This window comes from Leucopleurus acutus (assembly GCF_964270905.1).
Source record: "Leucopleurus acutus genome assembly, chromosome: 8".
Lineage (NCBI taxonomy): Eukaryota > Metazoa > Chordata > Mammalia > Artiodactyla > Delphinidae > Leucopleurus > Leucopleurus acutus.
Genome location: NC_139151.1, coordinates 22,268,514 through 22,340,602, shown reverse-complemented (window position 1 = coordinate 22,340,602; position 72,089 = coordinate 22,268,514). Strand labels below are relative to the sequence as shown.

The window sequence follows — 72,089 nt, the reverse complement described above, 5'->3', positions numbered from 1 at the left end:
ACCCTTCCCACTCGCCATGTCCTCAAGTCCATTCTCTATATCTGCATCTTTATTCCTGTCCTGCCCCTATGTTCTTCAGAACCATTTTTTTTCTTAGATTCCATATATATGTGTTAGCATACGGTATTTGTTTTTCTCTTTCTGAATTACTTCACTCTGTATGACAGTCTCTAGGTCCATCCACCTCACTACAAATAACTCAATTTCGTTTCTTTTTATGGCTGAGTAATATTCCATTGTATATATGTGCCACATCTTCTTTATGCATTCATCTGTCAATGGACACTTAAGTTGTTCCATGTCCTGGCTATAGTAAATAGAGCTGCAATAAACATTGTGGTACATGACTCTTGTTTTTTTTTTTTAATTAACTTATTTATTTATTTTTGGCTGTGTTGGGTCTTTGTTTCTGTGCAAGGGCTTTCTCTAGTTGCAGCAAGCGGGGGCCACTCTTCGTCGCGGTGCGTGGGCCTCTCACTATCATGGCCTCTCTTGTTGCAGAGCACAGGCTCCAGACACGCAGGCTCAGTAGTTGTGGCCCACAGGCCCAGTTGCTCCGCACCATGTGGGATCTTCCCAGACCAGGGCTTGAACCCGTGTCCCCTTCACAGGCAGGCAGATTCTCAACCACTGCGCCACCAGGGAAGCCCCCGTGACTCTTTTTGAAATATGGTTTTCTCAGGATATATGCCCAATACTGGGATAGAAGGGTCATATGGTAGTTCTAGTTTTAGATTTTTTTTTTTTTTCTGTGCACGGGCCTCTCACTGTTGTGGCCTCTCCCGTTGCGGAGCACAGGCTCCGGACGCGCAGGCTCAGCAGCCATGGCTCACGGGTCCAGCCGCTCCGCGGCATGTGGGACCTTCCCGGACCGGGGCACGAACCCGTGTCCCCTGCATCGGCAGGCGGACTCTCAACCACTGCGCCACCAGGGAAGCCCCCGTTAGTTTCTTTTTAACGAGGTCTTGTGTAGGAAAAAATCTTTTCACAAGGATGGCTGAGGAGCTGTCCCTACTCACTCAATGGTTTCCATTAAATGTATTAAAGTTACGGCATTTCCTTCAGATATACAGTCAAATGCAACAGGTTTAGGTGGACGCTTCCTCATCCCCCATTACATTGGCTCCTCTTCTTTCCTCTCAGTTTTACTACCTTTCTGTCAACCCCCAAAAGTAAAAACGTAACTCCTACCTTTTCCTCAATCTCCATGTTAAATCAGTAAGGAATGCTCAAACATGCATCTTCTTCTAACCTCAGCGAGTGCACGTGCGTGCACGTGCGCGCGCGCACACACACACACACACACACACACACACACACACACACACACACACACACTCCTCTTCTTCTCAGTGCTTGGATTCTTACAAGGTGGTCTTCATACCTCCATTCTCTTCATGTCCAACCCTCCTACAGATCCTGTGATTTGTGTGTAGGAGGGTTATCAGAAAGTGCCCACAGAAACATCTGTGAGGGAATAAAGGAAGCAGGATTGGGCAGATGGAAATGTAAAATTGCAACGTAGTTGCAACAGAGACCTTAACCAATTCCACAGGGAACTCTGAAGGGCTGGACCTTCAGAGAGATCCACAATTGAGGCAAGTGGGCTGGGTCCTTGTAATCCCACAGAGAGCTGTCATTAGAGGTGGGCTGCCTATGGAGATGTAGGCATAATCTTGGGCAAGGTAGCTCTCTTTAGCCACCATGCCCTCCTCAGGCTATGGCTGTAGCATTTGTCTATTTACCACCAAAACTGTGCATAAGAATACCAAAAAATTCCCCAGTTGGTCACCTGGGGTCCTAAATAGACTGCATACTGGCCCAGAGAATGGCACTTGCAGGGTATTGTCTCTGAAAGCTCTCAGTTGGTGATACCGTTTGAGGCCTTGTGGTCAGGAAAGGCAAACCCTACCTGGAATATGTGGCACTTCTAGTCAAGGTGAATTGTTGCCCCTTCCAGTGTGGAGGGAATCCACTGTAATAAATCTGCTAAGAGGCTAATTGATCTCTTCAAGAGATAGTGCTGTAACAGGGACTCAGCATGGGTTTCTGTTTTTGGCAGGGGGGACATTTGGCAGTGGTAGTAACTGAATCAACCCTGGTGATTGGGAGCCTGTGCAATTGGGCCCATGAGTATCCTCTATGGCTTTTCTTTATATAAAACAATTGTACTAGCACTTATTTTTCCAGTGGCAAAGGTAGGCTGACATCAAATGGCTAGGCCATTCTGTCTACTTGGGGGTTAAGTGCCTCTTCTGTGGGTGTGTGCTCTCTGGTGGCGATAACATGTGACACAAAGATCTTTACCATTTGTACTCTCTCCCATTTGTCTGTCCACATGCCTCCTCCCCAAACTTGTACACAATCTCCCAATCTTTCTCCTTCATGCCCCTGCCAAGTCACTCATCACTGCCATGGGTTTATATTCTTTCCCTGGCCTACTGCTCTTTTCATACAAAGTGGATGACCAGTACACTATCCAAAGATTCCCCATCACTAGCTTGCTTACATTCTCTTCTTATTCTTATGCTCAACTCCAGATATAGCCCTTCTATCTTAAGATGGATTGATGCTGGGAAAGGCCAGTCTTGGTAGGTCTGACAGAATGATGGACTGTTCTGTCCTCATAGTCACCTGACGTTTCACAGTCAAATCTCCATCTCTACTAGGGCCCCGTATATATTGGGATACATATATTGTAGTATGTTTGTCAAATGATGTATAATTTTGTGTTGTAGATGGCATGACCCTGGGATCTACTTGTGATTCTTCTATGGCTGCTTTCCAAAAATTCCACACAGTGTCTTTTCCCACCAGAAGTATAGTAGGGTCTGCTGGGTTGTATGAGTCATATGGCCCGAGTGGCAAGGCTATTGACACCACAGCCTGGACCTGTGCAGGGCATGTCCTTGCTCCAGGTCTCACTCAAAGCTAGCAGCATTATGGGTCACTCAGTAAATGGGCAGAGTAGTATTTCCAGTTGGGGAATATGCTGACTCCAGGATTCAATAAAGAAGTTTTGTGTTTCTTTTTTCATGGTCAGAGGGACAAGATGTAATAATTTGTACTTTACTTTGATAAGATATCTTAGGCTCCCCCACTAGCTTCCTGAACATTGCACCGATCTGGCAGGTCTTCCATCTTTAGAGTGCACATATCTTACCAAGTCCTGCGATGTACTTGCCAAGGTTCTTTCTTATTTTGTTCAATTAATGTGATCTCTTCTGCCCACTGAGATATTCTGCAGAGTGTCTAGATGGTCTAGGTTCCTTTGGATTATATTAAGACAGACAGCAGGATAGTTAACATCCCTGGGGCATGACTATAACTTTATACTGACGTTTGTCCCACATGAATGTACATTGCTTCTAGCCCTCCTTCCAGATAGGGTAAAAAAACCCCAAAACATATTCCTCAGATTAGTAGCCTTATACCAAGTACCCAAGGCCATGGTATACAGTTTTAGCTACATGTGGCACAACAATTGGGCCTACTACTTGGTTGATTTTGCATTATCCCACTTTCATTCTGTGGGATCTATCTAATTTTTGTAGGACCCAGACTAGTGAATTAATGGAGATTCAATGTGGACACCATTTCTGTATCCTTCAGGTTTTTTAAGTTGGCAATCTTCTCTTCCATTCCTGGGAAGCAATTTTATATTCTCAACTGGGAAATTTCAGAGGCTTCCACTTGGCCTTCTCTAGAGTCATAGTTTGTACTTCATAGGCCAAGGAACCAATGTTGAGGAGATGACCATGGATCAAGTAGATGCACTCTGAGTCAAACCTTTTTATTATCTGGACCCCATAAACCTCACTCTAAAACACAAGTCAAGGATGGGTAATCAGGCTCTAAGCCCTGATTATCCATTCATGATTTCTTTTGATTTACAAAATTTAACAATATCTTTATTGGCTGCCCATTTATATTGCCCATAGGGGTGCCATGTTCTATTAACCTAGTGGTTCTCAAGTTGTGATTTCAAACTACCAGCATCAGTATCAAAAGAGAGCTTGTTTACAATGCAGTTTATCAAGTTCCACCTCAGACCTACTGAATCAGAAATCTGGAGGGTGAGGTCCAGCAAGTTGTGTTTTAGAAACTCTCCAGATGATTTTGGTGCATGCTGAAATTTGAGAATAATCATATTAACCATTACCTTAGCTCTCTTTGAGTCAGGTCTCTCTGACATCCACTCTCAGTTGTTTTTTTTTTTTTTTTTTAATCCTTATTGGAATATAATTGCTTTACAATGGTATGTTAGTTTCTGCTTTATAACAAAGTGAATCAGCTATACATATACAGATATCGCCATATCTCCTCCCTCTTGCATCTCCCTCCCACCCTCCCTATCCCACCCCTCTAGGTGGTCACAAAGCACCGAGCTGATCTCCCTGTGCTATACGGCTGCTTCCCACTAGCTATCTATTTTACATTTGGTAGTGTATATATGTCCATGCCGCTCTCCCACTTCATCCCAACTTACCCTTCCCACTCGCCATGTCCTCAAGTCCATTCTCTATATCTGCATCTTTATTCCTGTCCTGCCCCTATGTTCTTCAGAACCATTTTTTTTCTTAGATTCCATATATATGTGTTAGCATACGGTATTTGTTTTTCTCTTTCTGAATTACTTCACTCTGTATGACAGTCTCTAGGTCCATCCACCTCACTACAAATAACTCAATTTCGTTTCTTTTTATGGCTGAGTAATATTCCATTGTATATATGTGCCACATCTTCTTTATGCATTCATCTGTCAATGGACACTTAAGTTGTTCCATGTCCTGGCTATAGTAAATAGAGCTGCAATAAACATTGTGGTACATGACTCTTGTTTTTTTTTTTTAATTAACTTATTTATTTATTTTTGGCTGTGTTGGGTCTTTGTTTCTGTGCAAGGGCTTTCTCTAGTTGCAGCAAGCGGGGGCCACTCTTCGTCGCGGTGCGTGGGCCTCTCACTATCATGGCCTCTCTTGTTGCAGAGCACAGGCTCCAGACACGCAGGCTCAGTAGTTGTGGCCCACAGGCCCAGTTGCTCCGCACCATGTGGGATCTTCCCAGACCAGGGCTTGAACCCGTGTCCCCTTCACAGGCAGGCAGATTCTCAACCACTGCGCCACCAGGGAAGCCCCCGTGACTCTTTTTGAAATATGGTTTTCTCAGGATATATGCCCAATACTGGGATAGAAGGGTCATATGGTAGTTCTAGTTTTAGATTTTTTTTTTTTTTCTGTGCACGGGCCTCTCACTGTTGTGGCCTCTCCCGTTGCGGAGCACAGGCTCCGGACGCGCAGGCTCAGCAGCCATGGCTCACGGGTCCAGCCGCTCCGCGGCATGTGGGACCTTCCCGGACCGGGGCACGAACCCGTGTCCCCTGCATCGGCAGGCGGACTCTCAACCACTGCGCCACCAGGGAAGCCCCCGTTAGTTTCTTTTTAACGAGGTCTTGTGTAGGAAAAAATCTTTTCACAAGGATGGCTGAGGAGCTGTCCCTACTCACTCAATGGTTTCCATTAAATGTATTAAAGTTACGGCATTTCCTTCAGATATACAGTCAAATGCAACAGGTTTAGGTGGACGCTTCCTCATCCCCCATTACATTGGCTCCTCTTCTTTCCTCTCAGTTTTACTACCTTTCTGTCAACCCCCAAAAGTAAAAACGTAACTCCTACCTTTTCCTCAATCTCCATGTTAAATCAGTAAGGAATGCTCAAACATGCATCTTCTTCTAACCTCAGCGAGTGCACGTGCGTGCACGTGCGCGCGCGCACACACACACACACACACACACACACACACACACACACACACACTCCTCTTCTTCTCAGTGCTTGGATTCTTACAAGGTGGTCTTCATACCTCCATTCTCTTCATGTCCAACCCTCCTACAGATCCTGTGATTTGTGTGTAGGAGGGTTATCAGAAAGTGCCCACAGAAACATCTGTGAGGGAATAAAGGAAGCAGGATTGGGCAGATGGAAATGTAAAATTGCAACGTAGTTGCAACAGAGACCTTAACCAATTCCACAGGGAACTCTGAAGGGCTGGACCTTCAGAGAGATCCACAATTGAGGCAAGTGGGCTGGGTCCTTGTAATCCCACAGAGAGCTGTCATTAGAGGTGGGCTGCCTATGGAGATGTAGGCATAATCTTGGGCAAGGTAGCTCTCTTTAGCCACCATGCCCTCCTCAGGCTATGGCTGTAGCATTTGTCTATTTACCACCAAAACTGTGCATAAGAATACCAAAAAATTCCCCAGTTGGTCACCTGGGGTCCTAAATAGACTGCATACTGGCCCAGAGAATGGCACTTGCAGGGTATTGTCTCTGAAAGCTCTCAGTTGGTGATACCGTTTGAGGCCTTGTGGTCAGGAAAGGCAAACCCTACCTGGAATATGTGGCACTTCTAGTCAAGGTGAATTGTTGCCCCTTCCAGTGTGGAGGGAATCCACTGTAATAAATCTGCTAAGAGGCTAATTGATCTCTTCAAGAGATAGTGCTGTAACAGGGACTCAGCATGGGTTTCTGTTTTTGGCAGGGGGGACATTTGGCAGTGGTAGTAACTGAATCAACCCTGGTGATTGGGAGCCTGTGCAATTGGGCCCATGAGTATCCTCTATGGCTTTTCTTTATATAAAACAATTGTACTAGCACTTATTTTTCCAGTGGCAAAGGTAGGCTGACATCAAATGGCTAGGCCATTCTGTCTACTTGGGGGTTAAGTGCCTCTTCTGTGGGTGTGTGCTCTCTGGTGGCGATAACATGTGACACAAAGATCTTTACCATTTGTACTCTCTCCCATTTGTCTGTCCACATGCCTCCTCCCCAAACTTGTACACAATCTCCCAATCTTTCTCCTTCATGCCCCTGCCAAGTCACTCATCACTGCCATGGGTTTATATTCTTTCCCTGGCCTACTGCTCTTTTCATACAAAGTGGATGACCAGTACACTATCCAAAGATTCCCCATCACTAGCTTGCTTACATTCTCTTCTTATTCTTATGCTCAACTCCAGATATAGCCCTTCTATCTTAAGATGGATTGATGCTGGGAAAGGCCAGTCTTGGTAGGTCTGACAGAATGATGGACTGTTCTGTCCTCATAGTCACCTGACGTTTCACAGTCAAATCTCCATCTCTACTAGGGCCCCGTATATATTGGGATACATATATTGTAGTATGTTTGTCAAATGATGTATAATTTTGTGTTGTAGATGGCATGACCCTGGGATCTACTTGTGATTCTTCTATGGCTGCTTTCCAAAAATTCCACACAGTGTCTTTTCCCACCAGAAGTATAGTAGGGTCTGCTGGGTTGTATGAGTCATATGGCCCGAGTGGCAAGGCTATTGACACCACAGCCTGGACCTGTGCAGGGCATGTCCTTGCTCCAGGTCTCACTCAAAGCTAGCAGCATTATGGGTCACTCAGTAAATGGGCAGAGTAGTATTTCCAGTTGGGGAATATGCTGACTCCAGGATTCAATAAAGAAGTTTTGTGTTTCTTTTTTCATGGTCAGAGGGACAAGATGTAATAATTTGTACTTTACTTTGATAAGATATCTTAGGCTCCCCCACTAGCTTCCTGAACATTGCACCGATCTGGCAGGTCTTCCATCTTTAGAGTGCACATATCTTACCAAGTCCTGCGATGTACTTGCCAAGGTTCTTTCTTATTTTGTTCAATTAATGTGATCTCTTCTGCCCACTGAGATATTCTGCAGAGTGTCTAGATGGTCTAGGTTCCTTTGGATTATATTAAGACAGACAGCAGGATAGTTAACATCCCTGGGGCATGACTATAACTTTATACTGACGTTTGTCCCACATGAATGTACATTGCTTCTAGCCCTCCTTCCAGATAGGGTAAAAAAACCCCAAAACATATTCCTCAGATTAGTAGCCTTATACCAAGTACCCAAGGCCATGGTATACAGTTTTAGCTACATGTGGCACAACAATTGGGCCTACTACTTGGTTGATTTTGCATTATCCCACTTTCATTCTGTGGGATCTATCTAATTTTTGTAGGACCCAGACTAGTGAATTAATGGAGATTCAATGTGGACACCATTTCTGTATCCTTCAGGTTTTTTAAGTTGGCAATCTTCTCTTCCATTCCTGGGAAGCAATTTTATATTCTCAACTGGGAAATTTCAGAGGCTTCCACTTGGCCTTCTCTAGAGTCATAGTTTGTACTTCATAGGCCAAGGAACCAATGTTGAGGAGATGACCATGGATCAAGTAGATGCACTCTGAGTCAAACCTTTTTATTATCTGGACCCCATAAACCTCACTCTAAAACACAAGTCAAGGATGGGTAATCAGGCTCTAAGCCCTGATTATCCATTCATGATTTCTTTTGATTTACAAAATTTAACAATATCTTTATTGGCTGCCCATTTATATTGCCCATAGGGGTGCCATGTTCTATTAACCTAGTGGTTCTCAAGTTGTGATTTCAAACTACCAGCATCAGTATCAAAAGAGAGCTTGTTTACAATGCAGTTTATCAAGTTCCACCTCAGACCTACTGAATCAGAAATCTGGAGGGTGAGGTCCAGCAAGTTGTGTTTTAGAAACTCTCCAGATGATTTTGGTGCATGCTGAAATTTGAGAATAATCATATTAACCATTACCTTAGCTCTCTTTGAGTCAGGTCTCTCTGACATCCACTCTCAGTTGTTTTTTTTTTTTTTTTTTAAACCTTATTGGAATATAATTGCTTTACAATGGTATGTTAGTTTCTGCTTTATAACAAAGTGAATCAGCTATACATATACAGATATCGCCATATCTCCTCCCTCTTGCATCTCCCTCCCACCCTCCCTATCCCACCCCTCTAGGTGGTCACAAAGCACCGAGCTGATCTCCCTGTGCTATACGGCTGCTTCCCACTAGCTATCTATTTTACATTTGGTAGTGTATATATGTCCATGCCGCTCTCCCACTTCATCCCAACTTACCCTTCCCACTCGCCATGTCCTCAAGTCCATTCTCTATATCTGCATCTTTATTCCTGTCCTGCCCCTATGTTCTTCAGAACCATTTTTTTTCTTAGATTCCACATATATGTGTTAGCATACGGTATTTGTTTTTCTCTTTCTGAATTACTTCACTCTGTATGACAGTCTCTAGGTCCATCCACCTCACTACAAATAACTCAATTTCGTTTCTTTTTATGGCGCAGTAATAGTCCATTGTATATATGTGCCACCTCTTCTTTATGCATTCATCTGTCAATGGACACTTAAGTTGTTCCATGTCCTGGCTATAGTAAATAGAGCTGCAATAAACATTGTGGTACATGACTCTTGTTTTTTTTTTTTAATTAACTTATTTATTTATTTTTGGCTGTGTTGGGTCTTTGTTTCTGTGCAAGGGCTTTCTCTAGTTGCAGCAAGCGGGGGCCACTCTTCGTCGCGGTGCGTGGGCCTCTCACTATCATGGCCTCTCTTGTTGCAGAGCACAGGCTCCAGACACGCAGGCTCAGTAGTTGTGGCCCACAGGCCCAGTTGCTCCGCACCATGTGGGATCTTCCCAGACCAGGGCTTGAACCCGTGTCCCCTTCACAGGCAGGCAGATTCTCAACCACTGCGCCACCAGGGAAGCCCCCGTGACTCTTTTTGAAATATGGTTTTCTCAGGATATATGCCCAATACTGGGATAGAAGGGTCGTATGGTAGTTCTAGTTTTAGATTTTTTTTTTTTTTCTGTGCACGGGCCTCTCACTGTTGTGGCCTCTCCCGTTGCGGAGCACAGGCTCCGGACGCGCAGGCTCAGCAGCCATGGCTCACGGGTCCAGCCGCTCCGCGGCATGTGGGACCTTCCCGGACCGGGGCACGAACCCGTGTCCCCTGCATCGGGGGACTGTTCTTCATTGTGAGTGTATCAATTTACATTCCCACTGACACTGCAAGAGGTTGCCCTTTTCTCCACACTCTCTTCAGCATTTATTGTTTGTAGATTTTTTGATGATGGCCATTCTGACTGGTGTGAGGTGATACCTCACTGTAGTTTTGATTTGCATTTCTCTGATGATTAGTGATGCTGAGCATTTTTCATGTGTTTGTTGGCAATTTGTATGTCTTCTTTGGAGAAATGTCTATTTAGGTCTTCTGCCCATTTTTGGATTGGGTTGTTTGTTTTTTTGATATTGAGCTGCCTGAGCTGCCTGTATATTTTAGAGATTAATCCTTTGTCAGTTGCTTCATTTGCAAATATTTTCTCCCATTCTGAGGGTTGTCTGTTCATCTTGTTTATGGTTTCCTTTGCTGTGCAAAAGCTTTTAAGTTTCATTAGGTCCCATTTCATTAGGTCCCATTTATTTTCGTTTTTATTTCCATTTCTCTAGGAGGTGGGACAAAAAGGATCTTGTTGTGATGTATGTCATAGAGTGTTCTGCCTATGTTTTCCTCTAAGACTTTTATAGTGTCTGGCCTTACATTTAAGTCTTTAATCCATTTTGAGTTTAGTTTTGTGTATGGTGTTAGGGAGTGTTCTAAATTCATTGTTTTACATGTAGCTGTCCAGTTTTCCCAGTACCACTTATTTAAGAAGTTTTGTTTTCTCCATTGTATATTCTTGCCTCCCTTATCAAAGATAAGGTGACCATATGTGCATGGGTTTATCTCTGGGCTTTCTATCCTGTTCCATTTATCCATATTTCTGTTTTTGTGCCAGTACCATACTGTCTTGATTACCATAGCTTTGTAGTATAGTCTGAAGTCAGGGAGCCTGATTCCTCCAGCTCTGTTTTTCTTTCTCAAAATTGCTTTGGCTATTCGGGGTCTTTTGTGTTTCCATACACATTGTGAAATTTTTTGTTTTAGTTCTGCGAAAAATGCCATTGGTGGTTTGATAGAGATTACATTGAATCTGTAGATTGCTTTGGTAGTATTTCACAATATTGATTCTTCCAATCCAAGAACTTGGTATATCTCTCCATCTGTTTGTATCATCTTTAATTTCTTTCATCAGTGTCTTACAGTTTTCTGCATACAGGTCTTTTGTTTCCTTAGGTAGGTTTGTTTCCTAGGTATTTTATTCTTTTTGTTTCAGTGGTAAATGGGAGTGTTTCCTTAATTTCTCTTTCAGATTTTTCATCATTTGTGTATAGGAATGCAGGAGATTTCTGTGCATTAATTTTGTATCCTGCTACTTTACCAAATTCATTGATTAGCTCTAGTAGTTTTCTGGTAGCATCTTTAGGATTCTCTATGTGTAGTGTCATGTCATCTACATTCAAACAGTGACAGCTTTACTTCTTCTTTTCTGATTTGGATTCCTTTTATTTCTTTTCTTCTCTGATTTCTGTGGCTAAAACTTCCAAAACTATGTTGAATAATAGTTGTGAGAGTCGGCAACCTTGTCTTCTTCCTGGTCTTAGTGGAAATGCTTTCAGTTTTTCACCATTGAGATGGATGTTGGCTGTGGGTTTGTCTTATATGGCCTTCATTTTTTTATTTTTTGTTTTGTTTTTTTTTTTTTCAGTACGCGGGCCTCTCACTGCTGTGGGCTTTCCCACCGTGGAGCACAGGCTCCGGATGCACAGGCCCAGCAGCTACGGCTCATGGGCCCAGCCGCTCCACGGCACACAGGATCCCCCCAGACGGGGGCACGAACCAATGCCCCCTGCATCGGCAGGCAGACCCCCAACCACTGTGCCACCAGGGAAGCCCCATGGCGTTTATTTTGTTGAGGGAAGTTCCCTCTATGCCTGCTTTCTGTAGGGTTTTTATCATAAATGTGTGTTGAATTTTTCAAATGATTTTTCTGCATCTATTGAGAGGATCATATGGTTTTTCTCCTTCAGTTTGTTAATATGGTTTATCACATTGATTGATTTGCATATATTGAAGAATCCTTGCATCCCTGGGATAAACCCCACTTGATCATGGTGTATGATGCTTTTAATGTGCTGTTGGATTCTGTTTGTTACTATTTTGTTGAGGATTTTTGCATCTATGTTCATCAGTGATATTGGCCTGTACTTTTCTTTCTTTGTGACATCTTTGTCTGGTTGTGGTATCAGGGTGCTGGTTGCCTGGTAGAATGAGTTTGGGAATGTTCCTCCCTCTGCTATATTTTGGAAGAGTTTGAGGAGGATAGGTGGTAGTTCTTCTCTAAATGTTTGGTAGAATTTGCCTGTGAAGCCATCTGGTCCTTGGCTTTTGTTTGTTGGAAGATTTTTAATCACAGTCTCAATTTCAGTGCTTGTGATTGGTCTGTTTATATTTTCTATTTCTTCCTGGTTCTGTCTCGGAAGGTTGTGCTTTTCTAAGAATTTGTCCATTTCTTTGTGGTTGTCCATTTTATTGGCATAGCGTTTCTCGTAGTAATCTCTTATGATCCTTTGTATTTCTGCAGTGTCAGTTGTTACTTCTCTCCTTTTTCATTTCTAATTCTATTGATTTGAGTCTTCTCCCTTTTTTTCTTGATGAGTCTTGCTATTGGTTTATCAATATTGTTTATCTCCTCAAAGAACCAATTTCTACTTTTATTGATCTTTGTTATTGTTTCCTTCATTTGTTTTTCATATATTTCTGATCTGATCTTTATGATTTTTTTCTGTTGCTCACTTTGGGGTTTTTTTGTTCTTCTTTTTCTAATTGTTTTAGGTGTAAATTTAGGTTGTTTATTTGAGATGTTTCTTGTTTCTTGAGGTAGGATTTTATTGCTATAAACTTCCCTCTTAGAACTGCTTTTGCTGCCTCCCATAGATTTGGGTCATCATGTTTTCATTGTTATTTGTTTCTAGGTATTTTTTGATTTCCTGTTTGATTTCCTCAGTGATCTCTTGGTTATTTAGTAGTGTGTTGCTTAGCCTCCATGTGTTTGTATTTTGTGCAGATTTTTTCCTGTAATTGATATCTATTCTCATAGCGTTGTGGTCAGAAAAGATACCTGATATTTCAATTTTCTTAAATGTACCAAGGCTTGATTTGTGACCCAAGATATGACCTATCCTGGAGAATACTAGCTGTGGCACACTGGACCCCTTCAGGCTGTCTTCATATAGCCAACCCCAGTCTTCTCCCTGCGGTCTGTTCGCCAACGTCTGAGCCTCAACTCCCAACCCCGCCCGCCCCAGCAGGTGAGCAGACAAGCCTTTCAGGGTGGTGAGTGCTGGTTGGCTCCAATCCTCTGTGCGGGGATCTCTGTGCTTTGCCCTCTGCACCCCTGTTTCTGCACTCTCCTCCGTGGCTCTGAGCTTCACCTCCCACCCACTCCACATCTCCTCCAGTAAAAGGGCTTCCTGGTGTGTGGAAACTATTCCTCTTTCACAGCTGCCTCCACGAGGTGCAGGTCCTATCTCTATTCTTTTGTCTCTGTTTTTTTCTTTTTTCTTTTGCCCTACCCAGGTATGTGGGGATTTTCTTGCCTTTTGGGAAGTCTGAGGTCTTCTGCCAGCATTCAGTAGGTGCTCTGTTGGAGTTTTCCACATGAAGATGTATTTCTGATGTATTTGTGGGGAGGATGATGATCTCCATGTTTTACTCCTCTGCCATCTTGAAGGTCTCCTCCCACTCTCACCTTTTGAGTTGTATGAGTTATTTTTATATTTTGGATATTAACCCCTTATTGATACATCATTTTCAAATATCTTCCCCATGCAGTTGGCAGGCTTTTTGTTTTGTTGATACTTTCCTTTGCTGTACATGAGCTTTTTAGTTTGATGTAGTCCCATTTGTCTATTTTTCTTTTGTTTCCTTTGCCTAAGGAGACATATCCAAAAAATATTGCTAAGATCCATGTCAAAGAGCTTACTGCCTGTTTTTTTCTAAAAAATTTCTGATTTTGGGTCTTACATTTAAGTCTCTAATCCATTTTGAATTTATTTTTATATATGGTTTGAGAAAGTAGACCAGTTTGAGTCTTATGCATGTAACTGTCCAGTTTTCCCAACCACTTATTGATGTGGCTGTATTGCCTCCTTTGTCCTAGATTAATTGACCATGTAAGTGTGGGTTTATTTCTGGGATCTCTATTTAGTTTCATTGATCTATGTGTCTGTTTGGGGGCCAGTACCATACTGTTTTGATTACTATAGCTTTATAGTATAGATTGAAATCAGCAAGTGTGATACTTCAATCTTTGTTCTTTTTTCTCAAGATTGCTTTGGCTATTCTGGGTTACCTGTGGTTCCATATAAATTTTAGGACTATTTGTTCTAGTTCTGTGAAAAATGTCATCAGTATTTTGATAGGGATTGCATTGAATCTATAGATTGCCTTGGGTAGTATGGTCATTTTAACAATATTAGTTCCTTCAGTTCATGAGCATGTTTTATCTTTCCATCTGTTTGTGTCATTTCCAATTTCTTTCATCAGTGTCTTATAATTTTCTGAGTACAGATTTTACCTCCTTGGTTAGATTTATTCGTAGGTATTTTATTCTTTTTGATGCAATTGTAATGGGATTGTTTTCTTAATTTCTATTTCTGATAGTTTGTTGTTAGTATGTAGAAACAAAAACAGATTTATGTATATTAATTTTGTATCCTGCAACTTTATTGAACTCATTGATGACTTCTAATTTTTTTTAGTGGTGTCTTTAGGATTTTCTATGTATAGTATCATGTCATCTACAAACAGTGATGATTTTACTTTTTCCTTTCCAATTTGGATTCCTTTTGTTTCTTTTTCTTGTCTTATTGCTGTGGCTAGGACTTCCAATACTATGATGAATAAAAGTAGTGGGAGTTACCATCCTTGTCTTGTTTCAGATCTTAGAGGAAATGTTTTCAGCTTTTCACCATTGAGCTTGATGTTGACTGTAGGTTTGCCATATATAGCCTTTATTACATTGAAAGTTTATATCTCTATAACCACTTTTTTGAGAATTTTTATTATAAATGGATGTTGAATTTTATCAAAACCTTTTTCTGGATTTATTGAGATGATTATATGATTTTTATTCTTCAGTTGTTAATGTGGTGTATCACATTGATTTATTTGTGAATATTGAAATATTCTTGCATCCCTGACATTTATCGAACTTTATCATGGTGTATGACCCTTTTAATGTATTGTTGAATTTATTTGCTAAAATTTTGTTCAGAATTTTTGTATCAAAGTTCATCAGTCATATTGGCTTGTAATTTTTTTTCATTGTGTGTTTGTCTGGTGTTTGTATCAGAATGATGCTGGCTTGGTAGAATGAATTTAGAAGCATTACTTCCTCTTCAACTTTTTGGTATCGTTTAAGAAAGATAGGCATTAACTCTTCTTTAAATGTTTGGTAGAATTCACCTATGAATTAATCTCATTTTGCACTTTTGTTTTTGTAGGATTTTCTTTGACTACTGATTCAATTTCATTACTAGTAAACAATCTGTTTATGTTTTCTATTTCTTCCTGATTCTGTCTTGGAAGAGTGTACATTTCTAGGAATTTATCCATTTCTTCTAGACTGTCCTTTGTTAGCACATAATTTTTTTGTAGTAATCTCTTGTGATCTTTTGTAGTAATCTCTTGTGATCCTTTGTATATCTGTGGTGTTGTAACTTCTCCTCTTTCATTTCTTATTTTATTTACTTGGGCCCTCTCTCTTTTTTTTCTTGATGAGTCTGGCTAATGGTTCATCAATTTAGATTATCTTTTCAAAGAACCAACTCTTGAACCGGTTTCATTGATCTTTTCTATTTTTTTTGTCTCTATTTCATTTGTTTCTGTTCCGATCTTTATTATTTCTTTTCTTTTACTAACATTGGATTTTGTTTGTTCTTTGTTTTCTAATTACTTTAGTTGTAAGGTTAGAGTGTTTATTTGAGATGTTTCTTGTTTCCTGTAGTAGGCTTGTATCATTATAATCTTTCCTCCCAGGACAGCTTTTGCTGCATCCCACAGCTTTTGAATCATTGTGCTTTCATTTTGTTTTGTCTCCAAGTATTTTTTGATTTCTTCTTCAACTTTTTCAGTGATCCTTTCGTTGTTTAGTAGTGTATTGCTTAGGCTGTACATGTTTGTGTTTTTTGTAGTTTCTTTTCTTGTCCTTGATGTAGTCTCATACTGTGGTGGTTGGAAAAGATGCTTTATATGATTTCAGTCTTCTTAAATTTATTGGGACTTGTTTTGTGGCCTAACATGTGATCTATCCTGGAGAATGTTGCAAGTGCTTTTGAAAAGAATGTTCATTCTGCTATTTTTGGATGGAATGTTCTGTAGATATCTATTAAGTCCACTGACCTATGTGTCACTTAAGACCACATTGCCTGAGAGGTGGAGTCAAGATGGTGGTATGGGAAGACGTGGAGTTAGCATCTCCCCAGAACTGGGGCACATGCCAGCCGCTGGTGGAGAACTCTGATGCCCAAGGAGATGGAAGAAACCCCAAAGTGAACCGGTAGGACATAGGGAGACTGAGGGGGGAGAAGTGGAGGCCAGACAGGATCAGCACCCCTGAGCCAAGGGAGATCAGGAGAGGTGGGGGGAGGGACTCTCCAGGAAGAGCAAGAGAGGAGCAGAGGGCGATTGTATGGCCCACTTGAACCAGGGAGCCTGCTGAGCTCCCAAGACAGTGTCCCCACTCCAAAGCCCCATCCAGGCCACGTGGGTTCTGGTGGCATAGGAGGGAGACTGGGGAGATCAGGAGAGGCAGGGGGGAGGAGCCATCCAGGAGGAGCAGGAGAGGAGCCAAGGGCGATTGCCCCACCCACTTGGGTACAGGAGCCTGCTAAGCTCCCAGGCTGGCCCCCTGCTCTCAAGAGCCCCCTCCAGGCTGCGTAGGTCCTTGCTGGCATAGGAGGTAGGTTGGGGAGATCAGAAGAGGCAGGTGGGAGGGGACTTTCCAGTTAAGAGGAGCAGGAGAGGAGAGAAGGGCGTTTGCCCCACTCACTCGAGCCCAGGAAGCCTGCTATGCTCCCAGATGAGGTCCCCTGCCCTCTGAGACCAGGTATTGGGAGCAAACCTGGGCCCCTTCTGTTCCTTGAGCCTAAGCCCCACCATCCACAGCCCCCAGGGTCTTTTCCAGCCCTGTGAGTCCTGAGCATTGGCCCCACCCACCACCCAAACATCATCCTTGTTTAGGCCCCACGCTCCATAGCCAAGGCCTTTAACCCCCTTTTTTTTTCTTTTCCCTCCTCCTCTTTTTTACTATTGTGGTACTGATGTACCTTCCGCTTGATGATTCATCTTATTTTTATTTTCTTCCTAACATATCTGTAAGTTTCCTAGTCTAATTTTATTTTTTACTTTGTTATTGTTCTTTTTCTTTTTTTGCTGCCCCAGGTGGCTTGTGGGATCTTGGTTCATGAACCTGGGGTCAGGCCAAAGCTCCTGCAGTAGGAGCTACAAGTCTGAACCACTGGACTAACAGAGAACCTCAGACCCCAGGAAATATTCATCGGAGTTAGGTCTCACAGAGTTCCTCATCTCAGTACCAAGACTCAGCTCTACCCAATAGGCTACAAACTCATATGTTGGAGGTCTCAGGCCAAACAACCAGTAAGACAGGAACACAATCCCACTCATAAAAAAAGAAAAAAAATTACACGGCAAAAAAAATATCTTACCAATGAAGGAGCAAGGTAAAAACCTATAAGACCAAATAAATGATGAGGGAATAGGCAATCAACCTGAGAAAGAATTCAGAGTAATGATAGTAAAGATGATGCAGAATCTTGGAAATAGAATGGAGGCACGGATTGAGCAAATACAAGAAATGTTGAACAAACATCTAGAAGAAGTAAAGAACAAACAGAGATGAACAACACAATAACTGAAATGAAAAATTCACTAGAATGAATCAATAACAGAATAACGGAGGCAGAAGAATAAGTGAGTTGGAAGACAAAATTGTGGAAATAACTGCCGAGAAGCAGAATAAAGAAAAAAAAAAAAAAGAAAAGAATTGAGGACAACCTCAAAGACCCCTGGAACAACACTAAATGCACCAACATCTGAATTTTAGGGGTCCCAGAAGAAGAAGAGACAAAGAAAGAGTCTGAGAAAATATTTGAAGAGATTACAGTCAAAAACTTCCCTAACATGGGAAAGGAAACAGTCACCCAAGTCCAGGAAGCACAGAGAGTCCCATACAGGATAAACTCCAGGAGAAACACACCAAGACACATATTAATCAAGCTAACAAAAATTAAATTCAGAGAAAAAAATATTAAAAGCAGCAAGGGAAAAACAAAAAATAACATACAAAGGAATCCCCATAAGGTTATCAGCTGATTTTTCAGTGGAAACTCTTCAAGCCATAAGGGAGTGGCAGGATATACTTAAAGTGATGAAAGAGAAAAACCTATAACCAAAATTACTCTACCCAGCAAGGAGGTCATTCATATTCTATGGAGAAGACAAAAGCTTTTCAAACAAGCAAAAGCTAAGAGAATTCTGCACGACCAAACCAGCTATACGACAAATGCTAAAGAAACTTCTCTAAGTGGGAAACACAAGAGAAGAAAAGACCCACAAAAACAAACCCAAAACAATTAAGAAAATAGTAATAGGAACATACATATTGATAATAAACTTGAATGTAGATGGATTAAATGCCCCAACCAAAAGACACAGACTGGCTGAATGGATACAAAAACAAAAGCCATATATATGCTGTCTATAAGAGACCCACTTCAGACCTAGGGACACATACAGACTGAAAGTGAAGGGATGGAAAAAGATATTCCATGCAAATGGAAATCTAAAGAAAGCTGGAGTAACAATACTGGTATCAGATAAAAAAGAATTTAAAATAAAGACTTTTACAAGAGATAAGGAGGGACACTACATAATGATCAAAGGATCAATCCAAGAAGAAGATATAACAATTACAAATGTTTATGCACCCAACATAGGAACACCTCAGTACATAAGGCAAATGTTAACAACCATGAAAGGAGAAATCGACAGTAACACAATAATAGTAGGGGACTTTAACACCCCACTTACACCAATGGACAGATCATCCAAACAGAAAATCTATTCTCCAGGATAGATCACATCTTGGGTTACAAATCAAGCCTAGGAAAATTTAAGAAAATTGAAATTATATGAAGCATCATTTCTGATCACAACACTATGAGACTGGAAATCAATTACAGGAAATAAACTGTAAAAAACACAAATACATGGAGGCTAAATAGTGTGCTACTAAATAACCAAGAGATCACTAAAGAAATCAATGAAGAAATAAAAAAAATACATATGACAATGAAAACATGATGACCCAAAACCTATGGGATGCAGCAGAAGCAGTTCTAAGATGGAAGTTACTAGCAATACAATCTCCCCTCAAGTAACAAGAAAAATCTCAAATAAACAATGTAACCTTACACTTAAAACCACTAGAGAAAGACAAAAAATGAAAGCCCTAAGTCAGCAGAAGGAAAGAAATCATAAATATCAGAGCAGAAATAAATGAAATAGAAATGAAGAAAACAATAGCAAAGATCAATAAAATTAAAAACTGGTTCTTTGAGAAGATAACAAAATTGATAAACCCTTAGCAAGACTCATCAAGTAAAAAAGGGAAAGGCTGCAAATCAATAAAATTAGAAATGAAAAGGAGAAATCACAACTGACACTGCAGAAATACAAAAGATTTTAAGAGACTACTACAAACAACTATATGCCAGTAAAATGGACAACCACGAAGAAATGGACGAATTCTTGGAAAGGTACAATTTTCCAAGACTGAATGAGGAAGAATTAGAAAATATAAACAGACCTATCACAAGTAATGAAATTGAAACTGTAACTAAAAATCTTCCAACAAACAAAAATCCAGGACAAGGTGGCTTCACAGGCGAATTCTATCAAAGACTCAGAGAAGAGCTAAAACTGATCCTTCTCAAAATCTTCCAAAAAATTGCAGATGGAGAAACACTCCCTAATTCATTCTGTGAAGCTGCCATCACCCTGATACCAAAACCAGAAAAAGGTATCACAAAAAAAGAAAATTATAGACCAATATCACTGATGAACATAGATGCAAAACTCCTGAACAAAATATTAGCAAACAGAATCCAACAGCACATTAAAAGGGTCATACACCATGATCAAGTGGAATTTATCCCAGGGATGCAAGGATTACTGAATATAGGCAAATCAATCAATGTGATACACCACATTAACAATTTAAGGAATAAAAACCATATGATCATCTCAATAGATGCAGAAAAAGCTTTTGACAAAATTCAACACCAATTTATGATCAAAACTCTCCAGAAAATGGGCATAGAGGCAACCTACCTCAACATAATAAAGTCCATATATGACAAACCCACAGCAAACATCATACTCAATGGTGAAAAAACTGAAAGCATTTTCACCTAAGATCAGGAACAAGACAAGGATGTGCACTCTCGCCACTCTTATTTAACATAGTTTTGGAATTCCTAGCCACAGTAATCAGAAAAGAAAAAGAAATAAAAGGACTACAAATTGGAAAAGCAGAAGTAAAACTGTCACTGTTTGCCAATTACATGATACTATACATAGAAAATCCTAAAGATGCCACCAGAAAACTACTAGAACTAATCAATGAATTTGGTAAGGTTTCAAGATACAAAATTAAAGCACAGAAATCTCTGGCCTTCCTATACACCACCAACAAAAACTCAGAAAGAGAAATTAAGGAAACACTCCCATTTACCAATGCAACAAAAAGAATACAATACCTAGGAATGAAACTACCTAAGGAGGAGAAAGACTTGTACTCTGAAAACTATAAAACACTGATGAAAGTAATCAAAGATGACATAAGCAGATGGAGAAATATGCCATGTTCTTGGATTGGAAGAACGAAAGTTGTGAAAATGACTATACTACCCAAAGCCATGTACAGATTCAACGCAATCCCTATCAAACTACCAATGGCATTTTTCACAGAATTAGAATAAAAAAATTTGCAATTCACATGGAAACACAAAAGACCCTGAATAGCTAAAGCAGTCTTGAGAAAGAAAAACGGAGTTGGAGGAATCAGGTTCCCTGACTTCAAACTATACCACAAAGCTACAGTAATCAAGACAGTATAGTACTGGCAGAAAAACAGAAATATAGATCAATGGTACAGGATAGAATGCCCAGAGATAAACCCATGCACATATGGGCACCTATTTTATGACAAAGGAGGCAAGAACATACGGTGGAGAAAAGACAGCCTCTTCAATAAGTGGTGCTGGGAAAAGTGGACAGCTACATGTAAAAAAATGAAATTAGAACACTACCTAGTGGGAAGCAGCTGCATAGCACAGGGAGATCAGCTTGGTGCTTTGTGACCACCTAAGGGGTGGGATAGGGAGGGTGGGAGGGAGGAAGATGCAAGAGGGAAGAGATATGGGGATATATGTATATGTATAACTGATTCAATTTGTTATAAAGCAGAAACTGACACACCACTGTAAAGCAATTATGCTCCAATAAAGATGTTAAAATAAAAAAGAACACTACCTAACACCACACACAAGAATAAATTCCAAATGGATTAAAAACTTAAATGTAAGACCAGACACTAAAAATGCATAGAGCAAAACGTAGGAAAAACACTGTTTGCCATAAACCATAGCAAGATATTTTTTGATGCACCTCCTAGAGTAACAGAAATAAAGACAAAAATAAACAAATGGGACTTAATTAAACTTAAAAGCTTTTGCACAGCAAAGGAAACCATAACCAAGATGAAAAGACAACTCTCCGAATGGGAGAAGATATTTGCAAATGAAACAACAGACAAAGGATTAATCTCCAAAATATACAAACAGCTCATGGAGCTCAATATCAAAAAAAACAAACAATTCAGTTAAAAAATGGAAGATCTAAATACACATTTCACCAAGGAAGACATACAGTTGGCCAAGAGGCACATGAAAAGATGCCCAACATCACTAATTATTAGAGAAATGCAAATCAAAACTACAATGAGGTATCACCTCATGCCAGTCAGAATGGCCATTATCAAATAATCTAAAAACTATAAATGCTGGAAAGGGAACCCTCCTGTGCTGTTGGTGGGAATGTAAATTGATACAACCAATATGGAAAACAGTATGTAGGTTCCTTAAAAAACTAAAAATAGAACTATCATATAACCCAGCAATCCCAGTACTGGCCATATATCCTGAGAAAACCATAATTCAAAAAGAGACATGTACCACAATGTTCATTGCAGCACTGTTTACCATAGCCAGAATGTGGAACCAACCTAAATGTCCATTGACAGATGAATGGATAAAGAAGATATGGCACATATATACAATGGAATATTACTCAGCCATAAAAAGAAATGAAATTGAGTTATTTGTAGTGAGGTGGATGGACGTAGAGTCTGTCATACAGAGTGAAGTAGTCAGATAGAGAACAACAAATACCGTATGCTAACACATATATATGGAATCTAAAAAAAAAATTGTATTGATGAACCTAGTTGCAGGGTAGGAATAAAGAGGTAGACATAGAAAATGGACTTGAGGAAAACGGGTTGGAGTGTGAAGGTGGGGTGAAATGAGAGTAGCGTCAACATATATACACTACTGAATGTAAAATAGTTGGCTGGTGGGAAGCAGCAGCATAGCACAGGGAGATCAGCTCAGTGCTTTGTGATGACCTATAGGGGTGGGATAGGGAGGAGCGGGGGGATGCTCAAGAGGGCGGGTATATGGGGACATGTATATGCATATGGCTGATTCGCTTTGTTGCACAACAAAAAACTAACACAGTATTGTGAAGCAATTATACTCCAATAAAGATTTTTTTTTTTAAAAAAGTACATGTACACCTTCCCTATGACCGAGTAATTCAGTTCTAGAGAAATAAAAACAAACGTCCAGAAAAAGAAAAAAAGAAAAGTCACTTTGATTCCCGTGTTCATTGTACCATTATTCCTAGTAGCCAAAATGTAGAAACAACTCGTGTCTATCAGCAAATGAATGGATTAAAAAAATGTAATCTATACATACAATGGGATATTATTCACCCATGTAAACGAATACACTTGTGATATATGCTACAACATGGATGAATGTGAAAATATGCTATGTGAAATAAGGCAGTGACAAAAAGACAAAAGTTGTATGATTCTATTTATATGAAATATCTAGACAGGCAAATTCATAGAGACAGAAAGTAGAGTAGAGTTTCCCAGTGGCTGGGAGAAGAGGGGGATGGGAGATATATTCTTATGCTTATAGTTTCTTTTGGGGGTGATGGAAAAGATTTGGAAACAGAGCAGTGATGGTTGCACAACAGTGTGAATGTAATTACTACACTGAATTGTAAACTGAAAATGCTTAAAATGACATATTTTATGTCATATATATTTAATCACAATAAAGAATTTTTAACCCCCCCCCCCCACAGAAAAAAGACTACATTGCCTTATTGATTTTCTGTCTAGATGACCTGTACATTAATGTAAGTGGAGTGTTAAAGTCCTCTAGTGTTATTGTATTATTGTCAATTTCTCCCTTTTATGTCTGTTAACATTTGCTTTATATATTTAGGTGATCCTGTATTGGGTGCATATATGTTAATGAAAGTAATATCCTCTTCTTTATTGATCTCTTTATCATTATATAATGCCCTTCTTTGAGTTTTGTTGTTGACTTTGTTTTAAAGTCTACTTTGTCTGATATGAGTATTGCTACCTCAGCTTTCTTGCCTTTTCCAGTTGCATGAAATAGCTTTTTCCATCTCCTCACTTTCAGTCTTTGTGTTTCTTTAGCTCTGAAGTGAGTCTTTTGTAGGCAACATATATATGAGTCTTGATTTTTAAATCCATTTAACCACTCTATGTCTTTTGGTTGGAGCATTTAGTCCATTTAAAGTTAAAGCAAGTATTAACAGTTATGTACTTACTGCCATTTTGTTCATTGTTTTGGGGTTGTTTTGTAGTTGTTTTTTGTTTCTTTCTTCTTTTGCTCTCTTCCCTTGTGATTTGATGACTACCTTTAGTGTTACGTTTGCATTTACTTTTCTTGTCTGTATCTGTTATACATTTTTGGTTTGTTATTACGAACCTTTATACATTATTGTTTTAAGTTGATAATCTCTTAGGTTTGAATGCATTTTAACTCACCCCACCACATTTAATATTTCTGATATCACATTTTATGTTTTTTTGTGCATTCCTTAACTACTTATTGTGGATATAGATGATTTTACTACTTTTGTCTTTTAACCTTTCTAAGTGGTTTATAAGTGGTTGATCTACTACCTTTACTATATGTTTGCTTTTACCCCTTAGATTTTTCTTTTCATAATTTTCATATTTGTAGTCATGGCCTTTTTTTTTTTTTAATGCTTAAAGAAGTCCCTTTAACATTTTTTGTAAAGCCAGTTTAGTGGTATTGAACTCTTAGCTTTTGCTTGTCTGTGAAACTCTTTATCTCTCCTTCAAATCTGAATGAAAGCATTGCCAAGTAGAGTATTCTTGATTGGAGGTTTTCCCCTTCATCATTTAAAATTTATCATACCACTCACTTCTGGCCTGCCAAGTTTCTGATGGAAAGTCAGCTGATTATCTTATGGGAGTTCTCTGTTCTTACCTAGTTGCTTTTCTCTTGATGGTTTTAAGATTCTCTCTTTATTTTTAATTTTTGACATTTTAATTGTAATGTGTCTTGGTGTGGACGTCTTTGGTTTCCTCTTGTTTGGGACTCTCTGTGCTTCCTGAACCTGAATTTCTCTTTCCTTTCCCAGATTCGGAAGGTTTTTATTTTTTACTTTTTTTTTTTTTTTTTTTTTTGGTGGTACGCAGGCCTCTCACCGCTGTGGCCTCTCCCATTGAGGAGCACAGGCTCTGGACGTGCAGGCTCAGTGACCATGGCCCACAGGCCCAGCCACTCTGCAGCATGTGGGATCCTCCCAGACCGGGGCACGAACCTGCGTCCCCTGCATCAGCAGGAAGACTCTCAACCATGGCGCCACCAGGGAGGCCCAATTGGGAAGTTTTCAGCTATTATTTCTTCAAATAATTTCTCTGTCCTTTTCTATCTATGTTTTTTCTTCTGGGACCCCTATAATGGGAATGTTAGCATGCTCGATGTTGTCCCAGAGGTCTCTTAAACTATCATTCTTTAAAATTCTTATTTCTTTTTTCTGTTCAGCTCAGGTGATTTCTGCTACCCTGTCTTCCAGTTTTCTATGTTTCTCTGTATCACCCAATCTACTCTTTATTCTTTCTAGTGTATTTTTATTTCAGTTATACTCTTTAGTTCCTTTAAGTTCTTCTTTATATTTTCTAACTCTTTGTTAAACATCTCCCTGTATTCATCCATTCTTCTCATGAGTTCATTGAGCATCTTAATAATCATAACCTTGAACTCTTTATCAGATAGATTTCTTGTCTCCATTTTACTTAGTTCTTCTTCTGGGGTTTTGTCTTATTCCTTCATTTGAAACATATTTCTCTCTCTCACCACATTTATTCTAATTCTCTCTGTTTATACCTATGTAATAGGTAGGTCAGTTACATTTCCCAATCTTGGAGAAGAGGCCTTATGTAGAAGACATTCTATAGAGCTCAGCAGCACACTCATCTCTGGTTACCAGAGCTATATGCTCCAGGGGTGCCCACCTCTGGGCTTCATGGGCCCCTGTTGTTGTGTGGCTGACCACTATGGGCCTGCTGCTAGGTAGGGTTGGCCCCTGGTCTGGTTAGTTGCTAGGCCTTGCCTTGTGCGATGGCTGCTGGCCTGCTGGTGGGTGGGCCTGAGTCTCTGTGGGGCTGGCTGCTTGGCCTGGGGCTTCCAGTGCCTGGTTCAGGCCTGCTAGTGTGAAAGACTGGGTCCCTCCATGACTGCCTACTCTGCCTGGAGGGGTCCCAGGACTGATGCCTGTTCACTGGTGGGTGGGTAAGCTCCTGGTGCTAATAGGCTAGAGAAGGAACTCCAAAATGGTGCTTGACAGCACTAGAGTGTCCTCATGGTAGAACAATCTTCCCAAATTGGCTACCACCAGTATCTCTGTTCCCAGGGGGTATCCCAGTGGCCTCTTGCCTCTCCAGGAGGCTCTCCAAGATCTGCAAGTGGGTCTGGCCCAGGTTCCTTTCCAATTATTGCCTCTGAACTCGGACTTGGAACATGAGAGATTTTGCATGCACACTTTAAGTGCAGAGTTTCTGTTTCTAGAGCCCTCTGACTCTCCCGCACCTAGGCCCCACTGGCTTTCAGAACCAGACATTTTGGGGGCTTGTCTTCCCAGTACAGGACCTCTAAGCTGGAAGCCTAATGTGGAGCTCAGACTCCTTGCCCCTTGGGGAGAAACTTTGTGATTGTGATTATTTTCCCTTTTGTGAGTTAGCTATCTCGGAGTGTGGGTCTTGACTATTCTACATCTCTGCCCCTCCTACCCATCTCACTGTGGTTCTTTCTTTATATCTTTAATTGTGGAAAATCTTTTCTGTTAGTCTTCAGTTCATTATTATAGATAGTTGAAATTTTTATGTGGCTATGGGAGATGGTGAGCTCAGGGTCTTCCTACTCTGCCATCTTGCCCACACTCCTCCAGCAAAAGTTTTAAATTTTCATGAATTTTGTTGTGGTTAGTGCTTTTGCATTTTGTCTAAGAACTCTGTCTATATCAAGGTCACAAAGATAATCTCCATGTTTTCTTCTAGAAGCTTTGTAGTCTGTAATTTGATCTTTCTCAAATTAAATTTGGGTATGATGTAAGAGAGAGAAGTAGAGGTTTTGTGCATGTGGTTTTTAAAAGTGTATGATTATCCAATTGTGTTGAAGACCTTCCACATTTAAATTGCATTGATATATTTGATAAAAATCAGTTGATTATATATATGTATATATATATACACATATACATATGTATATATATACATATATATGTGTATCTATACATATATATATGTGTATCTATATATAGGCTTATTTTTAGGTTCTTTAATTTGTTACATTGATCTATTTGTCTATCTTTATGCCAGTTGGATACTGTCTTCATTACCCTTTATATAATAAGTTTTGAAATCCTGTAGATAAGCTTTCCAATTTTGTTCATTTTCAAGATTGTTTTGGCTTTTCTAAGTCCTTTTTATTTCCATAAAATTTTAGAATTAGCTTCCCATTTTCTAAAAATATAAAAAACTTTAAACGGCCTGCTTGGATTTTAATTCAGATGGCATTGAGCCTATAAATCAATTAAGGACACTAGAATTAATCTTTTAATACATAATCTCAACTCTTTCAATCCATGAGCATGGGGTACCTTTACCTTTATTTAGGTCTTATTTAACTTTCTCAGAACATTTTAGTGTCTTTTATTTTATAAGTCTCGTACATATTTTGTTAAATTTATCTCTAAACGTTTCATATTTTGTGCTATTTTAAATGGAATAATTTTTAATTTTTAAAAAATTGTTGCTAGTAAACAGAAACGCAATTAATTTTTGTATTTTTACCTTGTGTACTGTGACCCTCCTAAACTTACTTATCAGTTTTGGTATTTATTTTGTAGATTTCTTTGGATTGTCTATATAAGTCAATCATTTGTGAATTAAAACAGTTATATTCATTCATTTCCAACATTTATGCCTTTTAAAAAATTTTATTGACTATTTCACTTGCTAGATCTCCAAAATAACATTGAATAAAAGTGATGACAGTAAACATTCTTTTCTTCTCTCTGGTTGGGAAAGGGTTCAGTATTTCACCATTTAGTACGATGTTATTTGTAGTTTTTTTGAAAGATGCCCTTTATCAGATTGAGAAAATGTCTTTCTGTTCTTAGTTTGATGAGAGTTTTATTTTTATATCATAAATGGATATTGAACTTTATCAAATCCTTTTAAAAAATCTTTTGAGATGATCACGTAACTTACTCCTTTATTCTTTAATGTAGTAAGTTACAGTTATTCGTTCTCCCAATAGTGAACTGGTCTTGTTTTCCAATAATAAATCCCACTTCATCATTTATTATCTTATTACTACTAAACTTGGTTTTTATTGAAATTTAGTATTCCCATCCATTATGTTTGTAGACAACAAACCACAATAATATTATTGATGCTTGTGATTTAGTCACCAGTAAAAATGAGATGTTTTCATATTTCATTACAATTAATACAGATATCTTGAATATAGTTTATGCTCACTACTGCATTGGTATTATATATCGTGGTTATTACACTTTCTGCTATATCATATTACTCAATGAGTTAAAGAAGTAGTACCTCTTATTATAATATCATAAATCTATTTTCTTGTACTTGCTAACTGTGTTTCAGCACAATGTATTTCTTTTATAATAGTCTGTATTTTACTTATACATTTAAAAGCGTTTTCCTGTGAAGGGGTCCCTAGGCTTTATCAGACTGCTAGAGATGTTCATGGCACCGAAATTTAAGAATCCCTGGACTAGAGCTAAAAATTCAGTCTTTATCTTAAAACAGATAGAACTGGATGGGATCACCTAGAGAGTGTAGACAGAGAGGATTAGGGAGTGGAGGACACAGCCCCATATATTCTCAATGTTTAAAATTTGGTAGAAGTAGAGGATCTTACCAGGAGAAAAATCAAGTGATTGTGATATGAAAGATGTGTAGAAAAAGAGGTTCAGTAACACATCCAATGCTACTGAGAAGCCACAAAAGATGAAAATGGAGAATTGGGACACTGACCAGGTTATGTCACTGATGAGTAGCAGCAACAAAAGCACAATTAGAGGAGGTCAAGAAGTGAATGAGAGTCAGGTTAAGTAGAGAAAGGAGCATAGATAACTCTTTTGAGTAGTTTTGCTGCTAAGGGAAGCTGAGAAACAGTGGAGCTAAAGAAATGTGGAATCAAGGGAGTCCAGTTTGTTTTTTAATACAGGAGACGTTAATTAAGTCATGTTTGTATGTCAATGAGAATGATCCATTAGAAAGGGAGAAATTTATGTAGAAGGGAAAAGATTGAAGGTGTAAGGAGGTTGGCAGAAGGATCATTAGGCAACGAGGTGGTTCTTTTTCTACTGGATTTATATTTTTCTGTGAAGTATGATGTAAGATCCTTAGGTATAAGGAGGAAGAGGAGGAGAAATTAGAGATTTGAAGAGAGAAGAGAAGGTTTGAAATAGATGCCTGGGGGAGTAGAAAGTTAATTTTCAGTATAAGTGATTTATTTAACCATCGGGTCTTATGACACTTGCTAAATAACTCTTATTAGGTATTAGGGCTGTCTTCAGCCACTCTTGTCAAGATAAATGTTATAAATTAGTTTTATAGGCAAAACACAGTCCTGGAATCCTTTCTAGTCTTTCCCATGTTAAGGTTTGTGTGACTGTTTAGGGGAGAGCACAGGGGGCAGGACTGTACCACAGCTGATGATAAATAGCCCTCTTCTAATCCTACAAAGTCAGAATCTGTAGGCAAGTGCTTTGTCATCCAGATTATTTAAAGATACTAGAAAGTTTCAAATGCTTAACACTAGTCAGTTTCACAAGGTATCTTTAAACCAACTTCCATCACACTCCCTTTGTACCACTTACCCATATGTTGGTTACTTAATCCTTTGGCAGAAGTTTCCATTCATATCTGGCTATTTGATATCAGCCAGTTTCAGTGTGTGGATCATCACTCCCATGTAATGGACTGAAATGTCATGAACACTGGCTTTTGACAGCTCTAAATTAACAAGAAGATGAAAGGAATATTTGATTATTGAGCCAATTTTTTTTTAAATGCATCTTGCTTGTTAGAAGTGATGGGAAAGGAAATACTGGAAAAGCACATGACGACTTAATGATGTTTTGGGAAAAAAAGTCAGTCTGTTTTCAGCAGTTCTTCCATGGAATGGCTGATTAGGCTTTGGTTGGTCCCACCTAAGTTTTATTTTTGGAAAAGAAAATTAACCTAACAGCTGTGGCTTATTGCAGTCAGCAAGGGCATCTACTTTATCAAGGGGCCTGTTATCTCAGGCCCCCATATGCTTCCATCCCTAGTCCATCCTTATGAAATGCAATCTCCTGGTGACAAAGGGGCTTGCGTTTAATGTCATGATAGTTTCCAAAAAATCTATCACAGACCTGAAACCTTTGGGAACTGGATTCTAACTCTTTCACTTTATATATTTGCTCTCTCTTCCAATTTCAAGTCACCTACAAATTGTTGTTGTTGGTGGTGGTGGTGGAGGTGGTGTGTGTGTATTTTAGTCACCTATACATTAGGAGATAGCACTGAAGAAATGCCCCAGGACTGCTCCCTCACTATACTGAGGTCCTTTGCAGTGAGAATCATGTGAACCTGAGGTCCACCATGTTTTTGACACTATGGCCATGTCTTGCTTTTAGAAAATTTAATATGTATATTTAGAAATATTTACCTAACAATTATAGTGTATATATGGTTGATTCTGATTATTCTTGGTACTTGTGTTCTGTAAAGTTCCAGCAACACTTAATTAGTGAATACTGAATCATTGGTCCTAGGAGAAATACAAGGTTCTTTTCTTTTACTTTAAAAATTTTTTATTTTATTGATGTATATTTGGGTTAGTTTCAGGTATACAGCAAGGTGATTCAGTTATACCTATATATACATGATTTTTTTCATATCCTTTTCCATTATGGTGTATCACAAGATATTGAATATAGTTCCCTGTGCTATACAGTAAGACCTTGCTCTTTATCCATTCTTTTTTTTTGAATTTTATTTTATTTATTTTTTTATACAGTTGGTTAATAGTTATCAATTTTATACACATCAATGTATGCATGTCAATCCCAATCGCCCAATTCATCACACCACTACCCTCACCCCCCACCGCTTTCTCCCCTTTGTGTCCATACGTTTGTTCTCTACATCTGTGTCTCAATTTCTGTCCTGCAAACCGGTTCATCTGCACAATATTTCTAGGTTCCACATATATGCATTAATATACGATGTTTGTTTTCCTCTTTCTGACTTACTTCACTCTGTATGACAGTCTCTAGATCCATCCACGTCTCAACAAATGACCCAATTTCGTTCCTTTTTATGGCTGAGTAATATTCCATTGTATATATGTACCACTCCTTCTTTATCCATTTGTCTGTTGATGGGCATTTAGGTTGTTTCCATGACCTGGCTATTGTAAATAGTGCTGCAATGAACATTGGGGTGCATGTGTCTTTTTGAATTATGGTTTTCTCTGGGTATATGCCCAGTAGTGGGATTGCTGGATCATATGGTAATTCTATTTTTAGTTTCTTAAGGAACCTCCATACTGTTCTCCATAGTGGCTGTATCAATTTAAATTCCCACCAACAGTGCAAGAGGGTTCCCTTTTCTCCACACCCTCTCCAGCATTTGTTGTTTGTAGATTTTCTGATGATTCCCATTCTAACTGGTGTGAAATAATACCTCATTGTAGTTTTGACTTGCATTTTTCTAATAATTAGTGATGTTGAGCAGCTTTTCATGTGCTTCTTGGCCTTCTGTATGTCTTCTTTGGAGAAATGTCTATTTAGGTCTTCTGCCCATTTTTGGATAGGGTTATTTGTTTTTTTAATATTGAGCTACATGAGCCATTCTGACAGCTATCTTTTCATGTTGTTTATGGTTTCCTTTGCTGTGCAAAAACTTATAAATTTCATTAGGTCCCATTTGTTTACTTTTGGTTTTATTTCCATTACTTTAGGAAGTGGATCAAAAAAGATGTGATTTATGTCATAGAGTGTTTTTCCTATGTTTTCCTCTAAGAGTTTTATTGTGTCTGGTCTTACATTTAGGTCTCTAATCCATTTTGAGTTTATTTTTGTGTATGGTGTTAGGGAGTGTTCTGATTTAATTCTTTTACATGTAGCTGTCTAGTGTTCACAGAACCACTTATTGAGGAGATGTCTTTTCTCCATTGTATATCCTTGCCTCCTTTGTTATAGATTATTTGACCATAGGTGCATGGGTTTATCTCTGGGCTTTCTATCTTGTTCCATTGATCTATATTTCTGTTTTTGTGCCAGTACCATATTGTCTTGATTGCTGTAGCTTTGTAGTATAGTCTGAAGTCAGGGAGTCTGATTCCTACAGCTCCAGTTTTTTCCCTCAAGACTGCTTTGGCTATTCGGGGTCTTTTGTGTCTCCATACAAATTTTAAGATTTTTTGTTCTAGTTCTGTGGAAAATGCCATTGGTAATTTGATAGGGATTGCATTGAATCTGTAGATTGCTTTGGGTAGTATAGCCATTTTCACAATATTCTTCCAATCCAAGAACATGGTATATCTCTCCATCTGTTGTTATTATCTTTAATTTCTTTCATCAGTGTCTTATAGTTTTCTGCATACAGGTCTTTTGTCTCCCTAAGTAGGTTTATTCCTAGGTATTTTATTCGTTTTGTTGCAATGGTAAATGGGAGTGTTTCCTTAATTTCTCTTTCAGATTTTTCATCATTAGTATATAGGAATGCAAGAGATTTCTGTGCATTAATTTTGTATCCTGCTACATTACCAGATTCATTGATTAGCTCTAGTAGTTTTCTGGTGACAAGTTTAGGATTCTTTATGTATAGTATCATGTCATCTGCAAACAGTGACAGTTTTACTTCTTCTTTTCCAATTTGTATTCCTTTTATTTCTTTTTTTTCTCTGATTTCCATGGCTAGGACTTCCAAAACTATGTTGGATAATAGTGGTGAGAGTGGACATCCTTGTCTTGTTCCTGATCTTAGAGGAAATGCTTTCAGTTTTTCACCATTGGGAATGATGTTTGCTGTGGGTTTGTCGATATGGCTGTTATCATTTGAGGTAGGTTCCCTCTATGCCCACTTTCTGGAGAGTTTTTATCATAAATGGGTGTTGAATTTAGTCAAAAGCTTTTTCTGCATCTATTGAGATGATCATATGGTTTTTATTCTTCAGTTTGTTATTATGGTGTATCACATTGATTGATTTGCGTATATTGAAGAATCCTTGCATCCCTGTGATAAATCCCACTTGATCATGGTGTATGATCCTTTTAATATGTTGTTGGTTTCTGTTTGCTAGTCTTTTGTTGAGGCTTTTTACATCTATATTCATCAGTGATATTGGTCTGTAATTTTCTTTTTTTGTAGTATCTTTGTCTGGTTTTGGTATCAGGGTGATTGTGGCCTCATAGAATGAGTTTGGGAGTGTTCCTTCCTCTGAAATATTTTGAAAGCATTTGAGAAGGATGGGTGTGAGCTCTTCTCTAAATGATAAAATTCACCTGTGAAGCCATCTGGTCCTGGACTTTTGTTTGTTGGAAGATTTTTAATCACAGTTTCAATTACATTACTTGTGATTGGTCTGTTCATATTTTCTATTTCTTCCTAGTTCAGTCTTGGAAGGTTATACCTTTCTAAGAATTTGTCCATTTCTTCCAGGTTGTCCATTTTATTGGCATGGAGTTGCATGTAGTAGTCTCTTAGGATGCTTTGTATTTCTGTGGTGTCTGCTGTAACTTCTCCTTTTTCATTTCTAATTTTATTGATTTGAGTCCTCTCCCTCTTTTTTTTTTTGATGAGTCTGGCTAATGATTTATCAATTTTGTTTATCTTCTCAAAGAATCAGCTTTTAATTTTATTGATATTTGCTATTTTTTCTTTGTTTCTATTTCATTTTTTTCTGCTCTCATCTTTATGATTTCTTCCCTTCTGCTAACTTTGGGTTTTGTTTGTTCTTCTTTCTCTAGTTCCTTTAGGTGTAACGTTAGATTGTTTATTTGAGATTTTTCTTGTTTCTTGAGGTAGGATTTTATAGCTACAAACTTCCCTTTTAGAACTGCTTTTGCTGCATCCCATAGGTTTTGGATTGTCGTCTTTTCATTATCATTTGTCTCTAGGTATTTTTTGATTTCCTGTTTGACTTCTTCAGTGATCTCTTGGTTATTTAGTAACGTACTTTTTAGCCTCCATGTGTTTGTGTTTTTTACATTTTTTCCCCTTTAATTCATTTCTAATCTCATAGCATTGTGGTCAGAAAAGATGCTTGATATGATTTCAATTTTCTTAAATTTATTGAGGCTTGATTTGTGACCCAGGATGTGATCTATCCCAGAGAATGTTCCATGCACACTTGAGAAGAAAGTGTAATCTGCTGTTTTTGGATGGAATGTACTGTAAATATCAATTAACTCTACCTGGTCTATTGTGTCATATAAAGCTTGTGTTTCCTTATTAATTTTCTGTTTGGATGATCTGTCCATTGGTGTAACTGAGGTGTTAAAGTCCCCCACTATTACTGTGTTAATGTCAATTTCCTCTTTTATTGCTGTTAGCAGTTGCCTTATGTATTGAGGTTCTCCTTGTTGGGTGCATATATATTTACAATTGTTATATCTTCTTCTTGGATTGATCCCTTGATCACTATGTAGTGTCCTTCCTTATCTCTTGTAACATTCTTTATTTTAAAGTCTATTTTATCTGATATGAGTATTGCTACTCCAACTTTCTTTTGATTTCCATTTGCATGGAATATCTTTTTCCCTCCCCTCACCTTCAGTCTGTATGTGTCCTTAGGTTTGAAATGGGTCTCTTGTAGACAGCATATATATGGGTCTTGTTTTTGTATCCATTCAACGAGCCTGTGTCTTTTGGTTGGAGCATTTAATCCATTCATGTTTAAGGTAATTTTCGATATGTATATTTTTATTACCATTTTCTTAATTGTTTTGGGTTTGTTTTTGTAGGCCCTTTTCTTCTCTTGTGTTTCCCACTTAGAGAAGTTCCTTTAGCATTTGTTGTACAGCTGGTTTGGTGGTGCTGAATTCTCTTAGCTTTTGCTTGTCTCTAAAGCTTTTGATTTCTCCATCGAATATGAATGAGATCCTTGCCAGCTAGAGTAATCTTGGTTGTAGATTCTTCCCTTTCATCACTTTAGGCATATCATGCCACTCCCTTCTGGCTTGTAGAGTTTCTGCTGAGAAATCTGCTGTTAACCTTATGGGAGTTCCCTTGTATGTTATTTGTCTTTTTTCCCTTGTTGCTTTCAATAATTTTTCTTTGTCTTTAATTTTTGCCAGTTTGATTACTATGTGTCTTGGTGTGTTTCTCCTTGGGTTTTTCCTGCATGGGACTCTCTGTGCTTCCTGGTCTTGGGTGGCTATTTCCTTTTCCATGTTAGGGAATTTTTTGACTATAATCTCTTCAAATATTTTCTCAGGTCGTTTCTTTCTCTCTTCTCTTTCTGGGACCCCTATAATTCAAATGTTGTTTTAGTTAATGTTGTCCCAGAGGTCTCTTAGTCTGTCTTCATTTCTTTTCATTCTTTTTTCTTTATTTTGTTCCACAGCAGTGAATTCCACCATTCTTTTTCTCCAGGTAACTTATCCATTCTTCTGCCTCAGTTATTCTACTATCAATTCTTTGTAGTGTAGTTTTCATTTCAGTTATTATATTGTTCATCTCTGTTTGTTTGTTCATTAATTCTTCTAGGTCTTTGTTAAACATTTCTTGCATCTTCTTGATCGTTGCCTCCATTTTTTCCCCAAGGTCCTGGATCATCTTCACTATCATTATTCTGATTCTTTTCCTGAAAAGTTTCCTGTCTTTACTTCATTTAGTTGTTTTTCTGGGGTTTTATCTTGTTCCTTCATCTAGTACATAGCCCTCTGCCTTTTCATCTTGTCTATCTTTCTATGAATGTAGTTTTCATTCCACAGGCTGCAGGATTATAGTTCTTCATGCTTCTGCTGTCTGCCCTCTGGTGGATGAGGCTATCTATGAGGCTTCCACGGTTAAGTTCTGAGAACCTCTGATCATGACATTTTCATCTACTGATCAATAATACAGAGTGTTGTTTTATGTGTGTTTCTGTTTAAAGACACCTTATTTAATATACACCTTGAACTCAATTGCAAAAGCACTATAACTTTCACCTGAACAAAGCTTATCTTACACACATGTTTTCTCCTTAAGGCACATCACAGCTTTCTTGCCCTCAGGAACACCAGACAGCCCTTTAGCACTGTGCTTGGAGGCTTGTTTTAGATAGAAAAATCACCACCAAAAAGCACTAAAATGCAAAAACGTGACACTAAGTGGACAGTGAAAAGACAGACTATGGGAGTTGAAATAAGAAGGCAGAATGTCACCTAGTTTGACGTCAATTGGGAATGTACACATTGTGCAATTCAAAGTTTTCACTGATCTGTGCATGTTCACAAATGGCTGTGAAAGCACCATAGGTATTGATCTTGGCATTACGAGTACATTTTAGTGAGTAGGTGAATTCACAACTGCGGAATCTGCAAATAAGGAGGATGAACTATGTTTTTTTCAAGCAGATATGGAGCATTTACAGATATTGACCACACTTTAGGCAAAACAAAAGCAAAAAACAAACACCCTCAACTATCAATGGATCAGTATCATACAGATTATATCATGTGTCTGGAGTGTAATTAAAGTACAAACTAATCTTACCTCCCCAAAACTTATCAAACACTTAGAATTGAATAATAACAAAAATAACATAATTTAAAATGTGTGGGATATAGCTAAAATAGGGGGCATAGAGAATTTTATAGCTTTAAATACTTCATTAAAAAAAGTGAAATTGGATGTGCTAAGAGTATATCTTGTGTTAGAAAAGGAACAACAGTGCTAATCTAAAGAAAGTAAAAGTAATAAGATAATAAAAGTAGAGACTAGAAAAACAGAGCATAAATATATAATAATTTAGATTAATGTAACCAAAAATTAATAAACATACCTCTGCTGAAACTGATCATAAAAAAAGGTAAAACAAACAAAATCTTAGGAATAAAAAGTGATTATAATACAATATAGCAGACTTAGTGAAAGAATAATATATTTACATTTTGCTCATAAAATTTAAACATATACCAAATGACCATATTCCTCAAGGAGAAATAGAAAACCTAAATAGTCCTGTAATTAAAAAAATATTCTATCAGTAATCAACCACCTCCCTTGATTGAAGACATCTTACCAGATGATTTTATTAGTTCTACAAAACTCTAAAAAACAGGTCATTTTAGTTTTATACAAAGTCTTCAAGACAATAGAAAAATAGAGTTATTCCCAAGTCATTTTACAATATTAAATAACCTTCATATCAAATTTGGACAAAGAGAATAAATTAAAAATAAACAGGGCTTCCCTGGTGGTGCAGTGGTTGAGAGTCCGCCTGCCGATGCAGGGGACACGGGTTCGTGCCCCGGTCCGGGAGGATCCCGCATGCCGTGGAGCGGCTGGGCCCGTGAGCCATGGCCGAAGAGCCTGCACGTCCGGAGCCTGTGCTCCGCAACGGGAGAGACCACAACAGTGAGAGGCCCGCGTACGGCAAAAAAAACACAAAAAAACAAAATGCCAATCCACTTTCTTTCCCCTTTAGAAAACTAGAATGCTACTCACCTTTACTTACTATGTCTTTTAAGACCCCTTCTCTACTTCTCTTAGAGCTCACTTGTATGAACACAATGATTTTGCTTGCAAGATTTCTGAGTTCCCTGGCTTTAATCCCTGGCTGAGGAACTTGAACTGATTGGGAGCAGCCAGATGATTTCTTAGAATCTCTGAATCTACCTCATCCATTTTAATGTATCTTTCTCATCATGGAGATAATTTTCCTTGAAAAGGCAGAAGTAAAACAGAAGTTAAGCTCTATTTTCTCTTTGTTATCCATGAACATTACACTATCTTTCTTAAGTTAATGTCTAAAATTATTATTATTAATAACCCATAACTTAATAGCTTCCAAAGGGTGATCACATACTTGGCCTGGAATAGTTATTGCAATTTAGCAAAGGAATATCCTGGAAAAAACTTGAACCCAAACCAAATAGAATAGATGGTTTCATTCATTTATTCAATAACTATTTATTGATCATCTGTTATATGTCAGGAATTATACTAGGCCCTATGGACACAGAGTTTTGTGTTCCTAACCTGGAGGAGCTCACAATTTAGGAGCTAGGAAGGGAGTGGGTTGGGGAAAAACATAACCTGAATGATAACACAGTAGCTAAAATTTCAGTTGGTTGTATATAAAAAAGATGATTAATAACTAGGTACTAACATGAAGGGAATTATTTCATGGTGCCAATGGGCTGTGTCCATGTCTGTCCTCTTCCAGAAACCTAGTGAAGATGTGGAAGGCATGCTCATCAAATCTACAGATAACACAAATCTGGGAGGAAGACTTAGGGCAGGGATGACACTTAGATTTAAAGCATTCCTAACAAGTCAAAAAAATAGGCTTAAAGCCGATAAAACGTAATACAGAAAACAATTATGTATATAAAATTTTTGATTGCATAGTACAGGAAGGAAAAGACTTGAATAAGCAATACTTCATATGACAAAATCCGGAAGTTTCAGTTGACCGCAAGCTCAGTTTTAACTGGTAAAAAGTTAATGCATTTTATGCTACATTAGTAAAAGTAAAATATGAAGATATGCTTGTGCATGCAGCTAATTTAGCAAATATCAAGCTATATTAAAACTATTTGTTTAGTGTTCCTCCCAATAGATTGTGAAATCCTTGAGTATAGGGTTTGTAAATTGTTTATTTACATATTCCCAAGATGTAGCTCAGTTCTTGGAATATAGTGAATACTCAGGAAACAACTGTCAAATGACTAATGAATAATAATTTTGTGTAGAGGCTGCTCTAAGCTTGTTAATGTAATTAACTCACTTAATCCTCTCAATATACCTATTAAGGACAGTACTATTACTATTTCCATTTTATAGATGAGGAAACTGGGTCTTCAATATGTGGTTTATGAAATAAGGGGCACAGAAAAGCAAAATACACAAAAACTTTCAAAATCTAAATATAGAAAATAGTTTCCAACTTCTGTCTTCAAGACTTTTTCAAGACACAAATAACTTGTCAAAGGTGACACACCTATAAGTGGCAGAGCTGAGAGTTGAACCCCTGAAGTCAAGCTTTTAAGCTTAGGTTCTTATCCAGTTTGCTTTACTATAGTGTTTACATAACATATGCTATTGGATTGCATGGCTCAGAGCATCATAAGGTTCAAAGGCCAATGGAGACACTTTTCCTTTGCTTCTTCCCTTTCTTCTTCTCTCCCTCCCTCTCTTTTCCTTCCTTACACTTTTATAAAAGAAAAAAAAAAGGATTTAAATTGGTTTATAAAAATAAATGTAACAAAATGGAAAACAAAAAGGAAAAGTTTCAGTGAAGGGAAAATTAAGATAGGTAAATAAGATGGAGTCATAGTGAGGTTAGTACAGAGAACACACAGAGTGAGGTCCTATTTCCATGAAATTCTTTTGTGACTGCCTAACTCCATACTTAGAGCTCCCTTCTCTCATCTATTGCATTTCTTGTTTACATGATGCATTTGGCACTTTATCATAGACTTTTGATAATTTTATGTATATAATCTGTTTTCCCTATCTGTGAGTTCCACATCCCTGGATTCAACCAACTGTGGGTCAAAAATCACAGATATAAAGTGCTGATTGTACTATGCCATTTTATAAAAGGGGCTTGAGCATCTGTGGATTTTGGTATTCGAAGGGAGTCCTGGAACCAATCCTGCAGATACTGAGGGACGACTTTACAGCTTTTATCCCCTCAGTAAGATTGTACACTTATTGAGGTAGGGACCTTGTCATATTATCCTTCATATTCATTTCACCACTAACATGATGCTAGTTTCATAATAGATTCTGTGTAAACACCTATTAAATTGAAAGGACTTTCAATTATTGGGAGTTAATCCATATCTACTTCTGAATTTTTCCCAAATCCTTGTTTCTTCTCTTTGTCTTTCTGTCTTCCTGGAACTCCAGGCAGAATTAACCATTCTTCTTCAGTGCTTCTGCAAAGAACAATTTTCTTTATATTGTATTTCTACTCTAATACATTACCTACTGCTTATATGTCTATTGTCCTATATAGGCTGTGAATTGTTTGTGAACATTATTTATGCTCATATTCCACTATGAGTTCAATTCCTAGTAAAAATTCAGATTCAGTAAACAAACATGGTAAGGAGTAAAGAAGAAAGGGAGAGGGGAAGAATTGTTTTCCTTTTGCCATTTGATTACTGATCATCACCAGAAAGATGTTAGGAGAAAACACTTAGGTGACAAAACTTTGCATGGTATGGGCATGGGCCACAATACACCCTGTTGTGCATGGTAGGTCTAGCCCAATCCAGTGAAGGATGGATCTGGTATATACAGAGAGTCCTGTGCCCTGGGACTAGAGGTCTGGAACAGGAATCCTTTATCACACATACAGTTGACCTTTACCTAATCTTGGTTTCCCCTCTCTGCACCTTTTACCTGGCCCAGCCTCTCCTAACCTCTCTGCACCACCTTTTCCTGTTCAGACCAATTTCCAGTCTTTCAATAGAAGGAGACCAGTCATGGGGCAACCAAGTTAAAACCTAGTCTCCCATGAAACACTGAAGATGGAGGGGTTTAAAGAGGACATTATGGAAGAAAATCCAGATCTAATTGGCAAAAATGAGGTAGTTCAATAGGTTATACGCTCCAAATAGTTGTTCCCTCTGGTGATACAGCAACAGAAAGTATTCCGGCTGTGCAGACCTGGAGCTGCTGCCGACTCATCCCTGAGATTGCTCACGTACCTGAGAACACAGGGCAGGAATGAGGGCCTTAGATTAAAATACACAAAAATACAAAACCAGAATATTTATATTATGAAAAAAAAGTTAAAATGCACAAGATACGTCATTCGCACACAGCTAGTGCAGCTGGCATCCTGGAGAAAGTGGGACCCAAGGTACAGTCATCCAAGGGAGCAAATAAATAAAATTGTATTGGCCCAGAATGGGGTGGGAGTGAGCTTAGAAGCAGCAGGTCTGCAGCTGTTCCCTCAACCACCCCTTTTGCCTAACATCACAACCCACTGCTTGGGACAGTTCTCAGCACTGTATCCCAGGAGAGGGTTATGAGGAGACAAGATGAGGAAAACCCTGCCTTACCCCTGAGATATTTCCTCCCACAGAAGGTAGTGGCTTGTGGGTTGGGTCCATCAATCTGGTCTCATGCTTAATCTTTTCACTCTAGCATAGGAAATATTATTCCCTATCTTTCTTTAAGAGTAAGACAACTTCCCTATCCAGGCCACTTTCAAAAGGTGGAGATTCTGGGGTTGGAGACTCAGATAAAGCATGTAAGGAGGGTTACCCCCCAAAGCCCTCAGGTGTATTTGGATAGAGGGAAGAGGGGGTGATGCTATGGACCCTGGCCTGAGTTATATGGCAGTGCCAGCTGCCCCTACCCACCCTGTCCCCACTTTCTCCACTCTGCCAATTGATGCCTATTCCTCAAAACTTTCTGATCACAGAAGGATAACCCCCACCCACTGTGGCTCAATTCTGGGCCTCTGGGAACATGGCAGGGCTGTGAATCTCTTCTTCCTCTTCCCGAAAGCAGGCTGGCCTTCTCTGTGAGCTGGGAGCTTGCTGGGCCTTCAGTGGACACGAGGCTACGATATGGTTGATGCTCTGGCAGAAGTGTCACTTCTTGGGCTGGGTGGCTGTTTGGAGTCCTTGGCATGATGGTCTAGACCTCCCCGGTTGTAGCACCTGTCTCCCTTTGATCTGCGTTTCTGCCTGTTCTTCCCTTTGGGCCACCTCTTGCTCCCAATAAAGAACACCCCACCAGGGCCAGTGACTCTGAGAGATTCAGGCCTTTGGCGGACTTCTTAAAGGTGAACTCCACGGCCTCACCATCCTTCAGGCTCCGGAAGCCCTCCATGTGCAGCTTACTCGGGTGCACAAAGACATCCCCCGCAGGCCGTCATGGGCAGGAAGCCGAATCCCATGTGCAAGTTGAACCACTTACAGATGCTGGCTCCGTGCATCAGCTGCGGCTCCACGGGCGCCCTGGCCGCATCCTCCTGCGACTCCTCAGGCGCCTCGGCGCCGCCACCTGCAAACTGCTGGTTTGACCCCAGAGCCCATGGCAGTTGGCTGAGCCCGGGGTCCTGGGCCCCTGGCTGGCCAGTTGCTGGCCCCAGAGAAGTCCGGAGGCAGAAAGAGTATTAATGAGGGGAAATAGTTGAAATTACTTGCTATAATGAGATTTTGGAATTTGTGTCTTTTGCTTTTCAACACCCCCTTTCAATGAATAGCCTTGTAAGTAAGAGTCTGGAACCTTCCTATCTGGGTTCGGATGCTGCCACTACTACTGCATAGCTATATAACCTTGCACAAGGCATTTATTTCTCTGTACCCCAGACTCATTATGTATAGTATTGGGTTACTAAAAATAACCTACCTCACAGGGTCCTAGTATGAATTAACTAAATAGGTATGACAGAAATAATTTAGAATGGTTCTTGGCACATAGAAAGTACTATAGAAGTGTTTGCTGTTATTATGACCCCTGTTTTTGAAAGATAGAATTTCTTGCATTGCAAAGTTTGGAATGCCAGATACTACTACAGCATCAACTTCCCTTTTAGAAGAACTGGAAACACTCCAGGACTCACTTTTAGCCAGGGTGTTCTGCACTTCCTGAAGTGATGCTGGCCACAAAAGCAATGCTCATACAAGATAATGAAGTACCACATGATTGCAAAGTCAAGAATATCTAACCCCTAAAAACACCAAAAGGAACTTGGTTTAGATTTGTCCTATGCTTGAGAGCATAATTGGTATGAGGCAGGCAAAGATCCAATTAATGGGTGGCCCAGGCAATGGAGAGGAGATCCTGGGGATGGGAGGATGGCTCCACAGAACACCCGGACTCAGCTATGACATTCCTGACAGCTGCACACAGGAGCTGGCTCCAGGACCTGAATCCAAGTTTACAAATTCTCTAAGTTAAAAGTGATGGAACAGAGGCAACTGAACCCATGCTACACTTTTATTCTTGTAATAGCATCTTAACTCAGTAAAGTCTTTTGAAGTTTATAAATACTCTTTCCAATATAAAATCTCAGTGATTCACCAGTGAAAGATAGAGGACATATATCTTCTCTAAAAAATTCATAATATAAAAATAAGTATTAAGAGGATGATACAAATTTACTTATCATCCCCAAAGTCATTTCCCATCTTTCACCTCTTATCCAATGGATACAGTTTTTCTTAGAGAAAACATCCTGGATCTAGAAGTTGAGAAACAAATTAGGAAAAGTGAAACTATTGAAAGGGTCATCTCAGCTAGGTAAGAAAAATAGTAATGGCACCATAAGCATGGCTCCAATGTTTAGATTTGACTCTACTCCCTCAGCCTGTACAGAAAGTCATGGCAGACACAGCTCCTATAGTGCTATGGTTTGCTGCTTCAACCCCACCCCAAACTCTGATTGAATCCATTCCAGATTCCCCCTTGCCCAAGCTGCTCAGCACTGCCTACTGCTCAGTGAAGATACTCCCAGTTGGAAGTGGTAGTTGAGGAGCAAATAAGATAGCAAGTTCAATTCAACTCAATTTAATTGAATTAAATTCAGTTAAATGTGTATTTATTGAACTCCTTATAATACAAATTATATAAATGTGCTAATTCATATAAATAAACTAGGTTCAGGATTAGGGATACAAGAAATGAATATAAGGTACTATTTCTACCTTCAAAGAGCTCATAATTTAATGAGTTAGACATGTAAAAGTATTAAGAACCAAGCTGCAGGGTGCCTTTTAAGAGATATAAATGTAATAAAATGGGCTATGAGGGCACAGAAAAAAGTGCTTATTTCTAATGGGGCAAGACAAGTACCCTGTGCTATAGTATCTCATTTAATCCTGTGAATTCATTAAGGTGGAAGCTATCCCCATTTGAGAGATAGAGTAACTGAGCCTGAAACAGGCTGCCCAAAGTTATGCAGGAAGTAAATGAGTGAACTTAGACTTGAACTCAGGTCTTCTGAAGCTAAAAGCTTGTATTCTGTTCCTCACATCTTGCTGACAGTCCTGATCTGATTGGGGACCTGTAAAATTCCATCGTAGGGTCCCTGAAACCCTATACATTCCATGGGAAGGCAAAGCCTTGTCCTTACAAGGGTCTGAGCCTACCCTGATATTACTTACAGTGGGAATTACAACATTTCGGTGGACTTGTGCATCTGGATTACAATAAAGGCAATATTAGGGAGATATAAATCCATAATTGCAATACACTCAATAAGAAAGAGGCACAGAATCTCAGAAATCAGTCCAGGAATGGGTTCTGCTCCCTGCTCTCACGTGATGCTTCTATGTCTGCAGCCCCTGTTGCAGCCCCCAGCACTGTGGCAGGTCTGTGAAGTGGTTTTCTCAGGGAGAACAAATGAGTGCTGCTGAACCGGGTGCCTGTTGCAGAACCACCATTCTATAGACTTTTTATTTGCAGCGCTCACCTTAGGAAGTTAATGCTTCTAAGTGATGCCTAGGCAAACTGCCAGTTGTTTTTGCTTAACGTTAATACGTGCTTCTGATTTGGTTACTATGGTTACAGACACTTCCAGTGTTGGCTTTCACTCAAATCAGAAGTCCCATCTTTTATACATCGAATGTTGCACTCTGACCCAGCATTCCAATCTGGTCCCATCCAAACAGGGACCCATAACTTCATGTTGTAGTCTTCAAGGGCAGGGGGTTAGGTAAGGGGGCCTTATTTTTAAAAAAATGTTTTATGATATACTTTTATAATTAAGTGAAATGCTACCTTCTGAAAGGAAAACAGGATATTTTTTCCTAATAGGAGCCTGGGATCCAATTCAGGTGAGGGCCATTTACCTCAAATGGTACACACTTTACCTCCATGGGGAAAATTAGTGTTCTTTGCATTACTCCTCCAAAGTAATCAGAATTCAACAGAATTACTCTCCTTCATCACTACATAGTGGGGGATCCCCAATATCATGACTGGTTGCAACTTTGTCTATCATCACCCAAGGCAGAATCGCCACCGGCCCGTGAAATTACTTCCTCCGATAGCAGGATGACCTTTATAACTGCCAGCCTTCAGAAAAGTGCCTGAGGAAGCCTTAGCCCGTTCTTCCGATCAGATGCCTAGCCTTTGATAAATTAATCATTCAGAGGGTGCCAGCTCAGATGCTGTGAGATTTAAAACAAGCATGTGCTTTACACGTCTACAGTTACCCTTCTGCTCAAGCTACTCAGACAGGAGGTTGGAGGTTGTTGGGAAGGCTGATAATGTACTCCCTGTCCCCTTTTCAAACTGCCCTTGACATTCATTTTTTACTAATTTAATCTGCATACAAGTCTTAGGCAGGGAGGTGAGGGATCCACTTAGAATGACTGGTCCTAGGCCCCATCGCCAACATTTTGGTAACAATAAAAAGATGCTCTTGGGCTTCCCTGATGGCGCAGTGGTTGAGAGTCCGCCTGCCGATGCAGGGGACACGGGTACGTTCCCCTGGTCCGGAAGATCCCACATGCCGCGGAGCGGCTGGGTCCGTGAGCCATGGCCGTTGAGCCTGCGTGTCCGGAGCCTGTGCTCCGCAAACGGGAGAGGCCACAACAGTGAGAGGCCCACATACCGAAAAAAAAAAAAAGTGCTCTTTCTCATCATACATATTATTTTGATTCATCACTGTTTGCAGTGGCTTCGTTTTGTTCTTGCTGGAAAGGATTACGGAGAATACTTTTATTCTGGGTCTTTAAAATAGGAACGCTTTATTCTGCTCCCCTAAAACCCAGGCAGCAGGCAGCTCTGGCACTCCCCCAGAGCAAATAATGACTCGGTATTTCAATATTCATTCTGAACACTATCTATTCCCCTGGGCAGTCAGGCACATGGCCCTCTGGAAATCAAGCAGCAATAAAATCCAGTTTAAACTGGTCAAAGTTAAGACATTTCAGAGAACATGCGCTTGTTTTTTTCTACAAGTATAAATCTGACCACACTACTGTCTGTAGCTTCTCCTCAAGGACAGCAAGTATAGCTGCTGTAGTCAGGAAGGGATCTGACTTAAGAAAAAGGGCTCAAATTAACTATTTGCTTGCTTGATAACCAAAACGTTCCCCAGAGCCAAAGTCACAGTAAGGATACCTAATGAGGAAGGAATAGATAACAATTCTTACTTGCCTGCAGCCTGATTGCAGTTGGGGAAAGTTTAATTTAGTGCTTGTGTGGGTGGCATGTGCAAATTTGCAGAATAACTAGCATTAACTGTTTATTTACTTGTCCTTTTGGAATTTGGCTTGCAGCCTGGCAGCCATTCACTGGCCAACACTTAGCAAAAGTGAGGAGTAAGGAAAGTTTATTTTAGACAACCCCACTGCCTCTTTCTGCTCCTTCTTTCCACATCTACGGCATCCCTTCTCCCAGATGCCTTGAGCTATTACGTTCACTTTCTCTCTCAAAATTTGCTCTGGAAAGAATCAGAATAACTCATTTGTTCTAAGTTATGAGACATCATCCCTTTGGGACAATCATGTCTTTTTTATTAAGCAGTATTAGCAAATGAGGCATTCTACATAAATAAAATTTCCAGATAAATGAAGATTATACTTTTAAGTGCCAATTAAAAATTAATTGGCTTGGATAGCTACATTTTAAAATGCATTATGTGTAACACTATCTTCATATGCTAAGGGTATTAAAAATAATAATTGACCAATTGTGTAGCACTTTACACACTACAAAGTGTTTTCACTTACATTTTCCCATTGATTTTGACATTTTTTAAAGGAAGATACTAGGCTCATGTTTGTAATATACGAATCATTGTTTCAAGTACAAGTTGCTATACCATAATTCATACTGCAATGTAATGCAATGATATCTTTCATGAGTGTATATCATTTGCCCCTTCCCAGGGTCCCTGTGTTTTTGAAGTTTTTTCTGGGTCTTTGTGCTTGCCACCTCTGTAGAGTAAGCTCCTATTTCTCATTGCTGGAGAACCAGTATCCAGCAATTTTGACCATCCATCCTGGTTTACTATTTCTCCTTCAACTGACTCCTTCTATGAATTAACTTATTAAAATAGTGTCTTAAAGTAAGACCAAACAAAGCTATCCATTTGTTTCAGCTTGGCTTTCAGAATGACTCTATTTCCAAGATATAAAGCTTTAAAAGTCTCCTCTCTGACCACATTTTCTCAGACCATGACCCTTTTCTGGTTTTTAATATGCTTCCATACCCAGACTGGACCTTGTTCTGAGTCAAGCCCACAATACTTTATTTTTTTCATTTTTATTTTATTTATTTATTTTTGGCTGTGTTGAGTCTTCGTTGCTGTGCATGGACTTTTCTCTAGTTGCGGTGAGCGGGGACTACTCCTCGTTGCAATGTGCGGGCTCCTCATTGTGGTGGCATCTCTTGTTGCAGAGCACAGGCTCTAGGTGTGCGGGCTTCAGTAGTTGCGGCTCGTGGGCTCCAGAGTGCCTGCTCAGTAGTTGTGGCGCACGAGCTTGGTTGCTCCGCGGCATGTGGGATCCTCCCGGACCAGGGCTTGAACCCGTGTCCTCTGCATTGGCAGGCGGATTCTTAACCACTACGCCACTAGAGAAGCCCCACAATACTTTAATTAGGATCCCCCAATTGCTTCACTTCTGAGCAAGCCCAACCATCAGGTTCCTCTGATCCTGCCCCCAGGCTGCTGAACATTCCTAGGGAAATTCAGGGGCCCATGTTGAATAGTACATTATGATTTTTAAAATTTTGTAAAAATAATACATTATTTATAGAAATGTAGAAGATGAATTTTGAGATGATCTCTTCTCCAGTAAAGGAAATAAATCACTAGCTTCATTGGGCAGTTCGGTGTATTTCTCTTCAAACCTTTTTTTGTGTGTATACGTGCACATGCATGTGTGTTTGTGTGCATTTAGGTAATACTTTTAATTTTGCATTCTTCTTTTTCCACATATGTTTATATCATTGGCATGTTCCCTTGTCATTGTATAGTTTTTCTACCCATCATATTTAATGATTGCATAATATTTTGTCAAGTAGTTATAAATATTTTCAATGTAAATCATGTCTCCATTATTAGATGTTTACCTTCTTTATTATGGTTTGTGATTTTGTAAATAACACTGCAAAAACTTTTTAATATTTGTACATTTTCTCTAATTAGGATTATTTCCTAATTAGCTCCTTGAGTTAGAATTACTGATCAAATAGCAAGAACTTTTAAAAAACTTAAAGTCTCTAGAATCTTACATCTTTCCTTCACTTAAATTTTTATCTTTTCCTATCTAATATGCTCACTAATTGATTATTTATTTTGTGTCTACTTTGTGTCAGGGACTAGGGAGACCAAGAGGAATAAAACATGGTCCCTGCCCTCAAGGGATCCTCAGTTCAAAGTTATCCCATGATTGATGCCACAATGAAGTATTTAAGTGGTGGTGACACAAGGAGAGAATGACTAACTTGACAGAGGAGGCAAGATGTTTGTCTTAAATTTTTTTTTTTTTGCGGTACACGGACCTCTCACTGTTGTGGCCTCTCCCATTGCGGAGCACAGGCTCCGGCTCAGGATACGCAGGCTCAGCGACCATGGCTCACGGGCCCAGCTGCTCCGCGGCATGTGGGATCTTCCCGGACCGGGGGACGAACCCATGTGCCCTGCATCGGCAGACGGACACTCAACCACTGCGCCATCAGGGAAGCCCTGCCTTAAATTTTAAAGAATGAGCAGGAATTCACCAGACAAAGGCACAGACCCTGAAGAAGAACGTTGTACTCAGAAAACTACAAGCACTTCATTTTCATTTGAACACAGTGGGGGAACCGCTAAAATAAGAACACCTGATGTAATGTATTGCAAGCTAGGTATTGAGTACTTGCTAAATGTTTTGTAGACATCATCTCCAACAGTCTTCACAGCAACCTGTGAGATAGGTATTATTAGCCACATTTTACAGATGAAGATTACTTAGTCACTGAATACTGATAAACAGCAGAAGTGTATCTGAACCCGGGTCCACCTGACTGCATAGCCAGAGGCCCTATTTGTCATGTTTTACTACCAGGTAGATTATAATTTCTGCTAAAGGGTATGGCTTCTTTTTTTAGTGCAGCAGGACTGATTATTCCCTCTTCTGTACTCTTGTCAGACCTGTACATATTTCTATTACAGCATTCATTATACTTATTTCTAGGGTCTGTTTGCAACTATGTCTTCTCCATTAACCTGAGATTCTCAAGTGTAAAGGTTGTCTCTTATTTATATTTATCTTCTCAATGACTAACTCAGGCTCTAGCAAAGTGCAGAGATGAAATCAGTGTGAATGAATGAATTATTGGATGAATTTGTGAATTTTTAAGCCAGCCTGCAACAGGCCCTTTCTGTCTTGCAATTGCCAGTCATTTACATTTTTAGGAATTATCTGTTGTTGTTAAACACAACCATTATTAAAAATTAAATTTTATAAACATATAATTAAATACATTCTATTAAAAGCACAGGTAGCACATTGTCAAAATTCATAATTTCTTAATTATTTTACTATTACATATGCCCTTGCATTTATTTCATTTATTGCCTCTGAATGGTGGAAATAGTCTCTAAAAGTGAGCTTCTCTTCCAACTCTGCCTTCACATTGGTATCTTACAATTGCCTGTAGTGCTGACCCTTTCTTTTCTTTTTTTTTTTTAACATCTTTATTGGAGTATAATTGCTTTACAATTGTGTGTTATGGTATTCATTGTTCTGATTTCCCTGTTTCTCTGACTATTTCTCTTTCCTTTGCTTGTTCTTCTCTTTCTTCCTGTCTTTTAGAAGTTCTTTCTTTGGTCCTCTTAAATTCTCTTATTTTTTATTTCACCTACTTCCAAAGTGTCAATTTCTATCTCTGTAGAAACGACTTTCTCATTTATATCTCCAATACTAGCTTCTCTTTTTGGCTCCAAAATGCATATCTTATTTCCAAATACCTGCTGAGTATCCTGATCTAGATATTTTAGAATAGTTCTTGAACCACCGTGCCAATCGCATGCCTGAGACCAGCCCCCCACACCCTTGTGGCCATTCTGACTTCCGTAATCAAGTTGATGGTGACTTCCTCATTTTATTTAGTTACCTAGGCATGGATACTTAGTGTCATCTTTGTTTCCTTCCCCTCAATCCCCCTGACATTTTCCTTAAAATCTTCATCTGATAGTAGTCTTCCTTATGTTCTCTTTTCTACTGAATATTGTATAGATGAGATAGCGTGACCACATTTTGCCTTGTATTGCAGTTATTTATGCACTTGTCTTATACTTCTTAGATAGCAAGTCTTTTAAAAGGCCAGAACTAATTTTTAGAGTTCTTGGTATTCCTTAGAGCATCTAATAATATTATACATAGTAAATGCCTTATCTATATTCATTGAACTTAATTGAGTGACAGCCTGAGGGAGCTCTCTTATGATTAAATTGTATGGACTTTATTAATATATTTTGGTGTCTTAAAGGCTTCCTTTGACTAATTTCAAGTTCTTGGCTAGGGCTTGCATAATTGAGAGTGGCAGATAAATAACTTCAAAGTAAGAATTTGAAAGCAGTAAGCTGAATAATAGCCCCCAAAGATGTTGACATCCTAATTCTCAGAACCTATGAATATGTTATCTTACATGGCAGAAGAAACTTCACAGACGTGACGTAAATGATCTTGAAATGGGGAGATCATCCTGGATTTTCCAATTGGGGTGTGTCCCATGTAATCACAAGGGTCCTTAGAAGGGGGAAGCAGGTGGGTCAGAGTCAGAGAAGGAGATATGATGACAGAAGCAGAAGTTAGAGTAATGTGGAGCCAGGAGCCAAGGAATGCAGGGATCTTCTAGAATGTGCAAAACACAAGGAAATGGATTCTCCCTGAAGCCTCCAGAAGAAACACAGCTTGGCTGATGCCTTGATTTTGGGCTTTTGACCTCTAGACTGATTTTGGACTTTTGATCTCTAGAACTATAAGGTAATAAAGTTGTGTAGTTTTAAGTCTCTATGTTTATGATAACTTGTTATAGTAGCAATAGGAAATTAATACAAGGGATCTTGCTGGAATGTACATTTTAATCTGAGACAAAGCCAAAGAATCAATTCTTAATTGTGGAATTTCAAGTATATCTGTAAGCTGGTTGGAAGGGGTAGGTTTTGGCCAATACATCCACAGATTTTAAGACTGGTTGGCCGCATGACAAGGAATTACCAGAAACGCCTCAGGGGTAGAAAGTGTTCATGTGTACACATGATGTTCTGATCAGGAAACAACTCATCATAAACCCAGGAGTCAAATTAGCCTTCAGAGAATGAGAAATCAGAGAGCTAGAGGCTTCCCAGAAAGTACTCTTTTTATTAGAGATGAAGACAGTAGAGACTAAAGTGTGAAGTTAGGCCTTTGTCACAATTACCTCATGGCTGCACTGGGACCAGAATCCAAGTTGTTTTAGTCCTAGTTCAGTGTTCTTTCCTCTCCACTTCACTTTAACCACCCATATATTCAAACCACTGTTGAAAAATATCACCTTTCATTCTTTAGCAAGATTTTGGCTAATGCGATCATGTATATTAGTTACCTATTGTTGTGTAACAAATTACCCCAAACCTAGTGACTTAGAACACATTGATTATTTCTCATAGTTTCTGTCAGTCAGAAACTCAGAGGCATCTTGACTGATCATTTCTGGCTCATGGTCTCTCAGGTTGCAATCAGGATGGTGGCTGAATGGGGCTGGAATAACCACTTCCATGCTTGAAGTTGGTGTTGGCTATTGGTGTGAGGCCTCTGTTTTCTCCATGTGAGTCTCTCCATAGGGCTTCTTGAGTATCCTCATAACATGGTGGCAGGTTTTCCCCAGATCATGAACTATAAGAGAGAAAGAGGTAGAAGCCTTCCTTTTTCATGATCTAGACTCAGAACTCACATAACATCACTTCCATTGTATGTGATTTATTAGAAGTGATTCACTAAGTCTGGCACACATTCAAGAGGAGGAGGATTAGATTCTACCTTTTGAAGGAAGAGTGTTAAAGAATTTTTGGACATATTTTAAAACCACCACATCATGCCTTGAACCTCATAAATTCTTTGCAAAAGATATTATTATTCTTACCCCCATTTTAAAAAGTAGGAAAGTGAGGTTTAGAGACTTTAAGAGACTTGCCAAATCTAGTCTTTGTGCCTCCAAAACTAGTGCTCTGTTTTATCCTCCACTTTCACTTTTTATTTTCCAATACCGGTGTCCTTATGGAGCAAACACAAGAAGAATATAAAATATGTCCCCCTTTTTCCTACATACTTTTGTGACTCATTATAAAGAAGCATAAATTAAAATGAAATGTTTTCTGTGAACATACATTTTCACCTTCAATATATTTCCCACCCTCACTTCATCTTGTTCTCCTGCTCTGCAATGGACAGAGGCTGCAGTAAGATGGCCATGCAGAGTGTTCTATGGCTGTCAATTACCGGGGTGACAAGGAGCATGATTCTTAACAGGGTACACAAGCTTCCTTCCTCCAAAGCACAGATATGCTCCATGAGAAATAGATGTTGTGTCATTTTAATCCACATGGTTAGCTGCCTCTCCTTAAAGTTCGGTGACTCTATCCAGGGTAAAGAAAGAAAAAGCAATGTATATTGATCCTCTGGTATGTCCCAGATATGGTGCTTTATGTACTGGTGAGCTCCTTGAGGGTGAGACTTATTTACCTTTGTCTCTTCCTTCTCTTCTCCCAAATTCTAAACAGTGACATTCCATGGGGCTTGATTTTTACATTTCTTCCCTTATCCATCTATACTAACTTTTCGATGAGCTCGTGGCTTTAAATGCCCTCTGTATCCCAATAGCTCCCAAATTTATGTCATCAGCCTGGATCTCTCCTCAGCACTGAACACTCACATATCCAGACACCTACTAGACATCTCTGCTTGGTGTCTTAAACCCAACCTGTACAAAACTGAACTTCTGACTTCCTTTCCCTTTAAACCTTTTCCTTACCAATCATAGTGAATGATGCTAATATTCATCCAATTGCTCAGATCAAAAGTCTTGGGAGTTCTTTCTGACTTTTCTGAAGTCTTCTCATACCCACATCCAATGCATCAGAAAATTCTATTAGTTTTATTTTCAAAATTTTATCTCAAATCCAGTGACTTCTCAACATCTCTATCACTACCTCCCAGTCTTAGTCATCATTCTTCTCCTAACCTGTCCTAACTTTTCCTTCTTCCATTCTCATCTGTCTTCCTCCAGTCTAGTCCCATGCAACAGTCAGAGTGATCCTTTGAAAACATAAATCCATATCTCATTACTCCCCTGGTCAAAATCCTCTAGTGGCTTCCCACAACACTCAGAACTTCTTTCCAGTGTCTCCAAGGCCCAACACACTCTGGCCCTTTCCCACCTGTCTGAGCCCTTTTCCTGCCACACTCATCCTTGCTCACTTTGCCTCAACCACAGGGCAGTCTAGCTTTTCCTTGAACATGCCAAGCACACCCCCACCCCAGGGCTTTACAAATCCTCACAACTCTGCTGGAATGCTCTTCCACCAGACAGCCACTTGGCTTTCTCCTTTACTTCATTCCAACTTCTGCTAAATGTTGCCTTCTCAGAGAGGTCTTCCTTAGTCACTCTATTTAGAGCTTACTCTCCCCCTACCTTCCCATCAGTCTCTGCCCCCTTATTCTGCTGTTTTTCTTTATAGCACTGATTAATTGTGCTGTAAACATATACATAAATATTGGGTTAAGTGTGGTTTTTGCTTATGTCCTTCGGTACAACATAAGCTGGAGCTTTGTTTTATTCATTAGGCTAATAGTAGGTGCTCAGTCAACATTTTCTGAATGAGTGAATGAATAAATGAATTAATTAATCTTTGTATCCTCAGTGTCTAATCTCAAATCTGTAATGTAAAACCTGCTCAATAATATTTACTTGAATTATTTCACTTAATGCTCCTAACTAACTTCAGATGTAAATAATTTTCTCACTTTACAGACATTATGTAATTTGCCTAAGGGCACTCAGCTGAGCAGAAATTTGATTCCTGATCTCTGCACTTTAGAGCTTCTGCATTTCCACTTCCTCCTAGGGTTTCCATTTCCCTATGCTGCCTACCAGGTCTCAGGGTGGCTCAGATGACAATGAAAAGGCTCCTCTACATTGTGTTCATATGAGAAAGCTAAGGAGAACTCAGGTGGATGGGATCTGGGTCTCCATAGTAACCCAAAGAGACACTTGGCAAATTCCAAGTACCAAGTCTTCTGATCGATGAGGGCAATAGCATTCTTGTCATTTCCTCCTCAAAGAGCTGTTCCAGAGTGCATCCTAAGAGTTTTTCCTGTACCTGGGCAATCAACAACACACTCCAAGGCTGTTGTCTGAGGCCAAGTCTAGATGGCCTTAGAGCCCACATTCCACTGTGGTTCTCTTCAGATCTCAGGAGGAGAGATGGTGGAAAGACAGGGTACATATTAAATGACACTCTGCATACCTCAGGAAGCTGTGGGTGGGAGTGATGGTAGGAAGCATCAGTGAGCAAAATCAATTACTTTTCCACAAATCTTCATGTCAATAAGCCTTGCAAATAAGGCTATTTAGTGTAATTATCATGTACTTTGTAGCTATTGCTTCCAAGACTGCCCAATCTAAAAGGCTATCTTCTCCATGAAGCCAACTTCAGTTACTCCAGCTCAAACTAATCATTTTATCACTTGCCATCGGGTTTTATATTTTGTCCTTCAATTATAGTCTTTGATACTGTTCTTGATTCTTTAGCGGGCACATAGCTTGGTTCCCTAACGGGATTGCCAGCTCCTTGAGAGCAGGGACCACAGCATATATTCCTCTGTTGTCCTCACAAAGCTCTTTCCTTCCCCTCACTTTTTTACTATAATCTACATATCAGCTCATCTCCATGGAGATTCCTGAAATAATCCATGCCTAGGTAGAGAGTATTTTAGGTGGCTTCCTACCCCACTCTCCTACATCCCATCTCAACCAGGTTTTATATTCTAGAATTCACTGTGCTACATTGACCCATTGACTGATATGCCTGGAGGGAGCTCTGGTCACTTGCCCACCTAGCCATAGTCTTCCCTGAAGGCCTCCTACATCAGGTAGGAGATACAATTCTCTTACTTACTGACCCTTTAACTCCTGGCAAGTCATTTAACCTCTTCCAGTCTCCATTTTCTCTATCTCTTAGGGCTGTTTGTGAAAATTAATTGAGGCAGTGTGTATTAAAAAACTTTTAAAAATATACATTTTCTTACTATATTTTTAGATACTTATAAGGTAATAACAATAACCAAGATTAATAAGATAGTTAGATGTGGTAATAAAATGGAGATTTTATTTTGTACAAAGCTAACTGACTCATCTGGGCATTATAACCATAACTTTGTAAGAAAGAAAACTATCTCCATGTGGATTTTTCTCTGGAAGTAATTCCTAAGACCAGGATTCAAGTGCAAATACTATATCCCATGAAACACCAGCAGGGGAAAAAGGAATTGATATAGAAAAGGGAAGGCAGGGAAGAAGAGGTGTGTTATTTCACCAGCTACCAGAGTGGACAAATGAAGCTTATTCCCATGAGAAAACTCCAGGAAAATTATAAAGCACATGCCTTGGAATTATCCCACTCGGGAGGTGAAGGAGCAGGGGGTATTAATGCACTCATTCCCATCACTCATTGCTTGCAGACTCGTGGGGGTGAGAAAGTTAATTCCTGGTACTTCCAGCCTGCCTTGTGGAGGCGTCTGGGGGTGGTGGTGGGAGCTATAGTGCAGCCCTCTGGAAAAACCCACAGGCACATAACTGGCTAAATATTGTGATCTATAATAAGAAACACATATTTGGTCTTTGTCACTGTTTCTGGCACAGAAATCCTAAAACCATTGGAATTTCTTAAATGACAAGAGTGATAAAGGTAAGACAATTTTAAGATTTTTTTTAAGTTAATGAGGTGACTTTTGGAAAATACCTAGGTAACCTAGGGGTGGAGGCTGGCCACCATGGGAGCCAAGTGTGTGATTAGATGGTTGGAACTTTTAGTCCCACTCCCCTGACCTCCAGGAAGGGAAGAGGGGCTGAAGTTTAAATCAATTGCCAGTGGCTGATGATTTATTCAATCATGACTATGTAATGAAGCCCCCATAAAAAACCTAAAAAGGTTGGGTTTTGGAGAGCTTCTGGGTTGGTGAACACTGGATATTCAGGGAGAGTGTGTGCCCCTTCCCACATATCTTGCCCTGTGCATCTCTTCCATCTGGCTGTTCCTGAGTTATACACTCTTATAATAAACTTGTTATCTAGTAAGTAAAATGATTTTCTGAGTTTTATGAACAGCTCTATTAAATTAATCAAACTCAAGGAGGGGGGTCATTGGAACCTTTGATCTATCGTCAGTCAGTCAGAAGCACAGGTAACCACCTGGACTTGCTATTGGTGTCTGAAATGGGGCTGGGGGGACAGTCTTGAAGGACTGTGTCCTGGGAGATAGTGTCAGAATTGAGTTGTAGGCTACCCAGCTGGTGTCTGAGAATTGCTTGGTATAGTGGGAAACATTTCCCCCAAATGAATAAATTAGGCATCATATTTTTATATTCATTATTTAATTATATCTGGGTTTCATAATAACTTTATGAGTTATTTATGAGAAAGTATTATTATTATAAGCTAAATTCTACAGATGAGAAGCCTGGCACTAAATTATGAGTTAGAATTTCTTGTTTAAAAGGCAGAAAATAAAGAATTAATTCTTTTGATCTGAAATGCATAAGTCACAGAAAATTTATAATGATAAAACTAATATGTGGTTATTTAAAGGATAATATAGTCAACAATGCCTGGAAATCAGAAGCAAAATTCCTTTTTCTATAGTAAAGGGCATTTAATATAAACTTAAAAAAAAAGGTTATGTGTGCGTCAATTGTTCTTAAATTGTTTTTGTACAACTTTTGCCATGTTTCCAGCATTTTTATGGAGTCTTAAGAGGAAAAAATTACTCTGTGAACATTTTTTTCTTAGTAGGGCGAATAAATAAATAAAGATGAAACTCTGCATGCCTCTGAAACCCAGATAAGTGTTCCTTTGTAACTCTCACCAATATAGAAAAATCTATTTAAATTTTCTCACTTCCCCTTTCCTTTCAAACATGATCCAGTTAGCCTTGGCTCCCACCTCCTCCTTCCCCAGTTATAAAACCAAACAGAATGTTTGTACTGAAGGGACAAGTCTGTGCAGTGACTCAGAGGAAACAAGTGTTTATAAACCGTGTTTCACTAAAGCCTCGGCACAAACATGGCTGTGGCCCAATTCCAGATTGGACAGGGTGAAACTCAGTAGTATAGGCCTGGCAAAGCAGAGTGTTGGAGGAGTCTAGCCAGAAACAAGACCTGGGCTGCAGGAGGCCTTGAGGCAACACCACACCTTGGAGATCTTTCATCTCCAAAGGTCAGAACAAAAATTGCTTAAAACTAAGTCAGACAAATAAATGTTTGGGTTTTGCTGGAATGGCGTATTCTCTTTGAATTTTCAGTATAGTTTAGCCTGGCTGCAGCTTCCTTGCTGGTGAATCTCTATTTCACTGTGTCCACGAGCTGTGTTCTTTACGTAATATTTTGCCCTAGGGCCTACACTGACCATATCTGCCTGGAATTCAAAAGGTTGCAAGGATAGTTCGGTTTATCTCTGAAGTCAGTCAGATCTAGTTTTGACCCTCAATTCTCTGCTTTCTACTTTCATTTGAAAAATATTTACCAAAGACTTATTTTGTGCCAAGTATGGTTTTAAGTGCTGAGAATGAGTGAGCCAGGAGGATAGACGAAGCCCCTATTTCCCTGGTCTTCCCTTCTACTTGGAGTAAACAGGAAAAAAAAAAAAAAGAAAACGAGAACACAGATTATTTCACAGTGATGGCAGTAATGTCATGAAAATACAGTAAGTCCCCTGCATACAAACGAGTTCTATTCCAAAAGTGTGTTCGTAAGTTCAATTTGTTTGTAAGTCCAACAAAGTTAGTCTAGGTACTCAGCTAACACAATCAGCTATATGGTACTGTAGTGTAATAGGTTTATAATGTTTTTCACACAGATAATACATTAAAAACAAACACACACACAAAAAAGAAAACATTTTTAATCTTACAGTACAGTACCTTGAAAAACACAGTAGTACAGTACAACAGCTGCCATCCAGGGGCTGGCATTGTGTGAACAGGCAAGAAGAGTTACTGACTGGAGGAGGGAGAGGAGGTAGGAGATGGCAGAGCTGAAGGACTGTTAGCAGTTGGATATGGAGGGCAAGCTACAATTTCACTCACTCCTGACGTTGATGGCACAGGTTCTGGTTCCCAGCTGGATTCGATTCTATCTACCCTCTTGAAGAAACGATCCAGTGATATCTGGGTAGTAGCTCTTTTTTTTCTCATCATAGATGACACGGTAGCACTAGATTGCATTCTGAACAGCTGCTGCAAGCTTCGTGTACCATTCTACATTCAGGTCCTGTGCCTCAAACACTAACATTGCCTCCTCAAATAAAGAAAATTCCCTTGCCATTTCCTGCGTCGTGAATCTCTTTGGTTCTTCAGTTACTTCTTCTTCCTCTTGTCTCTCTTTGTCCTTTCTCTGGGCCTCCAATTCCATCAGGTCTTCATTAGTATGCTCCTGGTGTTGCACAGCAAGGAGTTCAGTGAAGTCGTCCTCTTGCAGATCTAGCTCCAGCTTCTTGCTGAGGGCCACTAAGTTAGTGAAGACTTCTATGGACTCCTCATCCACCTTCTCAAATCCATGAAAATCATGAACAAACTGTGGGCAAAGCTTCTTTCAAACCTCATTTGTGGTGATGGACATAACCTCACACCAAGCAAAGTCAATGTTCTTTATGGCCTCATAGATGTTATAGTCCTTCCAAAATTATCGCAAGATTGTTCCTGGTTCGTCACTCGCCTTTACTGCCTGACGAAAACTATGATGTAAAATAATATTTCTTGACTCCCTGGTCCATAGGTTGGATGAGCGACATAGTATTCGTTGGCAGATGCACTACTTTGACTATGGGGTGAAAGTCATCCATGAATGGAGGGTGGCCTGGAGCATTGTCGAGCAGCAAAAGAATTTTGAATGGGACGTCCTTCTCCAAGCAGTATTTCTTTACCTCAGGGATAAAGTGGTGGAAAAACCAATCCTGGAAAATGGCCTGTGTAACCCAGGTTTTGGGGTACTCTTCCACACAACAGGAAAAGAGCCCTTGGCTGTGTTTTCAAGGGCTTTTGGGTTCTCTGAATGATAAACTAAGAGAGGCTTCAGCTTCATATCGCTGGAAGCATTGCCACCAAACAACAGAGTTAGCCTATCCTTTGCTGCTTTATAGACTGGCATCAAATTTTTTTTAAATTTTTTTAACATCTTTATTAGAGTATAATTGCTTTACAATGGTGTGTTAGTTTCTGCTTTATAACCAAGTGAATCTGTTATACATATACATATATTGCCATATCTCCTCCCTCTTGTATCTCCCTCCCTCCCACCCTCCCTATCCCACCCCTCCAGGCGGTTACAAAGCACCGAGCTGATCTCCCTGTGCTATGCGGCTGCTTCCCACTAGCTATCTACCTTACATTTGGTAGTGTATATATGCCCATGCCTTTCTCTCAATTTGTCACAGCTAACCCGTCACCCTCCCCATATCCTCAAGTCCATTCTCTAGTAGGTCTGTGTCTTTATTCCTGTCTTACCCCTAGGTTCTTCATGACATTTTTATTTTCTTAAATTCCATATATATGTGTTAGCATATGGTATTTGTCTTTCTCTTTCTGACTTACTTCACTCTGTATGACAGACTCTAGGTCTATCCACCTCATTACAAATAGCTCAATTTCATTTCTTTTTATGACTGAGTAATATTCCATTGTATATTTGTGCCACATCTTCTTTATCCATTCATCCAATGATGGACACTTAGGTTGTTTCCATCTCCGGGCTATTGTAAATAGAGCTTCAATGAATATTTTGGTACATGACTCTTTTAGAATTATGGTTTTCTCAGGGTATATACCCAGTAATGGAATTGCTGGGTCATATGGTAGTTCTATTTGTAGTTTTTAAGGAACCTACATACTGTTCTCCATAGTGGCTGTATCAGTTTACATTCCCACCAGCAGTGCAAGAGTGTTCCATGTTCTCCACACCCTCTCCAGCATCTATTGTTTCTAGATTTTTTGATGATGACCATTCTGACTGGTGTGAGATGATATCTCATTGTAGTTTTGATTTGCATTTCTCTAATGATTAATGATGTTGAGCATTCTTTTGTGTGTTTGTTGACAGTCTGTATATCTTATTTGGAGAAATGTCTATTTAGGTCTTCTGCCCATTTTTGGATTGGGTTGTTTGTTTTTTTGTTATTGAGCTGCATGAGCTGCTTATAAATTTTAGAGATTAATCCTTTGTCAGTTGCTTCATTTGCAAATATGTTCACCCATTCTGAGGGTTGTCTTTTGGTCTTGTTTATGGTTTCCTTTGCTGTGCAAAAGCTTTGAAGTTTCATTAGGTCCCATTTGTTTATTTTTGTTTTTATTTCCATTTCTCTAGGGGGTGGGTCAAAAAGGATCTTGCTGTGATTTATGTCATAGAGTGTTCTGCCTATGTTTTCCTCTAAGAGTTTGATAGTTTCTGGCCTTACATTTAGGTCTTTAATCCATTTTGAGCTTATTTTTGTGTATGGTGTTAGGGAGTGATCTAATCTCATACTTTTACATGTACCTCTCCAGTTTTCTCAGCACCACTTATTGAAGAGGCTGTCCTTTCTCCACTGTACATTCCTGCCTCCTTTATCAAAGATAAGGTGACCATATGTGCGTGGGTTTATCTGTAGGCTTTTATCCTGTTCCATTGATCTATATTTCTGTTTTTGTGCCAGTAACATACTGTCTTGATTACTGTAGCTTTGTAGTATAGTCTGAAGTCAGGGAGCCTGATTCCTCCAGCTCTGTTTTCCGTTCTCAAGATTGCTTTCGGTATTTGGGGTCTTTTGAGTTTCCATACAAATTGTGAAATTTTTTATTCTAGTTCTGTGAAAAATGCCAGTGGTAGTTTGATAGGGATTGCATTGAATCTGTAGATTGCTTTGGGTAGTAGAGTCATTTTCACTATGTTGATTCTTCCAATCCAAGAACATGGCATATCTCTCCATCTATTTGTATCATTTGTAATTTCTTTCATCAGGGTCTTATAATTTTCTGCATACAGGTCTTTAGTCTCCTTAGGTAGGTTTATTCCTAGATATTTTATTCTTTTTGTTGCAATGGTAAATGGGACTGTTTTCTTGATTTCACTTTCAGATTTTTCATCATTAGTGTATAGGAATGCCAGAGATTTCTGTGCATTAATTTTGTATCCTGCTACTTTACCAAATTCATTGATTAGCTCTAGTAGTTTTCTAGTAGCATCTTTAGGATTCTATATGTATAGTATCATGTCATCTGCATGCAAACAGTGACAGCTTTACTTCTTCTTTTCCGATTTGGATTCCTTTTATTTCCTTTTCATCTCTGATTGCTGTGGCTAAAACTTCCAAAACTATGTTCAATAAGAGTGGTGAGAGGGGGCAACCTTGTCTTGTTCCTGATCTTAGTGGAAATGCTTTCAGTTTTTCACCATTGAGGATGATGTTGGCTGTGGGTTTGTCATATATGGCCTTTATTATGTTGAGGAAAGTTCCCTCTATGCCTGCTTTCTGCAGGGTTTTTCTCATTAATGGGTGTTGAATTTTGTCGAAAGCTTTCTCTGCATCTATTGAGATGATCAAATGGTTTTTCTCCTTCAATTTGTGAACATCATTTATCATATTGATTGATTTGCATATATTGAAGAATCCTTGCATTCCTGGAATAAACCCCACTTGATTATGGTGTATGATCCTTTTAATGCGCTCTTGGATTCTGTTTGCTAGTATTTTGTTGAGGATTTTTGCATCTATGTTCATCTGTGATATTGGCCTGTAGTTTTGTTTCTTTGTGACATCCTTGTCTGGTTTTGGTATCAGGGTGACGGTGGCCTCGTAGAATGAGTTTGAGAGTGTTCCTCCCTCTGCTATATTTTGGAAGAGTTTCAGAAGTATAGGTGTTAGCTCTTCTTTAAATGTTTGATAGAATCCGCCTGTGAAGCCATCTGCTCCTGGGCTTTTGTTTCTTTGATGATTTTTAATCACAGTTTCAATTTCAGTGCTTGTGATTGGTCTGTTCATATTTTCTATTTCTTCCTGATTCAGTCTTGGCAGGTTGTGCATTTCTAAAAATTTGTCCATTTCTTCCAGGTTTTCCATTTTATTGGCATAGAGTTGCTTGTAGAATTCTCTCATGATCTTTTGTTTTTTGGCAGTGTCAGTTGTTACTTCTCCTTTTTCATTTGTAATTTTATTGATTTGAGTCTTCTCCCTTTTTTTCTTGATGAGTCTGGCTAATGGTTTATCAATTTTTTTTTATCTTCTCAAAGAACCAGCTTTTACTTTTATTGATCTTTGCTATCATTTCCTTCATTTCTTTCTCATTTATTTCTGATCTGATTTTTATGATTTCTTTCCTTCTGCTAAATTTGGTGGTTTTTTGTTCTTCTTTCTCTAATTGCTTTAGGTGCAAGGTTAGGTTGTTTATTTGAGATGTTTCCTGTTTCTTAAGGTAGGATTGTATTGCTATAAACTTCCCTCTTAGAACTGCTTTTGCTGCATCCCATAGGTTTTGGGTCATTGTGTCTCCATTGTCTTTTGTTTCTCGGTATTGTTTTATTTGCTCTTTGATTTCTTCAGTGATCACTTCGTTATAAAGTAGTGTATTGTTTAGCCTCCATGTGTTTGTATTTTTTACAGACCTTTTCCTGTAATTGACATCTAGTCTCATAGCATTGTGGTCAGAAAAGATACTTGATACAATTTCAATTTTCTTAAATTTACCAAGGCTTGAGTTGTGACCCAGGATATGATCTATCCTGGAGAATGTTCCATTAGCACTTGAGAAAAATGTGTATTCTGTTGTTTTTGGATGGAATGTCCTATAAATATCAATTAAGTCAATCTTGTTTAATGTATCATTTAAAGCTTGTGTTTCCTTATTTATTTTCATTTTGGATGATCTGTCCATTGGTGAAAGTGGGGTGTTAAAGTCCCCTATTATGAATGTGTTACTGTTGATTTCCCCTTTTATGGCTGTTAGTATTTGCCTTATGTATTGAGGTGTTCCTATGTTGGGTGCATAAATGTTTACAATTATTATTTCTTCTTCTTGGATCGATTCCTTGATCATTATGTAGTGTCCTTCTTTATCTCTTCTAATAGTCTTTATTTTAAAGTCTATTTTTTCTGATATGAGAATTGCTACTCCAGCTTTCTTTTTGTTTACCTTTGCATGGAATATCTTTTTCCATCCCCTCACTTTCAGTCTGTATGTGTCTCTATGTCTGAAGTGGGTTTCTTGTAGACAGCATATATATGGGTCTTGTTTTTGTATCCATTCAGCCAATCTGTGTCTTTTGGTGGGAGCAGTTAGTCCATTTACATTTAAGGTAATTATCGATATGTATGTTCCTATTTCCATTTTCTTAATTGTTTTGGGTTTGTTATTGTAGGTCTTTTCCTTCTCTTGTGTTTCTTGCCTAAAGAAGTCCCATTAGCATTTGTTGTCAAGCTGGTTTAATGGTGCTGAACTCTCTCAGCTTTTGCTTTTCTGTAAAGGTTTTAATTTCTCCATCAAATCTGGATGAGATCCTTGCTGGGTAGAGTAATCTTGTTTGCAGGTTTTTCTCCTTCATCACTTAAAATATGTCCTGCCAATCCCTTCTGGGTTGCAGAGTTTCTGCTGAAAGATCAGCTGTTAACCTTATGGGGATTCCCTTGTGTGTTTTTGGTTGTTTTTCCCTTGCTGCTTTAATATGTTTTCTTTGTATTTAATTTTTGACAGTTTGATTAATATGTGTCTTGGCATGTTTCTCCTTGGATTTATCCTGTATGGGACTCCCTGTTCTTCGCTCAGACAGGACAAGGTTAAAGGAGCCACTGATTCAGGGGCTCTGGCTCACTCAGGCCAGAGGGAGGGAGGGGCACGATGCGGGGTGAGCCTGTGGCAGCAGAGGCCAGTGTGACGTTGCACCAGCCTGAGGCGCGCAGTGCGATCTCCTGGGGAAGTTGTCCCTGGATCCCGGGACCCTGGCAGTGGCGGGCTGCACAGTCTCCCCGGAAGGCGGGTGTGGATAGTGACCTGTGCTGGCACACAGGCTTCTTGGTGGCAGCAGCAGCAGCCTTAGTGTCTCATGCCCGTCTCTGGGGTCCGTGCTTTTAGCCGCGGCTCACGCCCGTCTCTAGAGCTCCTTTAAGCAGTGCTCTTAATCCCCTCTCCTCGCGCACCAGGAAAAGAAAGAGGGAAGAAAAAGTCTCTTGACTCTTCGGGAGGTCTAGACTTTTCCCCGGTCTCCCTCCCGGCTAGCCGTGGTGCACTAACACCCTGCAGGCTGTGTTCATGCCGCCATCCCCAGTCCTCTCCCTGCACTCCAACTGAAGCCCAAGCCTCAGCTCCCAGCCCCACCTGCCCAGGCGGGTGAGTAGACAAGCCTCTCGGGCTGGTGAGTGCCAGTCGGCACTGATCCTCTGTGCAGGAATCTCCCCGCTTTGCCCTCCGCACCCCTGTTTCTGTGCTCTACTCTGCGGCTCCGAAGCTTTCCCCCTCCTCCACCCGCAGTCTCCGCCCGCGAAGGGGCTTCTTTTGTGTGGAAACCTTTCTTCCTTCACAGCTCCCTCCCACTGGTGCAGGTCCCATCCCTATCCTTTTGTCTCTGTTTATTCTTTTTTCTTTTGCCCTACCCAGGTATGTGGGGAGTTTTTTGCCTTTTGGGAGGTCTGAGGTCTTCTGCCAACATTCAGTAGGTGTTCTGTAGGAGTTGTTCCACGTTTAGATGTATTTCTGGTGTATCTGTGGGGAGGAAGGTGATCTCTGCGTCTTACTCTTCCACCATCTTCCCCTCGTCCTCCTGGCATCAACTTTTTCTCCTTTCTGATGTAACTTTGGTCTGGCATCCTATTCCAGTACAGTCCTGTCTCATCCACATGAAAAACCTGCTCGGGTAAATATGTGCCTTCATCAGTAATTTCTCGAAGTGTTTCAGGAAATTCCTGGGCAGCTACCGTATCTGCACTCGCTACCTCGCCGCTTACTTTTACATTGTGAAAGTTGGCTCTAGCCTTGAATTGATGAAAACAGCCATGGCTGGCATTAAAATATGCACCCTCTGATTCTTTGCCATGTTTCTTCTTCAAGTCTTCATAAAGGCAGTTAGCTTTCTCTTGAAACAGCATTAAACTGATGGGGATTGACGCTGATGCTGATCCTGAATCACACACTGGGAAGTTTCTCTGTTTCCTCCATCACATTTCCACGTTTCTTTGATATTATTGTCGACATCATTGGCACAGCAGACTTCACATGTTCCATGATCTTGTCCTTGTTCTTTAGAATCGGGCCGATGGTTGAACGATTCATGTTATGAGAATGAGCGATGTCTACCATCTTTTCACCTCACTCCATTCTCTCAATTATTTTCACTTTTGTTGCCATCGTTATTGTTTGGAACTTCTTAGCAGTACCAGCTACATCATCACTGCTTTTACGCTTGCTTCCAGACATCCTGGGCTTGAAATAAAGATACTGCACTACTGCACTCTATACAGTATTGTACAGTAAAGTACACAAAAGCACAACCACTTGTAGAGGATGCACGCATGTGACAATATATGCCAGACATGTGAACTAACATGATTGGACATGCAAACACACTTTTGAATCTTTGAAAGTTTGCAACTTGAAGGGTCGTATATAGGGGACTTACTGTAAATCAGGGAGCTTGACTGGGCAATGAGGAAAGCCCTATGCAAGACTGTGAGGAGGAGGCTCCTATGAAGAAGTGACATTTAAGCTGAGACCTGAATGACATGAAGGACCCTTGAGGATAAGAGCACTCCTGGCACAGGCTCACAAGGTGCTGAGAGAGGAATAACCTTGGCCCATTTGAAGAACAAGAAATCCCATGAGGCTGGAGCACTGAGAGTGAGGGAGAGGAAGATGAGGTAAGTTGGAGAGTATGGCAGATGAAAGATGAATGCCCATTCTTTGAGACACCTCTCACAGAGAGGTGGGTATATTTCCCCTCCCCTTGAATCTGGAGTGGGCTCCAACTGTTTGTGTTGAACCCCAGCGTGTGGCAGAAATGATGCTGGGCAAGTTCTGAGCCTAGACTTTAGGATGGCTGACACATCCATCTTAGTCGTTCTGTGGCTCTAAACTGACATGTGAGAAGGCTGACCACCTGCTGGAGAGACCACCTTGAGAGGCCCTGAGAATAAATACATGAAGAGGATAGGGCCAAACCTTCCAGCTGTTGTCCCTGCCAAGGTGCCAGACAAATGAGGGAAACCATCTCAGATCAGATTAGTTGCCAGCTGAATATCACTGAGTGACTCCAGTAGATGCCTCATGAGACAGAAGAACCACCTGGCTGAGCCTTGCCCAATCCTGACATACTAAATCATGAGATAGAATTCAATGGTGGTTGTTTTAAACCACTAAATTTTAGGGTAATTTGTGTCTCAGCAAATGATATCCAGAACAAAGACACAGGTTGAAGCCAGGTTACTTTGATCCTTAGCCAGGATAAAGAGTTTGGCTTAAGACGGTTGAGGTACCACAGGAGGGTTTAAGCAAGAGGTGTAGGAACTACATTTTAAAACTTCCTTTGACTGCTGTTTGTTTCTGGTTTCCTAGTTCTTTGCCTTGTACAAGTAACTGAACTCTGCTTTGGTCTCTTTAACTGTAAAATAATAATAATAATAGTGCCTACATCATAGGATTGTTTGAGGATAAAATAATATAAAATCATTAACAAGAGTGCCCAGCACCTGGTTAAGGGTTCCTAGAATGATATCTGCAATTGTTACTATTTTGCTGGCTCAGCTTCAGAATTGAGAAGACTCTAGCCACACTTAAATTCCTCTCAACAAGTTCAGGAAGCCCTGAGGAGAACTGTATTATTCACATTCCAGTTGGTGCCTCTCATATGCACCAGAAATGTCCAGCCAAGCTGCCATCTTGTATTCTCCACAGCCTTCTCTCCTCCTCTGATATTGGTCCCATGGATCCTTGGAAACAGCAAGCCACATTAGCCTGACTGGATAGCGGCCCAGGCCTTTGCAGTCCTCTTTTGTGGCTGCTTTGTCCCCTCAAGCATAGGATGTACCAGGTTGCTACTTCTTAGGCTGTCAGTTGGTGAACTCGGGCCATCATCACGCTCAAGTGGGGTAAACAGCCTCTCTCCTCCCCCTTGGAGAAGAAACTGCCAGAAGAGTGATTCCTTGATCTCCTGGATTCCTACAGAACTTTCAATAATGAAAGTATATTATGTTGTGTTATGTTAGATTACGTTATCTATTTCAGTAATGCCCATTATAAGGTGACTTAGTCCAACCACAAGTGGACTGTGAACAAGCTCACTTGCTGATAAGCTCTCTACTTGGCATCTGCCATCCTTCCCCTTACCCAGCCTCTGCTTCCCTTGTTTGTGCATTAGGTCAATTTTTCTCAAGCCTGTGTTGGAAAACATCAGTTCAATTCTTCAGACATGTCCCATTAAAAAAAAAAAGTGTTCTTGGTTAAATGACTGCTCCTTTCCACCTTTCCATTTCAGAGACTCACAGTGCACATCTCCATACTAAGACCATGAGACACACTCCAGCAAGAAACACTGTTTCACTTGGCTTAATCCAGTATTTCATAAACCTATTTAATCACAGAAGTGTTTTGTTTTCTCCTATGAAGAAATGTTTGAGAGGTGCTACATTTAGTTCCTTCACCACTTCCACAGATTGTAAGCTTTCTTTTATTTAGTTTTTACCCTGACTCTTTCAATTATAATAAATAATACCAGAATTTTTTATTCTTCTGGGTGTTAGTTTTGTTGCATAGTGAATAGACTGCCTGGGTTTGAGTCCTGAATCCATTACTTATAGCTACATAACTTTGGACAATTACTAATATGTAAAATGAAGGTAATAATAGCATTTTCCTCTCAATACGGCTGCTGTGATGATTAAATGATCTCATGCACAGAAAGCGAGTTCCACATTTTCTGCTCATGAGTGTTAGCTATTGCTATAATTATATTATGTTACATTACATTATATTATTATTACTATTATTATTATTTTTAAAAAGCAGTCAACATTTAGGGTCTATAAATATTTCTTTTATATAAAGATTTGTCCAGCTTTATCTGAAGTAAGTCATCCTGTTCTCTTCTGAATCATCACTGCTCTAGTGTTTGACTTTAGGACAGGTCTCTACAGGTAGTGTATTGATATCACTGATATTAATATGAGAAACGTGTTAACTAAATGCTTTTTTTTCTCCACCTCCTGTATAACACTTCAGCCATTACACAACAAATATCTCCAAAAGAAAGGTTATTGGAGAGGTGTAAGCCTCATGTTAGCCATTTATTCTAAGTACTCAAGAGTTCTCTAGTTCAGCAGTTCTTACTATGTTTAGGAGAGCCATGCATGGTGCGGTAAGAATCCGTATTGATCCCATTTTCTAAATGAGGCCTTCAAGGCATACGGAAATTTTATTTTTATATTTCTGCCACTGGAAGCAAAAAGACATAGGCTGGTTATCAGGGTAGTGGAAATCATGATTAGGACCTCTCCAGGATCTGCTAGCAGTCACTGTTAAGCTTCTTTTGTGGGGGCAGTCAGAGCCAGCCTCGAAGAAAGGGAACAGCAGCCCTTTGATTCCAGCCTCCAGGGAGCGGGTACAAACAGCATTTTTTTGACTTTGCAAGAGAAAGTTAAGGCCAGTGTTTTCTTTTTGAAGTATAGAAGATCAGGGTTGAATTGAATACAGATAGACTACAGTTTATCATAAATTGAAGTTTAGTGATAAACACGTTCCATAGTTTCCCTTGATCTTGCTCTATATGGCAGTCTTCTTTAAATTATATGTATATTATCAACAGCAAAAAGCAGGTTAGATGCTCTGCTCAGCTTCCTGTGTCTTGCCATGCAGACAGCTGCCCCAAAGAGGAAGGATTCTATATACGGGAAAATATTCAATAAGGCTATCCTTGAAAACTTGAACTTACATTAATGGTGAATGTACTTAGTACAATCACTTAATAATCAGCTTTATTGACTTTGAAGCCTTCTGATTTAGAAGCAATAAGCTTTCAGGCACATCTTTTGACTAATGTAAAGATGGAAGTGATTTTATAATGCAAAGCACAAGCCTCCTTACAGAACTGTTATTATTGTTATCATTATTTTTTTGGCTGGCTTTCTTGCTTGCATTCTCTCCATCCTTGCACAGAACATGATTTTCTTATGACTGGGAAGAGCAGGAGTCCTCAGTGAGTCATTTAACACCCAGAGGGCAGGGCTGTGCCCATCTTGTTCCCACTGTATCTCCAAGGCTGATATCACTCTGCTCTGGCATTGAAGATTGCTTTTTAAAAAGTCAAAAATCAATTTTGAGTCTTTTTAAAGAGCAACTCTTTCTAGAATCCAAAATATGATGCAAATATGAAAAGATGTCTTCTTTCCTATCAATTGCAGTCTTCTTCAAGACAATTTCATATGTTGCCAAAGCAAGAAGACAAGTATCTCTTAAATGCAATGCAGACAAATTGCCTACTGCTATTTAATGAAAAGGAAACAAAATTGATCTTACTTTGTACTTTTACACAAATAAAAATATTTTTAAACCCTCAGGCCAGAAGACTTCCCTAGAGTAATACTGGATGATGGCTTCACATTTTTTTCTTTACAAAAATATCAATACCAACTCTCTAATATGTGGGTTTTATCTTCTTTTGTGCAAAATCAAACCATAAAATAATTTTTATCATCTATAATATACATAGTCATGTTTTGCTGGAGTTCTTCTCAAAAACTTGTTCTCTAAGATATATCTCAAAGTGAATAAAAATAAAGTTATAAAAATATTTCTATTGGCAATATATTTTTTTCCTGCTGTTTCAATGAACCAAAAGAGTGAGAGAAAAGATTCACTGGGAATTCATTTGTTAGTAATTTACACATACAGTATCTTGGAATATTTTTCCTGCAAATGACTTTATATTGGAGATGAATCTTCCTACAGCTTCTAATTCAAACCATGTGTTCTGGGTTTAATATCAGGATCATTCTCGACTATCTGGCTTGAAGGACAAGGAAGGACAAAGAGCTCTTTAATAACAATGCAATATAATTATAAAAAGAAGAACCCAAACCAAGAGAAAGATGTTGCCATAAACTTCAATGTCTATGAAATTGGCATTCAGTTTATTTCTCTGAGTATCTATGAATTCAGCTTAAAAGGTTCTCTGTTTTATCATTACTGGCATCCAAATCACAAGCCACACATCAGCTTTCAAGATTAAGTCTTGCTCTCCTCTTCTTGGCGGTGTGTGTTTCTGTGTGTGTGTGTGTGTGTGTGTGTGTGTGTGTGTTCTTTCCAAATTAATCACTCTTGCTTTGCAAAATACAAAACATAGAATTTATGGGAAAATGGCAAAGCTTGTGGGAAATCATACTGGTTACCATATACCATAGTCTTGTTAATTTGAAACAATTTTCTGTGCAGATTTTTCTATTCCCCACCCTCTCATCTGGAAAGCATACATGAGCCTTCCTTAAAAATATGCCAGCAGGGCTTCCCTGGTGGTGCAGTGGTTGAGAGTCCGCCTGCCGATGCAGGGGACACGGGTTCGTGCCCCGGTCTGGGAAGATCCCACATGCCGCGGAGCGGCTGGGCCCGTGAGCCATGGCCGCTTGGCCTGCGCGTCCAGAGCCTGTGCTCCGCAACGGGAGAGGCCACAACAGTGAGAGGTCCACGTACAGCAAAAAAAAAAAAAAAAAAAAAAAAAAAAAAAAAAAAGCCAGCAAATACGCCATTCATTTACTGAATCCTCACTGTGGACCCAGCACTGTCATGGGCTCTGTGAGACATCTTGGCACTCAAAGAACTCATGGTCTATTTGGGGTTAGTGGATTTATAAGGAAGAACACTGATGAATGAAGTGACTTTGTGCAAAATCATGTGCCTAGACAGAGGCATATGTTAAATGTTACAAGGTGTGCTTTCCTGCTTCTTTCATGCTTTTCCATCCACCTAGAATACCATCTTCTTCTTTTAGAAACTCTACCCATTCTTTAAAAACTGGCCCAATGGCAATCTGTAGGAAGTGTTTCCTTATTACTCTAAATCAGAACTGGTCTCTCTCAGCCTTATAGTCCTACATCATTTTTCCCCTAGTACTAATCCTAAGGGAGTTATCACATGCAGGTTCATATTGTAGTTATTTATGTACATGAGCAAAAAACAGTCCCCTTCAGTTCCTGAGGGCCAAAATTAGGTCTTTTGAATCTTTGGATGCTCCACGGCATGTAGAACCATTTCATCCATTCATTGAATGAGTGCTCTATATACATTTATTGAATAGATGACTGAATTATCAAATGATTGAATCACAGGCTTTTATACAAAAACTCCAAGGATATTTGTGTTGTATATAACAGTTTACCAAGACCTTTCCCTTACATTATCTTTCTTAATTCTCTAAAGTAGTTATTATCATCATCACTTTACAAATTAATGAACCAAGGATCAGAGAAGTCAAGTAACTTGTTTAACCACATATAGCAAGTGAATGGCAGAGCTGGCGCTCAAACTCAGGTGTTTTGGCTCCAACTCTAGTGCTCTTTCCATTCCTTTATTCTATTTCCTATAGTAATTCATTCTTTATTCACTGCAGGGTTTATTTAAATGCATTTTAAATCTTTATAACTGTAGATTGTAAGCAGTTTGAGGAAAGGCTATTGAGATTATTAGTACTCTTAAAGAACTAATGCAACACCTCATTTTTATACATTTTCATGAATCTGATGCTAGTTGAAGAAACGGTGCTACTAATGTTTCATCAGATGTTAAACATCTAAGGTTGGGGCCTCTTAAGGTGATAAGGTCCTTTTCTCTCTCTCCAGAAAGCAGTTGTTTGGTCCTTTTTATCTTATATCATAGGTATGTTTTTCAAGTATCAAACTGATGTCCATGAATTAAAATGCCCCAATATTTAATACAGCAGTTAATTTTGTTATAAATAAGGCTTCCTATTACAGCTTTTCTATTGTATAACGCAGTTCTCTAACACTCATCAGAACAATGGATACTTGTACATGCCTTACAGTTCAAGTTTTGGGTTCTCTTATAGCCAACTGGCTGCAAAGTAATAATATCTATCTGATGAAAAAAATG

At 39.3% G+C, this 72,089-nt stretch overlaps 1 pseudogene across 1 annotated transcript; it reads right to left on the bottom strand.

Annotated features, from left to right (window-relative positions):
• Positions 1-41,223: 41,223 nt before the first annotated feature.
• On the bottom strand, positions 41,224-65,086 carry LOC309964846 (protein lin-28 homolog A-like; annotated as a pseudogene). Its single transcript has 2 exons — positions 64,744-65,086; positions 41,224-41,863 (listed from the first exon to the last, which is right to left on the bottom strand). The product of its transcript is annotated as a protein lin-28 homolog A-like (transcript).
• Between the last annotated feature and the right edge of the window lie 7,003 nt (positions 65,087-72,089).